The sequence below is a fragment of the Callionymus lyra genome, chromosome 2, assembly GCF_982586985.1.
Source record: "Callionymus lyra chromosome 2, fCalLyr1.hap1.1, whole genome shotgun sequence".
In the NCBI taxonomy this organism is placed as follows: domain Eukaryota; kingdom Metazoa; phylum Chordata; class Actinopteri; order Syngnathiformes; family Callionymidae; genus Callionymus; species Callionymus lyra.
Window position 1 is genome coordinate 9157742 of NC_141819.1, and position 72089 is coordinate 9229830.

Sequence of the window (72089 nt, forward strand, 5' to 3'; positions counted from 1 at the left end):
TGAAAATTAATTTAGGTACAAGTATGTATTAGGAAAAGTGCACCTGTTCAAACTTACTTAACTTAAAACCGGGAAAAACTTTCCAATTTAGGCATAATCAAAAAATCACTGACCTCCAGTTTAAAAAGTTAAAAAGCTTTAATATGTGGTCAACAGATCCTATCCACATACATACTATAAATTAGCTGCTTACAAATAAGTCTTGTATATAAACTGAGACCTGATGAAGTTGCTCTCCTCCCCAAAACCTTCACGAACATTTACAAGCAAATATGTCTTCATCGAAAATGAATCTTTCTAAACAGAAAAAAACAAGGAGAAACAATCATATCTGCGCTCAATCAGCAGCGACGTCACATTGAGAGTCGCGATTATATCAATAACCGCCTAATTGACTCCCAGGAATGAGAACCGTGTGGAGTCAATCATCCCTCCAGAGTTACATATTGCCAATTTAAATAAACTATTATGCAGAAAGGCAGCATAAAGAGCAAACTAGCAAAAAAATAATGGCTGAATATCTGATTGGATGAATGCTTTTATATGAATATTCATGTGCGACCATAGGAAAGCTATGAAAGGAGGTGGATAGACTATTTGGTTTTCATGGAAAATATAAAAATACATTTGCAAATATTATAATTAAAATAAGTCTGTAATTCAGATTTGTCTCAGGCCAGCAGAGAAGGCCCCGACAGACCACAACTTACAATTATCATGGCTCTCTTTGAACTCATTGTGACTCACCAAGGCTTCATTTAACCACCAGTTGAATCTCTTCAAAACATGCACTGAAACCCAACAGACACACAATCAACACACTCGTGCCCACACACTGAAAAGGATCATCAAAACTTGATGGCAGTGGAGTGTTGGAGCTCGGACGTCTGGACGGGGGACATGAACAGCTTGTCTACAAACACCGAAACCTTCCGAGGCCGTGACTCATGCAGACCCGGCGCACACACTTGAGACTCTAATTGGACGTGTTATCGCTGAGCTTGTCTTTTCGGAGGCCTCTGTGGCAGCAGCATGTCTCGGTGAAGGTCTCGGGGCCTCAAGTGTCGGCAAGTTTGGTCATAGAATAACAACAGACACAAATGTCAACCTTCACATGTACAAACTGAATTGGGAAAAAGCACAACAGTTGTCACAGAGATGGCTGTAAGTGTCCCTGAATTGTGACATTAAAAGTGTGCGGAAATAACGCACTATATTGTGTTACCGTTTTGAGGCTGTCGTGCTAAAAGAAAGGAGCGAAGAGTTGAAATACGATGAAAAACCAATAGAAGCTAAAATAAAATAATCGAATGCAAAATATCAAATATCTTTATCTTTGTTAAACAAGACAAACTCGTGTACACAGTCCACTGTCTACACCGGAGTACTTCTCAATTGTTATTCTTTAAACTTTCGCTACAAACAAGCCTATAACATAGACTTGTTAAAGTGTTTTTTTTGCAGATTTTGGGTGTTTTAGTAGTGATGTGTCGATGAAGCTTCATGAAACAGTGTCATATTTTGACAGGGGGCGCCCTGATCTTAAAAATGATGTGAGGTTTCAATAGACTAGCTTTCCAAAGCAATAGATTATAGAGCAAAGAGTGACATCTGGTGGACTCAGGAGATAATGACAATGACTCTTTGCTCTATAATCTATTGCGACCTCACGTCATTTTTAAGATGAGGGCGCCCCCTACTGTCCTCTGAACAATATGACACTGTTTCATGAAGCTTCATCGACACATCACTAGTTTTTAAGTGTCTTTTTGGACGAAGATGAAGACGAAGACAACTGAGCTTCAGTCGCTACATTTAAATGAACAAACCTGTTTGTCTATAACTCTAAAAAGAAAGCGATTACTCTTCCCAACTCTTCGTCTCAGTCAGGGGGTGAGTAGAAAATGAGTGAAGTTTAAATTGTGGGTGAAAATATCGGTCTTAAGAAGAGTTTGAGTTTACTTCTTAACTCTGGCTCCTCCTTTGAATAGCTGCCCACTTACTGACGCCCCGGAGCGGCGGATGTTTTGGGAGATCCCAACAGAATCTGGAGAAACTGTTCAGTAGTTTAATCTCTTGATGAGGGAGCTCTCAATTATCTGGTTATCAACTCAGCACCAGGGGTGGGGAACGCTCTGCCCCCCCCACTGTGCAACGGGATGATTTTCGGGAAAAGCAGAAGCTCAGCAAACCAGATTGTTTGTGTGTGTGTGTGTGTGTGTGTGTGTGTGTGTGTGTGTGTGCCACGTGTTCCCTCCAGAGAATGCGTTTTTCACACGCAGCAGCCGAAACAGATGAAGATGGATTAGCGACTGCTGGTGACTGTCTTATGGAAGCAGAAAGTGGATGAAACACATTAGTCCCCCAGCAAACATCCCCAGATGAAAGGTTCAGCAGATTTGTTGAAAAAACAAAACACAGCACTTTCATCCCAACCCTGTCACCTCCCCTCTTTCTTGTCTGGGCGTGGACGAGTGTGTGTGTGTGTGTGGGGGGGGGGGGGTGCTGACACAGCGCTGATTGTTTGTGTCAACGCTTTTGAGATGGGACGACAACCAACTTGGATTTATATTAAAACGCTGTTGTTGGAAGACGGTGCGATGACGTACATGTTGTGGCCTCCAGAGAATCCACAGAAAGGATTTTCTTGCTTTTGACAAGTTCATTTGGAACCTCTGGTTTCCTCACAACGTTCGAGCCAGCTACCTGTACTGGCTTAAATATTCCGAAGAGTATTGTTTCCATAAACGTCTAGACTTCGCAAACTTAAGCATACTCATGCATTTTGATCCGAAATTGCCTCTTCAACTAGCGTGTGATGCCTCACCTTATGGGGTAGGGGCAGTGGTGTCTCACATTAAGCCATCGGCTGAAGAAAGACCCGCTTGCTTTTGCGCCGAGGACGCTAAGCAAGGCTTAGACTAATTCTGCACAAATCAAGCGCGAAGCACTATCTATTGTTTTCGGAATCAAGAGATTCCATGAGTATGTGTTTGGTAAAAAGTTCGCACGACTGGCAGATCATCGACCACTTACTGTTTTTTCCGCACTATAAGGCGCACTTAAAAGCCTTTAATTTTCTCAAAAAAATGACCTAATAATCTGGAGCTCCTTATATATGAACATTACCTGGTGGGTGACTTGTTTACAAATACTTTTATGACTCTGCGCCAACTGAGCCTACACGCCGTGGGTGGGACTACGTCATTTCGTCATCACTGAGTGGGATTTACGACACACGTCACATCATGGCGGATGGCTATGGAGTGATATTACTGCAACCACTTTGAGCGAGTGTGTATTGGTTGTTGTACACTCAAAATCTGCTGCGCGCTCAACCAGTCATACACGTGCGTTCAACATTGTGGTGTGGTTAGAATAAAAGAAATTGCACGAAGCTACTTCTGGTGGCCTGGGTTAGATACTGCTATTGAGGAGAAAGCAAGGTCCTGTTCTGACTGTCAGCGGTTGAGGAACCCGCCTCAGATGGCTCCATTACATCCGTGGGTCCAGCCCTAAGAACCGTGGCAACGAGTTCATATTGACTTTGCTGGACCACTGGAGAACCGTACGTTCTTGGTGGTAGTTGATGCTCATAGCAAATGGCCCGAAGTTGCAGTGATGAAGAGCACTACCTCAGAGAGAAAATGTTGAGGGCAATCTTCAGCCTGCCACAACAACTGGTGAGCGATAATGGGCCTCAGCTGGTGTCAGAAGAGTTCAACACTTTTATGGCACAAAGCGGTATCCAGCACATTAAGTCTGCTCCTTATCACGCGGCTACAAACGGCCTGGCTGGGAGATGAAGCAGGCACTCAAGGCGTCCAACTGTAAAAAGTCTCTGAATCAACGACTTAGTGCTTTTCTACTGTCGTATAGAAACACTCCCCACGCAACAACAAAGATTTCTCCAGCCACTGCTATGTTCGACTTGACTAACTGAGACGTCAAGAGACCAAAGAAATTGTCCATCTTCAACAGAGATCTCAGATGGAAAGAAGAGCCAGAGAAAAGTTCAGAACATTTAAGTCTGGCGAAAAAGTGCTTGCCCGGAACTACACTGGAGTTGTTAAGTGTAAACCAGCGACCATCTCATCTGGAAAAGACACGTCGATCAACTTCTTCCCTCAACTGGGTTCAGCAAGGACTCATCATCACCCTGTCATAGCTCAGATGGTAGAGTGGTTGACTCGTGGTCTGAGAGGTTGCGGGTTCGATCCGGACGAGATTGTGGCGTTGTGTCCCTAAGCAAGACACTTTACCCTAATTGCTCCTGATGGTTGAGCTGGCTCCCATCAGTGTGTGATTGTGTGTCTGAATGGGTGAATTTGTAACTTAGTGTAAAGCGCTTTGAGTGCTGAATAAGCATAGAAAGCGCTATATAAGTAAGAGCCATTTACCATTTACCTGTTATCGAGCAGGAGATCCGCTGTGAGCCTCATCCATCACAGGTTGTCCAAGAGTGTATCCACTCCTGATGCGACTTCCATCCACGGACTACGGCCATCTTCACCAAAAGACACTCCAACTGGGTCATCTACATGTCGCCATCATCCGAGAAGAACCGGACGCCCTCCTGATCGACTGACATTGGTAGATGGTAGGATCACAGTTTACAGAAGTCTGGAAGGACTTTATATATTATTGTTTTGTTTTCATAAGTGACCTTTAAAAGTGGAGGGATAAAGGGGAGAAATATGTTGTGTATGTTTTGGGGTCCTCAACATTTAAGACACCTATTATAAGCAAAGTATATATAAGAGCGAAGAACATTTGTTCTAAAAAATTAAAGATGCAACAGAAATTAGCAGTAGCGAAATCCCTTTTTTTTTTTTTTAAATCCCGTTATATTACAAAGAACAGGTAGATATTAAGATATAAAATAAAATGAGCTGTAAAGATGAAATGAAATGTAAAGAGTTAAAGACAATTGCAATTTTTATGAAATTATACATTTCTTTTCCATCTTTCAAACCAGACATTCTTAGAGAACAGAAATATGTAGGTAGGTGTAGAATATAAAAACAAAACAGCAACTTAATAGTTAATTACCCCCTTAAAATGAGGGGTCCTATATTTTTGTCACACAAAAAAATAAATCAAAATCCGTCTCTGGTATTCTTTAGGGGGCAGGGAATGTGGAGTCGCATAAGCTTTGTTACATGTCCTGATGTATGTGGGGTTTGTACTCTGACACTGTCCAAACGAGGTCCTCATAATATGAATATTGTAAGTTGTAAAATAAATAAATGAAATATAATAATGTAGTTGACATAAAACCAAGACCTGTGTTCTATAAACCAGCGATAAACCAAACTTTTTTGTACAGTGGACCGGTAAAATGTCAGGATTATTATTCACAGACCGATGTTCAGTTATAAAAATGTAAAAATGCAATAGCATGACCCGAAAAAAAAACTACAAAGTATACATAACGTTGAATCAGCAAGAGCTCTAGACTTGTTATTGTTGTTGTAACATCTATGTATGTTTGATTGTATGCTGATGGTGGTTTTATATATATGTGTGTCTCCTTTTAGAGACTCTTTGCCAATGTGTGAGTTTGTTTTTATGCATTATTGAATGAGGATTCTTAAAACAGAGGATTCTAAATATTTATTGTTTAACTCATTTCCTTTAGTCAAAGGTCAATTGCTAATGTTTTTGAGAGAAAAACATTTTGAAAATGAAAATGGTGATTCAGGCAGTAATAAGGAGAAACTGAAGCTTCACTTTGGCAATTAATATCATGTGTAGTTACTCACTACTCTTGGACGTGATATAAAAACATGCAATACTTAGCGATGTGTCGACGAAGCTTCATGAAACAGTGTCATATTGTTGTTCAGAGGACAGTAGGGGGCGCCCTCATCTTAAAAATGACGTGAGGTTGCAATAGATTATAGAGCAAAGAGTGACATCTAGTGGACTCAAGATATAATGAGACCGCTTCATGAAGCTTTCAAACTGACGACGCCCCCTACTGACCTTTAAACAAGCTGACACTGCTTCATGAAGCTTCATCAACACATCACTAGCAGTAAGTCTTCTGTCACCGAAGTAAATGAGTTTGTATCAGAAACTCAGATGAACCCTGTGACACAAATAAATACTGAACCGCACTTAAAATACTCTTGACTCAGCAGAAAATACCAGAAAAGTTTGAGGGAAATTTCCCAAGGTTCTCTCCTTGGGCAAGTTCTGTTGAGTAACCAGGTCAACATGAACTAACCAGAGCTACTACTTAACACTGATTTTTTTAAGTTAATATAAACGACTTGCTGCTAAATCATGTTCAAATATATTTAATATGCTGAGTTTGGAGTTTTGACAAATACATTTAACATTTTTAAAAACGTCTAAAACCTCAGATGATGTTTCACCGTTCCAAGAGAAAAGCCTGAATTTGTATTTGGAAACTTGGCAGAAGATTGGGATCCATGAGGGATGAGTGGAGTTTCAAGTTTCAGCCGATGGGGAACTGTGGAGTCAGGCTTTTCCAACCAATGGTGCCATGAGGTTTAGAAGAACCCACATGGCCCTGATTCAAAATGATCTCCTGAGCAACATATTTGTTGAACATCCCAGTCTTGTTTAAAAAAGGCACAGACTTAAGAGCTTAAGATTCTTTTTGAAATGGACTCACAGAAGTCTCTAGTCAATAGTTCTCCACGTGACGATGTCCTCGTTATATTCTGGCCTTTTGTCTCTATTGGGCTATTTTACAAAATTATAATTTATCAACGACTTAAAGTGATAGTTCACCCAAAATTTAAACTTCATTTTCTACTCACCCTCATGTCGACTAAGGGTTTTAATTATCTTCAGAGTAATCTGTTCTTTTTAGAGTTATAGACAAAAATGTTTCTTCATTTTATTGTAGTACTGTAGTAAAGGAAGTACTCCGGGTAAATATTGCAAGCCCTTCCAGTCTACTGTCTACACTACTGACTATTGGAAGTGCTCACGATCTATACTTCCTGTTTGTGTAGCACCTTTAAGTTTCTTCTTAAAATAAGCTTAAAGTATAAATGTATTATATCTATGGCTCTAAAAATGACTACTCTGAAAATAAACCCAACTACTACTACTATTATGCACTGTAAGTTTACTTTGGACTACACTTTAAGGTAGTTTCTCGAGGTACATCTGTAAACATTACTCATAATGTTAACCTTTACCTTACCCTCCGTCCGTCCGTCCGTCCGTCCGTCCGTCCGTCCGTCCGTCCGTCCGTCCGTCCGTCCGTCCATCCATCCATCCATCCATCCATCCATCCATCCATCCATCCATCCATCCATCCATCCATCCATCCATCCATCCATCCATCCATCCATCCATCCATCCATCCATCCATCCATCCATCCATCCATCCATCCATCCATCCATCCATCCATCCATCCATCCATCCATCCATCCATCCATCCATCCATCCATCCATCCATCCATCCATCCATCCATCCATCCATCCATCCATCCATCCATCCATCCATCCATCCATCCATCCATCCATCCATCCATCCATCCATCCATCCATCCATCCATCCATCCATCCATCCATCCATCCATCCATCCATCCATCCATCCATCCATCCATCCATCCATCCATCCATCCATCCATCCATCCATCCATCCATCCATCCATCCATCCATCCATCCATCCATCCATCCATCCATCCATCCATCCATCCATCCATCCATCCATCCATCCATCCATCCATCCATCCATCCATCCATCCATCCATCCATCCATCCATCCATCCATCCATCCATCCATCCATCCATCCATCCATCCATCCATCCATCCATCCATCCATCCATCCATCCATCCATCCATCCATCCATCCATCCATCCATCTATCTATCTATCTATCTATCTATCTATCTATCTATCTATCTATCTATCTATCTATCTATCTATCTATCTATCTATCCATCTATCCATCTATCTATCTCACAAATGATCCCACTTTTTACTGGAGTCCAGCCAAAGTTAATGAGTGTTTTTGTTTGCTGTAACACTGGACAGCTGATGAACTGGACTGGAGAGAGAACAATACGAGAAGGTTTCGTGAAAGGTCAGCTTCATTCGCCATCTTGTCTGACTGACAACACTAACTCAAATCCCCTCCAGCATCCTTAAAGACCACGGAGCAGCAGTGGGAGGACTAAATGTCAGTGTACCAACTCAAGGTCACAGAGCAGCCAGACGAAGGATAGACATGGACATAATAAAATATTTCATAAATATGAATAATGAAATGTTTGTCAAGATATGTTTAAACTTTGGAAGATCAGCATTAACACATGCTCTGTCATTTGAATCAAGTCATATTCATGTTGAGTTGTTGTATTTTGGAGGAATTTCCTAATTTCTGTGATAATTGTTTTGGCTGCTGAAGCTTAAAAATTATAAATAACATTATTATTAATTAACATCATTAGCTCCATATAAGTAATACTAGACACGCATTATGCTACCATGAATCACAGAAATTATCACATGACAAAGACAAAGTCATTCAACATTAACCAAGAAAAACGTATGAATAATGGCTAATAACTCTTGAAAAACACATTTATTAAATTGGGGAGAAATTATTTGATTACAGTTGAAACTTTTTTTTGATAACAGTTGAGAATTGTTTGATTATAGTTCAAACTTTTTTGATTACAGTTGAGAATCGTTTGATTGTAGTTGAAACTGTTTTTGATAACAGTTAGAAATTGTTTGATTATAGTTGAAAAATGTTTGATTATAGTTGAAAAATGTTTGATTATAGTTGAAAAATGTTTGATTATAGTTGAAAAATGTTTGATTATAGTTGAAAATTGTTTGATTATAGTTGAAAATTGTTTGATTATAGTTGACAATATTTGATTAAATTTGAAAATCATTTTAATTGTTGATTATTACTTAACAATTGTAGAATTGTAGTTGAAAACTAACACATTATTAAAATTTTGTTTTTGACTAGAAATTAATTTTTGGATTATAGTTGAAAAATGTTTGATTATAGTTCAAAATGTTTTGATTACAGTTGAGAATTGACTAGAATTTTGTTTTTGACTAGAAATGATTTGAATTTTCTTTGGCTAAAAGTGTCGATAAAAAATGGGAGAAAATAGATATATTTTTTTAGGTTTGTTGTTGGAGTAGGAACACAGCACATTGAGTAATTATCCAAACATTATCTATCAGAATTAAATCAACCTCGAGGTTCCGAACCCACATTTACAGACACACAACGAAGGGAAACGACTTTGGAACCCACACAGTGAAAACCAGTGCGACCAATAAGAGCCGCACATCTGTTCAGGTGTGACTTTAATAATGAGTCAAGGGAGCTGCCAAGAAGATTCAAGAGCCGTCCGGTTTCCTCCGGGCGGACAGACGTCAACGCAGTGAAGGTTGACCTCTGCCTGACCCCCTCTAGTCGCGCTTTTAATCTTCACCTGCAAGGCTTTGACATTTATTTGACATTTACCACCATCTCCTCACGTAAGCGAGACGAGCCTGGTTACTGCGATCCATAGTTTGTGCTGCAGGGGGAGAGACGGGGGAGTCGGAATAATGGCTGATTTGGGTTTTCAAATATATTTACCATTTTGGTTTGACTTATTCTTCTCAAATGTAACTCAAAATATATTTGAATAACTAAAAATTCCTGCACAAACTGGTCAAGGAAAGGCCTCGTCCTGACCCCGGTTCATCGTCTGGCACGTCCCAAAACTCTTCTCTATGCCGATGAACCGCCGTCTTCACTGGTGAGGAGCGTTGGCAGCTCGTGTGATGTAACGTTCATCGTGGCCTGCGGCTTATTTCACAAAAGCGAGCCGTCCAATCAGAGGTGTGAATCGCGTCTTGTTTTATTTTCTTGAGAGGAAATTGGAAGTGTGAAGTGGAGGCGGCGGCGACTCGGGAGGAGGGACGTTGGCTGAAAATGCTTACCGCTGCTTTTCACCGAAAGACTGCTGACGGAGGGACGTTATCGTCGGAATCTCACAATAACATCCAGAAAATCTAAGAGATGGACCCTGAGAACACACTCGCAGGCCTCAACCACGTCCTTGTCAGCAGGTGACACAGAGGAGAGCAGCGAGTGGCAAATGAAAGTAGTACCTTTTCTCCAGGTAAGCACTTTCAGACAAACAATAGCCTGAGAACACGGACCGTGGAACATAAGGTGTCACGACTCATCGATGCCTCTCCATGTGAGCGCAAACATAAAAAGGTTTAGAAAATTGTACTCTTGTGCTGGGTCATGGTGACACGGTGGCCCAAAACAAACGTGTTTGTGTTATCCATTGCGTTATCTCAGGGTAAAGGTGACCTGAAGCCCCAAAAGCAAATGTGATTGTGTTATTTATCATGTTATTTCAGGGTCAAGGTGACCCGAAGGCCCTAAAAAACAAATGTGATTGTGTTATTCATCATGTTATCTCAGGGTCAAGGTGACCCGAAGGCCTGAAAATAAACTTGTTTGTTACTATCCATCGCGTTATCTCCGGGTCAAGGTGACCCGAAGGCCTGAAAACAAATGTGTTTGCGGTATCCCTTGTGTTGCCCCTGGGTGAAGGTGACCCGAAGGCCCAAAAAAACAAATATGTTTGTGTTATCCATCGTGTTATCTCAGGGTCAAGGTGACCCGAAGGCCTGAAAACAAATGTGTTTGTTACTATCCATCGTGTTATCTCAGGGTCAAGGTGACCCGAAGGCCCGAAAAAACAAATATGTTTGTGGTATCCATCGTGTTATATATGGGTCAAGGTGACCAAAAGGTCCTAAAAGAAATGTGTTTTATGTTATTCATCGCATTATCTCAGGGTCAGGGTGACCCAATGGCCTGAAAACAAATGTGTTTGTGGTATCCCTTGTGTTATCTCTGGGTCAAGGTGATTGACCTCTGCTGCTGCATTTCTGGAAGCCAGGGGGGTCGTTCACCTTGACCTAGGGGCAACACAAGGGATATCATAAACGTGTTGCATAAACCGCACAAGGGTTAAACATTTCAGTCCCCGTGGGTCATGCAGGATAAACCATGACTAAAGGTTCATTTGGCTTCTCCTCCCCTCCTCACCATTTTGTTTAGAGTCAGAAACCTTCACTACAATACTTGCTACAGTACTTTAAAATCCTATGGAACTCCATGCATCAGCCATTCATCACCTCTAGTGAAGACCCGTACGGCAGCAAGTGTTTGGAAAGCATTGACACATCAGCAAATAAACGCTCCTGCCTCTTACTTATTCAGTCGATCCTCCCCCACCTCCCCCTTTCAAATCTCTGTGCGGCCCGTGATTAATGGCGTGTGGCGGAACGGAGACGGGGAGCTCATGGCAGCAGCTTGTTGATGAGGTACGATCCCCGATATGTGCTGTTATGATTACATTTTCAAAGATAGAGACACTGGAATAACAAGTTTAACCCGACGAGTTCAGGAGCCTGTTCCTGTTCCCACGGATCATCCTGGAGATTTTCCTCTGGTCTAGTTGACGTCTCAGTGTGGTGAGAGTTGACATGATTCGTTAAGACTCACACCTGTGATGTCCCACAGGTGACAGAGCATTACAGAGCAAATCATTTGATATTGTCGACAAAAATCAGAGGAAAGGTAAAGACATTTAAGCTGCTTTAAAGGTCCCAGTGGCTTCCTCCTTCCATGAAGACCCTTACTAAAGCTGGTTAGCTCCTTTAATTTGTTCAGATGGTTAATTGATTAGACGTTAGAGGATTAAAATTGATGTGAGGTTTCAATGGAATAGCTCTTCAAAGCAATATATTGTAGAGCAAAGAGTGACATCTAGTGGACTCAGGCGATAATGGCACTGTTTCGTGAAGCTTCATCAACACATCACTACTAAACTTAAAAAATATAAATTTCATCTAGAAAATACCGGGTTCTCTACACTATCTTCCTTTCTTTTAAACAACTGTTCTAATGAAACATTTTCACATCATTTTCAAACTGATGGCGCCACCTACTGACCTCTGATGAATATGACACTGCTTCATGAAGCTTCATTGACACATCACTACTCCACGCCAGGATATTAGAGAAACTTCCCACCCACTCAACACACAATACAGCCACTAGTGGCTGGTATGTTTAAGTGCAATCAGGAAGATTTGGTTTGGGGTCATCATGTGAGCCCCCCCTATGTTTTGAACCCTTAGTCCTGCTGGTGTATTTAGCTATCCAGATGTTATCTAGACTCTACATCCATATCCCCGGATTTGCTTCCTCTTGCCCCAGAGAGACCTTCAATGGTTTGGTATATGGTATCGCCTGAAGTCCTTCAGGAACCTGATGGAACAATATGTGGTGGTAATGCACCAAAAAGCTGGACATTAAACAAGATTAAACAAGAGTCAGTAGAAGATAGAAATGAGGACTAAGCTTTGCATCAATGAATTGATGGTGTGACGTTGGAGACGGCAGCGTAACCAACTGACTAGATGCAAAAAAAGAAACGTGTAAGCTTTCAGAAGTACATTGATAATGACTATATTTACTTCTGTGTAAAAAGTATTCCTATGGAAAAGGCAGTTTTTAAAAAAAAAACCTGACATATACACTATAGACATATTTATATATTTAATGATGGTACCGATGGTAATTGTGAGTCGGCTCCTGTCTTTCAATCCTTTCATCCTTCCTCAGGTGCCCAGGAAGGTTAGAGGTCTGCGCTATGAACAGAATTAATGCAGGTATTGTTTTCATGGACGGATCTTCAAGTTGAGGAAGGCCAGAGGGTCGGGTTTTCACATTACACGACCTTGGAGAAGGTAATATGTGTCACTAAATAACCGACTAATTAAATGAAGGCCAGAAAGTTTTGGATATTTGAATGTCCAACATCACGTTTTGACAAACTCGTGAAAAACAAACCGGACCATATTATAATAGATGCAAAGAAAAAAGGCTTTTACAGTTTTTTTCCAGATGTCATGAGTTAATCACCTTTATGTGATTAGACTGTGAAGAGCTACTGGTCTGCACGACTGGTGGTATCCAAGCGACCAGAGTACGCTGCACCGTTTGATTATCTCATTGATATTCATGTAAGTGGCCTTGCTGGGTTATAATACTGATCGTATACTTCTCATTATACCGAGTACATTACGTCTTACATGTCTTTCGAGCGACAAGATGGAAGCTGTGAATATAATCAACGGTGCTCCTTCTTCTTCTCTGAAATATTTTCTTTCATTCCTTCATTTTCTACCACCCTCATCACGATATCCCAGCTACTCGGGGTGAGGGGTAGGAGACACTCTTTACAACCAGTGACACACAGCGAGACAATCTAAACTCGGTATAATTCTCGACTTCTGGACGTATAGAAAGGCTGCATGTTTCCTGAAGCTGGAAGCGAACCAGAAACCTTCTGTGAGGACTTGTCTAACCGCTAAACCTTTGAAACATGACTAGTAACATTCTCACGTTCTGCTTCTCAGGCGAGAACGAAGCTGCATAGACATGTCTTGGGCTGATTTGTAGGACACCTGCAGTAATACGTAAACGGAGAACATGTTAGAGGAGACTGGATGATACTCTGCAGCAGAATTAGAAACACAGTAGTCGGCAGAGAAGGCAGGTAGTTCAACCATCATTAAGTTAGAAGTCATTTAGCAGATGCTTTTGTCTGAATAAAGTTAGACAATATGGTGCTATAGGTCTCCATAAATGGGTATTAGGCAAAGCGGGTGTATAAGTTACACATCTGCACCAATATTATACACATGCATACATGTAATTACAATGTAATAATTGTTGAATCTTGAATTTGTTTTGCACTTTATGACCAAAAACACTTTTTTTTCCATGTGTCACACTCTTTACAATAGCTTTGAGGGTCTGTACCATAACTGTATGTGGGCGTACTGTGGGCATACATAAATATAGCAAGGTAAATAGAAATGCAGAAAAGCTTTAACATGCAAAATATGTTTATAATCAATATTTAAATACAGTCCAAATAAATATACCATTGAAAAGGTCTGTGTCTGTTCGGACCAAACTTGACAAACGGCTTGACCACTTGTTGAAGGATGCAAAGGACAAGTCGATTCTCGTTCTTTGTTGGTTTTTTTTATTTTCTTGAGGATGATTTATGTCAGAACAGAACTTACTTTTCAAACAAAGTTTTCTGAATTATTAAAGTAAGTGGTTAACCATTCGGTTCCAATTGTAAACGAATGACGTTCTGCAAGCTTAAATTATTTTGATCAAATGTATCTAAATAAACTACTAGCAATCAGCAGTAAAACATACTCCTTATTAAAAGTAGGTTGTTTTTTTTTCTACCAGTTGCATCTTCTTCAGGTAAGAGAGGCTAACTGGGATGATTCCAAACATTTAGGCCATCCTTGTCTCGTGGGTGTGCAGGTCAATTACGTCCCACTGGCAACACAGGCCAGCGTCTTGGTTCCACCAGCGTCTTTTGCACAAGTTCCCTCTGCAGGTTTGGAGTATATCGAGCCTCTTCTTGACAACCATTAACCCACGTTCCTTATCATAAAATGTTCCAGAAGCCTCTCACGGATATTGCAGTTCTCACAACGATACTTTCAGTTGGTTCGGTGTCAGTGATAAACAACGGTTCATATTTGATTCTTAACATATAGACATATATCTATAATATAAAACCCCCCTAAATAAAAGTTATAATTCACCCTTTTTGTGATAAAATGTGTGCTTTACTACTTCATGTTAGAACATGGACACCTGCACTATACACTATAGACTGTGAGGACCTTAAAAAAAATTACTTACTTTTTAATTAAGGTGCAATTTATAGTACAAAATGAATTTAAAATAAAAAAAAGTTAAGTCACGATTCCTTTCATATTATAGTGCAGACGTTCTCTATTTACTGACTTAATAACAGGAATTGGATAGTAAAACTAATACATTAAACTATAAAATTACTAGGAAACATTATACAGATTAAGATTAATAAGCCAATGATTGATACATATGGAAAAAAAAACGCAACGATATGAACAGAATCATATGAAATAACCACTACGCTAATATTAAAACTCTTTTTACGATTAAACAAAAAAAAGTATGTTAACGGTGGTATTACTGGGTTAAAGAAGACACTACATTATTGAAATACATATTCACTCAAACATGAACACAGAAGGAAAAAAAATGCTCAGGTGTTGTCAGTCCACGACAGTCGTGTCACTCTAAGTAACAGTCGATTATGACCAGGCGTGACCTTCCTCTCACTCCCCCTCACCTTTCATCGTGAGTCATCCAGAGGAGGAAGAAGTCGGCACGAGCCAGACGGGACTATAAGCAGTCGGCGTAAGTGTGATGGATGCCTCGCCATCCCTCACCGGAGTGTAATCATCGCCGACACTGTCGCCGTCAGACGCGCTCGTGACCCGAGAGGCACCGAGGTTGGACAGATAATGGCCATTGATCCACAGATGGAGGCTGCTAATGCCTCTGGAATTGTTGTTTCGCTTTTCTTCTGGAAGGAGTTTGTTTATTTATTTACTTATTTTTGATGCGCATCGATCTGCTCTGGCTGCTGACATTAATAATGCACACGTGATCCCCCCCCCCCTCACCCCTATGACCACATCAATCTCTGTGAACTCATCAAGTTCCAGTAAAGGACGACTGGAAACACACAATCTCTCCAACGAGAAGATGGATTGAGATGATATTGTTGGATGAGTCAGTCTTTGATGAAAAAATCCTGTTGTTTTATTGACTTCTTCATCTTCTTCACATCCTGGTGGCTTTCCAGGTTTCATCCCAGCAACATGTCATAATAAAAAATCATTTTCTGAGTTGTAAGAGGTGTTGTTTGACTTTATCAAACTAGCTACAAAAACTTAACATTTTCTTGACAGTTATTCTAGCTGGCTACCAATTTTTATTTTTCATTAGTGTTTTTTATTTCGAGTTTCTTTCTGTGTATTGTGTGTTGAGTGGATGGAAATTTTCTCTAATATCCTGGTGTGGAGTAGTGATGTGTCGATGAAGCTTCATGAAACAGTGTCATATTATTCAAAGGACATTAGGTGGCGCCATCAGTTTAAAAATGATGTGAAAATGTTTCATTAGAACATTTGTTCAAAAGAAAGGACGATAGTGTATAGAACCCTGTATTTTCTAGATTAAATTTATATTTTTTAAGTTTAGTAGTGATGTGTCGATGAAGCTTCATGAAACAATGTCATATTCTTCAGAGGACAGTAGGTGGCGCCATCAGTTTAAAAATGATGTGAAAATGTTTCATTAGAACATTTGTTCAAAAGAAAGGAAGATAGTGTATAGAACCCTGTATTTTCTAGATTAAATTTATATTTTTTAGGTTTAGTAGTGATGTGTCGATGAAGCTTCATGAAACAATGTCATATTCTTCAGAGGACAGTAGGTGGCGCCATCAGTTTAAAAATGATGTGAAAATGTTTCATTAGAACATTTGTTCAAAAGAAAGGAAGATAGTGTAGAGAACCCGATATTTTCTAGAATAAATTTATATTTTTTAAGTTTAGTAGTGATGTGTTGACAAAGCTTCATGAAACAGTGTCATTATTTCCTGGGTCCACTAGATGTCACTCTTTGCTCTATAATCTATTGCTTTGAAATGCTATTCTATTGAAACCTCACATAATTTTTAAGCTGAGGGCGCCCCCTTCTGTCCTCTGAAACATATGACACTGTTTCATGAAGCTTCATCGACACATCACTAGCTTTAACACTTTAACAATACTTTTTTAATCTTAATTTAAATGTACAATGACCCAAAAATATACATTTTTCTCATTATTCCCGATTACGATAATTCACTAGAGATAAAATAAAATTAAAAAGTTATTTCTTCTTGATTTAATATTTATGTAGAAATACATACTGTCCTCTGAAGAATATGACACAGTCATGAAGCTTCGTCGACACATCACTACCCACCAGTACATACACCAACCAGAACTTTCTCAATCTCCAAAGTCTGGAAAAACCCTCCAGGCTAATATCTGCTATTTTCAGTAAATGTTTTTCTAAAATCGATCCAGTGCTCGTCAGAATCCGCTGTTCAAAGTGGAGTTTTAAATACTTTTCATTTGAAGAAGTGAAGTCTGGCGAAGCCCCTTGAGAGGAATATGTGTGGCACAGGCCTGTGACAGCAAATATATGGAGCTCTTTGACCTACATGCAGAGGCTGACTAATAATGGATAAGCTCCTGCTAAGATGCCCGGAGGGAAGACGCAGATGAATTCACACAGTGAACCAGCCGCTCGAGGAGGGATGCTATTTTGTCTCCGTCGGAGTCGCTCCGCATGCGGACGTGGACCCAACGAGTTGAGCTGTCAGAAGACGTGCACCTGCTGCTGCTGCTGCTGCTGCTGCTGCTGCTGCTGCCGAGGAAACATTAGAGGATTTGTGTTGCTGGGTTCAAGGTCTTGACATGCTGAAGCAGCGTCACATGTCAGAGGTTAACACGACGAGCCCGAGTTCATCTGCGTCCTGTCGTCTTTCACAGCAGGTCAAATGTTTCAGACCGTAGAAGATGAACTTATCATTAGCGATGTGTCGATGAAGCTTCATGAAACAGTGTCATATTTTCCAGAGGACAGTAGGGGGCGCCCTCAGCTTAAAAATGATGTGAGGTTTCGATAGAATAGCTTTTTCAAAGCAATAGATAATAGAGCAAAGAGTGACATCTAGTGGACTCAGGGGATAATGAAACTGTTTCATGAAGCTTCATCGACACATCAGTACTGATGATGCTTTGATGAGTCTGGAACACTTTTAAACTATCACTTTCACGGATGCAGTACTTTGTATTTTGTTTATATAACGAGTCCCTTGGAGGAGACTATGGGGATTAGTGACAAACTTCCATGTTTGACCAATCACAGCAGAGTGGGTGTGGTCATGGTAAACAAGATCTAATCTCCAGAAAACCCTTATTGCTCTTAAATCTGGGCGAATGAGAGGTTACGAAAGTCCATTATGACGTAATAATGGCTTCACTCCTCCTCCAGCCAGCTGTAATCACGCCCCGCTTTGTTTATACAACGAGTCCCTTGGAGGAGGAGACTATGGGGATTAATGACGCGCGGTGACAAAGCTACATGTTTGACCAATCCCAGCAGAGTGGGTGTGGTTATGGTGAACAACATTTAATCTCCAGAAAAACAAAGTCTTTTATTTTAGTGGGCGGGGCTTAAGATCATTTTCTAATGTCAATATTTCAATGAAAAGAGAGTTTTGTACAAACACACACTGATGATACAATAGAGTCACACATCACTTAAACACACACTTAAATCTACACATTAGTTGATCTTTAAAGCCCTTAAATGAGCCAAACATGGTCACCTTTAATACCAGCTTGAGGCGATGTAAAGCTGTTTAATACTCTCTTTAAAAGGTCCCTTTTAAACCAGCCTTATCTTGTATTTGGAATGGGATATTGGCTCTTTGGTACTTCAATATACATGCAAAATATGCATTAAAACTGTCACCTGCATCTTTTACCTATAGAGGTTTTTCTGGCTAGAGTCGGACCTTAAATCTGGAGAATTAAAATGTCTGTAATGTCGACAAACATTGTTTTCCACCTTCACTGCGACATTTTCTAACTTTTCAGTGACAAGGCGAGTACCAGACACTTTATTTGATTCATCATCTCAATATTGGCAGGGAAGTCGACAGAGTTATCACGTGTAAACAAACCTGCAACAACACTTACATTGCTGTATGGCGCTGTTCATCACTGACATTTCAACCAACCTTGAATGACAAAGTGAACACACTACAATCTTTGTAAAGTGATGTATACGCCTTTTTGTCTTTAAAAAACATCTCAGAAAACTGTAACTTATGATTCTGGATCCACAATTCAGCTTCCAGGTTCCAGTCCGCAGTGTCAGATTGTCCCCCACTTTCTATATTAATACAATTATCCTCTTCAGTATTGCTAATTTCTCTCATGTATATTTCTATTTAATTGTGTTTGGGCTTTGGTGTTTTCCAACCTACCCCTTCTTTCTGTTTATTCTTTGACCTTGTGATGTTCCCAGGTTGATTCTACTGCAGTTTTTTGTTCGTAGTGTTTCCCCCCCGGTTTGTTGTCGTCCTTGATTCTTTTGTTTTGTGTGTATGTGTGAAAAAATGTGTTGTCTCTTGTTGTGTCTTCATTTCAGTGATTATTTTTTCATGAAATACTTCACCTGAAAATATTTCAAAGTTTTCCAAAATATACTGAGGGCAAACCAAAAGAAAAATCTCTTTCATCATTTTTGGAATGTGGCAATCTTTGTAAACTTCTATTTTCCATTTTCCATAAAAAAAAAAAAAAAAAAGTTTACCCAAATTAAACCTTTATGTATTTTTCTTTCATTAATTTACTATTTTATGCCATCATTATGTGAATTATGCAAAGTGTTGTCAGACGTGACCCTCCTCTCCACCCCTCGTCGCACCTCCTCCACAACACTCCTATCACTCCAATGTGTTCTCGCTCTTAGCAAATCACCATCATGTTTACACTCATCACTGAACATTACGCACAAGCGTGTCTCTGTATACATGCAGCAAATATTGCCACACATGACGCACCTTCCCAACAGGTATAATAAATGACCTATAATTGAACCCCATAACAATAAAGTAAATCATGTTGGGTTTTTTCAAACAAATGCAAATGCATGTAAGGATTTGCAAACATATACATGTGTCTTTACAGTGATCCACAAATGCGTAACTCGATTAATGAACGTGTAACTGGATTTGTAAACGTGTGATTCAGAATAAATATGCACAAATCTAAAAAAAACTGACAAGTTAAGCATCACAAACTTCGCACAACTTCTAAAAAAACGACAAAGCTGCTCTTTTTGTGCATGTTGCTTTTGTATAAATGAGCCCCAGGCATAGATGGATTTTTCCATTTTTTAACCATGTCAGCTCGTGCTTCGTGTTCGTGTCCATGTCAACTGTATTCAACTGCACGGAGGCGTATTCGCCCCCTACTGGCAGGACGGTGTAATGGCAGGGGATGCATTTGTTCACAAATCCTGTTACACATTCACGGATTGTGAACCGCGGCAGGACTGTCGCAAAAGTCTGTCATATTGTATATATTTACAAATCCTTTAACGCATTTACGAAGCTTTATAAAACAATAATAGCCCCATATACTCAAGCATCACATTCTTAGATGTAGATCCATGTATTAGTGAGACAGAAAACATTTGTTGTCCTTGAGCGATGGCGTCTTTTTTTGTATAAATTTAAAATGTAATCCTGCTGAAGTGACTTTGTAAAAACTTGAAATGTGTACAAAATACTGAAGCTTCTTTCCAGAAACTCAATAAAGGATTTGAGTGGCAAAAAGTACTAAAACTAAATAAAAAGAAATGCTATGTTGTGCCTTGACTGTTTACAAGACAAACATGTATCTGGGATTTGAGTATAATATCTTCAATTTACCGTGATCATTGTTATCTGTTCAAAAACAGTTCAGTTCACACCACTTTTGCGCTATTTCCATGCGTTTGTGTCTTCTTGTTTAGACTATTGTAAAAGTTTATTTTGGTGTCTAAACCAGAAGGATGTGTCTCGCCTGCAGTTAATGCAAAACTCTGCAGCCAGAATTCTGAGCCGATCTAGTAGAAGAACTCACATTTCCCCGATCCTTAAATCTCTTCACTGACTTCTAGTTTCTATCAGTATCCATTTTAAAATTCTGGTTCTTACTTTCAGATCTATTCATGGTCAGACTTTCCATCAGTGATCTGATCCAGACTTACACCCCAGCTCGGGCTCTGAGGTCTGTGGATCAGAATCTACTAATGGTTCCTGAACACACTTCAGGACCAGAAGAGAGAAATCCTTCCAGACTGTTGCTCCTAAGCGTTGGAAAGATCTTCCTCTGTCTCTGTGTTTAATAAGTTAAATACCTTTTTATTTGTGTTTTTCCCAATTTCCTGGGACTCCTGTGTTTGTCTTATGTTATATTGGCCTTTTAGAGTTTTTTGTTAATGTTCAAGCACTTTGTGACCCTGATCTAGAAAGGCGCTTTACAAATAACTACTACTTAGTTACTTATTTGAAAAATAACTTTTTAAACCTGAGTGCAAAAAGGTTAATTTGAGAAAGACAGGAAGGAACGGACAGATATCAGCTGCAATTGATCGACCCATTGCTCATAAATAGTTTAAACAGCTGGATTTTAAACACAACAGGCGAGTCAGGTCCTGATTAATTTACTCCAATTTGCATGGCAAGAACTATCAGGGGAAATTTGTTTCCCAACCCCAGAGCATTCTGCGTGTCTTTAATGTTTAATTGACCAGGAAACACAAACCCTCATTTGCACATGTATTAGACGTCACATCTCCATTTCATTAACCATCCAAAAATGATGTTAAGATGAAGACAAACGACAATTTTCTTTTTAATTTTTTTTTAAAAAGGGCAGGTTTATTTAAAGCACTTACATAGAAAAATATGATTGATTTCAGTGAACAATAATAAATAGAGTGCCCGACTTTCCCCAGGCTCCATCAGTACAACAGTACAATCAATATCCAGTTTCACAATACAGCAAAGGCACTCGCATTAACCACAATCAACAACAAGTCGATGTAGGTGGCGCATGTGGGTGGTGACGGTGGTCGTGAAAATTCCATCTCATTGTCCACCACGCTGACCGTCAAAGATGTTGCGTTGAGACGGATCCAGGAAACCAGGAATTAGTTGTTTTAAACAAATAAATAAATATTTAATTTAAATGGAACACACAACACACATGACTGTTTTCTCAGTTGTGTTGCGATGGATGGCAGGGGTTGGAATACATGAATAAGTAAACATGGGGGGAGGGTTCATTCACTGAAGCATTTAAGTGTATTCATGTCTATATTTTCCAATGCATAGATGGGTTCTTTCAATAAGTGTGTATTTATGCCATAGGCCCGCAGATTAGTCGGTGCCCTTGGTATAGCTATCTAAATGATTCATTCATTCTGAGGTAAACCCTTCAGTATCATAGCTCAATGATAAGAGTTTTCTTTGCTACCATTAGAGCTTCACTTAGCAATACATTTCTTACAAAATAACTTCCCAATGACCGGCAAAATGTTGACACTGTAGTCAATCAGTGTTTGAAGAAAATCTAAACGGATAAAAGTAATGTCATTGCAGTGGAGTTAGACTAGATTTAAGGAACGTTTGTTTGTGTGATTAAAACATTCATTTATGGCTGAACTTCTCACTTTCTGTGCTTTTTCATTCTTTTCCCGGTGATGTTGGGTAAATGACTGTGAGGCATATAATAGTCTCTTGAGTTTTATATTTGTATGTTTGCTTTTTTCTCTCGATAGAATAAGAATTGTTTTGCTTTTTTAACAAAGTGTTGAGTCCGCTGGTCTAAAGAACCAGAATTTTCAATTTGAACTGCTATGAGGTAGTGATGTGTTGATGAAGCTTCATGAAACAGTGTCATACTTTTCAGAGGACAGTAGGGGGCGCCCTCAGCTTAAAAATGATGTGAGGTTTCAATAGAATAGCTTTTCAAATTAATAGATTATACAGCGAAAAGTGACATCTAGTGGACTCAGGAAATAATGACACTGTTTCATGAAGCTTCATGAAGCAGTGTCATATTTTTTAGAGAACAGTAGGGGGCGCCCTCAGCTTACAAATGATGAGGTTTCAATAAAATAACTTTTCAAAGTTATAATATAGTTAAGACTATAGAGCGATAGTGACATCTAGTGGACTCAGGAAATAATGACACTGTTTCATGAAGCTTCATAAACGCACCACTACTACGAGGTTGCAGCAGAAAAAACATTGTTACAAATGTATTTTAAATGATTTCACATTCGAAAAAATAATTTTAAATTCAGTGTATTCTATGTAATATTTCCAAAGCTCCTGGATGCCTACGTAGAAACACATGTTCCACCTCCCTCTGTAACGGCAACATTCAACCTTCTATTTAAACTGTAAAAAAAATATTTTACACTGATTATATTTTCTTTAGAGATAAGTGAAGGTATTCAGTAGTAATGCACATACCCAGCTTCTAAGACGTCGGCCATACACTAGTATTCTCATACAAAAGCTCAGAGGGTGTCAGCATTAGTTGGTCCCGAGAGTCATAATCAATCTGCCATGAATAGACCGTTCTTCTGTCAGGGAAATGAAAGACAAAACAAATGAGGGACGCGGATGAGGATGTGTTGACATGCCAGCGGGGAACGCTGTGATCGAGACAAAAGCAGGAGTGACGACAAGCATGTTGCTTTTATGATGCTGCTGGATCTCTCTTTCGCTCACATTTAGACGCATCCCTGAAGCCAATAGTTTAGTTGGACATGACGTTCTGGTGAAGTCGTTACTAAAGGACGGTAAAATAGTGTCCGTTGGTTCTTACTGACGCTCGAAACAATGTCTTATATCATACGGTTGTAAGTGGTAAGGCTTAAATCTTTCTGCATTCCGGCTTTAAAAAAGAAAAGGGGGTTGAAAATGGCACGCGATGTTTCTCTCCACGAGTGTCCAGGTGTCTGTGGTACCAACCGGGCATGAGTCCGCTGAAGTCAGTCCTGATTGTCAGAACAAACTATAATATTCTCATAAAGCTTCTCCCCAGTGTCCGAGTCCTGGTGAATCCACCAGTTGGTGTCATTCTGGACGCGCCTCCTGTTTTGGTCACTGGGATACACAGTTCAGTGCTGAAGTCATGCGCAGGAGCGAGAGGATCCCAGAGGAGCCGTAAAGCTTTACCGTTCAATCTGCGCTCCGAGCGAATGCAGGCCCGCTGCATCCATGAGTCCATCTGACAGAGCCGTCCCCCTCAGATGTTCCTGTGGGCCGTGAGATACTTGAGAGCGGCAGCGCCGTACTTCCTGGACAGGTCCTGGTGGAACTCGTCCTTCAGGGTGTTCAAGCAGTTGCGATAGCTGGAGCTGGAGCGAAACTTGGAGATGTCGAAGCTGGGAGCGTGAGGCATGTGGATCATGAAGGCGTTCGGCAGGACCATGAGGTCGTACTCCTGGAGGGACAGAAAGTACTTCATCAGTTTGAAAAGTTTTTGAAAGTGCTCTGGTCATTCATTCATTTTCTGCTGCTTATATTCCTATGGGAGGTCACAGGGGGGGCTGGAGCCTATCCCAGTTTCTTCAAGCGAGATAGCGAGATGCGGGGGACACCCTGGACAGAACGGCAATCTTTTGCAGGACACAAAAAGACATACAACCATTCACACACACACACACACATACTGTACCTACGGACAATTTCCCTAAATACCCAATTCACCTTTTTATCTTTTTGGACTGTGGGAGGAAACCGGTTGTGATGTGTCGATGAAGCTTCATGAAACAGTGTCATATTTTTTCAGAGGACAGTAGGGGGCGCCCTCAGCTTAAAAATGATGTGAGGTTTCGTTAAAAAAGCTTTGAAAAACCAATAGATTATAGAGCAAAGAGTGACATCTAGTGGAAATAATGACACTGTTTCATGAAGCTTCATCGACACATCACTGGTATTTAGACGAAAGACTTCGGGGCATGTTCACCTGTGCGTCCAGCTCCATGATATGTGAAACTTTGTTCCATCCGAAACCCACGAAGCGCTGATCATACTCTGGGCAGTCCCGGCGTACCACTACGTAAGGTTCAAAGTCTGCTTCCCAGTCCACCTTGAACGGCGTGGTGGCGGTTCTCCATTTGGCATAGTTGGTTGGGGCGTGACCTTTGGGCCACACATGATACCTGGTGAACACAGCGGCAGAAGTTACATTAAAGATACAACAATTTAAATGTGAGAATCTTAATAAAAAAGCTTCTCTTTACACAGAAATGTCAACAGTTATGTCATACCTGAAGGTGTAAAGAGTCCCCATGTCCAGCATGGAAAGCAGCTCTGCTTTGGATTTTGGGAAGGACAGGCGATAACGTAGTGTCTCGAATGCTGGGACCACCAGAGCTTTCTTCGTGTGAGCCATGTCCAACTGAACCACGGATTTCCTGCAGAAAGGCGACCAGTTAAAAAAGTGAGAAAGTAGTAAAAATTGGACTACTAATGTAGTCATGTTTCAAGGGATAGACTCTCAAAACCTGCTCATGTTGTAACATGTGGAGGTTGACTTGACTCAAAATAAAAAAGGTAAATCGCAATATGCCTTTTAGATTCCAATTACAAACATCAGAAAAACGGAGAAGGGGATAGTAATTTTCTACTCACCCTCATGTTGACTAAGAATGGGATTCTTTACAGTAATCTGTTCCATTTTAGGGTTATAGACAAAAAAATGTCCTTTATTTTAACGTCCCTACTGGAGTTCTACGAGAGGAATTGTTAAGAAAAAAGTGAAAGAAGTCAATATTTTAAGCTTCATTTAAGCTCCTAAAATCCCAGGCCATCAGCGTAAACCTTGAAAATGTGTTTGAACGAGGAGACACTTGAACCTGGAGCTTCAGAACAATTCTTCTCATGTCAAGGCTTCAGGGCTACAAGATGGACGTTACAGTCGAGCAATATTTGGATGTTTTTAAGTGTCTTTTTGAACGCAGATGAAGACGAAGACAACTGAGCTCCAGTCGCTACATTAAAATGAACAAACATTTTTGTCTATAACTCTAAAAAAGAACAATCCCAACCATTAGTCGCCATGAGGGTGAGTAGAAAACAAGTGAATTTTCAATTTAAGACGAACTATCCGTTTAAGGTCACGAAGGGAAGACGATCTCACCTGAGATAATCGTAGAGTCCATACATGGGCAGGAAATCCACGTCAGTCAGGAACATGTAAGGTGTGTTGACGTTCTTCATGGCCACGTTTCGAACCAGATTGACAGGGTAGAACTGGCCCTCCTTGTAGACGATGTGGTATCCCACGTTCTTGCGGTTCTTAAGGACCTCGGAGGCCTGAGCGTAGCGTAGGAACTGCTGCGCCTCCGCGTCAGACATGTACAGGGCCAGGCTGATGGGGCCCTCCCAGTGTTTGCATATCGCCTCCAACATCTGCAGCCTGTTGGTGGACACATGGATGGTTGTAGTTTGTGTTTCTTAGAGTCATCACCTGGATTAACAAAAGAAGGTCACCTGTCCATGGAAAGTTGAGCCACAAGCGTGATGTCGTTGTCATCCTCAGTGGGCAGATATTCATACTGGAGGAAGTAGAGGTGAACTCTGTGTTTGGTCAGTCGCTCGCGACGAAAGTCGTAACATTGGTCGTCTTCGTCCAGATCCTCCAGAGCCACCTGCAGCTAAGAAAGGCAGCGGTATGCAAACGTCATTACCAAAAAAAACAACCTCACAGTGTTTGATTTTGCTTCATCTGGGTCTGACTCATCTAAAGTCGAGTCTTATGGGATTTACCTCCGTGTTCTCTGGACTGGCCTGGCTTGGACAGCCGAAAAGTTCCCGTCGAAGCAGGTTTCCGTCGTACTCCAGGAAGGTCAGGTAGAGGTTCCTGAAAAACTCCACATGCTTGTTCTTCACTCGTAGTTTCTTCGGTGAGTTCCAGTGGATCACCTGAGAACCACATTATTGAAACGTTTAAACCAAAGTCAAGGTCGTTTAAATGGGGGGTTTTTGCACAACTATCGACATGCAATTTGAACGACTGGTACATATTATGGCCGGGTAGCGTATGAACGATTTGTATTCCTTGTTTACCTTGAGGTCGGACACTTCCGTGTAGCACTGCTCTGAGCGCGTGTGATCCGAGAGTTGAACGTTCCAGAAGCAGGGCAACTGGTGGACCAGTACTGGGTTCTGCTTGATGAAGGCATTGAAGATGTCCTGGCAAGAATACACAAGAATTATTACTTCACAACTTTTTATTAAAATATAGATTGCAGGTTTTGTGTAACATATTTAGCTGATATATATATATATAGATGAATCCTTAGTGAGATCGTGTATCACTGAGATAAGGTTTATAAGATATAGTTCATGTCACGTTGAAGGCAGTATTTGCCTGAGTTCTGACACAAAAACACATTATTCACTTTTGGGACCAGGATAGGCTCAAAGAAAAAAAAGGAATTGAGTCCAAGCAAAGTCTCTTTTAAGGTTTTTGAAGGACAAAAGATTAAGGGTCTTCTTAAAGCGATAGTTCACCCAAAGTACTTTGGTTAAATATCGCTAGCCCTGCCAGTAGTCATTAGTGTAGACCGTAAACTGGTAGCGCTCACGATATTTACCCAGAGTACTTTCTGTTTGTATAGCATGTTAGCCTTTAATCTCCTGCTGTAAACAAACTATAAATATAGACTTGTTTACATTCTCCAGGAACCATCTCTCATGTGGAGGCTTCAATCCGAGAGGGACCAGCAGTATGGAGGTATTTGGATGATTTTAAAGTGTCTCCTTACGGTCCATGATCACGACACAGTCTGAATGTTTACCTGATCAGCCAGAGATGTGCTCAACATGCTCATGAGCTCCCTCTCCGCCGTCAGACGCCACATCTGCTCCCAGCCGATCCTTCGTAAACGCTCCAGATAGAGAAGAATGACGCCTGCGATAAAAGTGAAGGAAACAGACTCTTTTATCTCTGCCATCAATATATGTCATCGTAACGGTTTACGATCCCGAAAAACGATTGCGCAAGACCTCACCTGTGTTGAAGCCTCTTCCGAGCGCGGGCCAGGGTTTGTGGTTTTTCCATAAGTTCCCGAGATACCAATCGCTCTGGTTCTCCACGAGACCAATGACTTGTTTATCTGACAGAAAAGAACCCATGATGATCAGAAGCCTTTACATTGCAACAAAACATCATTAAACATTATGGTATCTCCGGGTCACTTTTACCCGGAGGCCTGAAAACAAATGTGTTTGTGGTATCCTTCGTGTTGTCTCTTGGTCAAGGTGACCCTGAGGCCTGAAAACAATTGTATTTGTGGTATCCCTTGTGTTGTCTCTGGGTCAAGGTGACCCGGAGGCTTGAAAACAAATGTGTTTGTGGTATCCCTCATGTTGTCTCTTGGTCAAGGTGACCCGGAGGCTTGAAAACAAATGTGTTTGTGGTATCCCTTGTGTTGTCTCTGGGTTAAGGTGACCCCGAGGCTTGAAAACAAATGTGTTTGTGGTATCCCTCGTGTTGTCTCTGGGTCAAGGTGACCCAGAGGCCTGAAAACAAATGTGTTTGTGATATCCCTCATGTTGTCTCTGGGTTAAGGTGACCCGGAGGCTTGAAATCAAATGTGTTTGTGGTATCCCTTGTGTTGTCTCTGGGTCAAGGTGACCCGGAGGCTTGAAAACAAATGTGTTCGTGGTAACCCTTGTGTTGTCTCTGGGTCAAGGTGAACTACCTCCACCACATATGGTACCACACTGCATATGTACTTATGGAAGCCAAGGAGGTCGTTCACCGTGACCCAGAGACAACACAGAAAAAGTAGTCATCAGAAATTGAATGGCAATTTAATGACACTTTGTAACAAACACTCAACATTTATGTTAACAAATAAACCAACTTTGTTCCTAGTCTGAGAGAACTTTGGGAAATTGTCCATAGGTATGAGAGTATATGTGAATTTGTCTGTCTTTGTGTGCCCTGCGACAGACTGGCGTCCCCTGCCTCCCGCCCTATGATACTGGGATAGGCTCCAGTCTCGCCACAACCCCAGTAAGGGATAAAGCGGTAGACAATGAATGAATGGTATGAATAAGAGAGCCTTAAAAAATTGCCCATTAAGTTGGGAAAATACATAAAAGTGTGCATGTCGTACCATTGAACTTTCTGAAAATGCCCCACAGCTCCGCGATGTCGGTGGCGAAGGTGATGTCCGTATCCAAGACGATGACCTTTGACAGGTCGGAGGGCAGCGCTTTGGTCAGCGTCAGCTTCATCAAGCCGTAAATACCTGAGTAGTGCTTGTTGGGAATCCACGAAACCTCCGTCTGCAAAGACCACGAAAATTGTCTCATGAGTAAAAACGTCAACGAACGTTATTCTGTTTCCGCCTCAAAATCTTCATCTGCAAACAGTGCGTGCTAATTAATTTTTACTGCCTCGTGTAATTGGATCTGCATAAGTGCATCATCTGCAAACATAATCCGCTTACATTCTCAGCTGTTTTTTTTTTTTCTTCCTCCAGATTAAATGGAGAAAGAAGCGAGTCGCTGCAGGTCGAAGCTTCCGACAGCACAAAAGACTCATTGTTCAGCACAAAGACGGGCAAGAGGGAGGAGAAGACACACACACACACACACACACACACACACACACCTCGTTCTTTACATTCCCATCACCCTGAGCACACATTCATCAAGCCAAAGTCAAATAAATTATTAGGTTGTGTCGTGCTGAAGTGCCACTTGACTCGAGAGGGAAGTGTTTCATCAAGTCAATCAACTGAAGTGAAAGCGTTCCGACTCCCGCGGTGGGGTGAGCCGACGCGAGGAGGTCTGGGGAAATGTTTCCGGGACGACTTATTGACACAATTCAGACGTGTATACGGTCACTATCAGAGTCTCTTTTTTTTCTTCTGCAACATATGTATGTGTTTATGTTTTCAGATGAAGTACATCAAGAGGAAAATAAGCGTATTCCGTATTTTTATTCCGATAAGAGATGGAAGAACTTCATCCAACATTCATGATTTAGCTGTAAAGAATGAAAAAAAAAAAACTATGACCTTCAGTTATAGAAAAAGTGTTGTTGCCATGGCGACACATCATCTTTGCACAAATATTCTGTTTTCACATGAATCAGAACTCAGAACGTTTCAACTAGGTTTTTGACCCTCTTGGCAGAGTTGGTTGGTAGAAGTCAAGATGCTGAAGCTGTTAATGTCACCGAACAATTGAATCAGGATAAAAAACAGAGAAGATGTCGTTTAAAAAAACGAGGAAACTCAAATCTTGCCTTCAGTTCCTCCGCATCGTAGAAGCTGATCTGCACTGACGGAACCATCCACGACTGGAACAAGGAGCTGAGGATCTGATGAGCCACAGTGTCTGTGATGAAGTGGAAGTGAAGAGGGTTTCTCCTGTAAGCAAACACAGAAGCCACATTTCTTGCATTTAGAATTTTAAAATATGGGGAAAATGAGTGTGACTATTTTGAGTTTGCCCCCAAAATATTTGTAATTAAACAATAATTACTTATTGGGACTTAAGTTTCAGAAGAAAATTGACTGCAGTTAAAAATATATATTAACATTTGTTCAATATAATAAAGATTTGATAAATCATTAAAATGATGGTTCACCCATCATTCTACCCTCATGTCAACAAAGTTTTGGGATTACTTTCAGAGTAATCGGTTCTTTTTAGAGTGAAAAATGTTTGTTCCTTTTAATGTAGCGACTGGAGCTCAGTTGTCTTCGTCTTCATTTCCGTCCAAAAATTCATCTTTGTTTAATAACAATCATAAAATAAAGACTTTTCAACATTTTTAAGGAAAATAAATCTTAATTTTGGGCTTCAATACAACGACGTTACAGACGAGCAGTATGGAGGTATTTGGATGTTTTTAAGTGTCTTCTTGGACGAAGACAACTGAGCACCAGTCCTTACATTAAAATGAACAAACATTTTTGTCTATAACTCTAAAAAGAAACAGATTTTTCTGAAAATACTCCCTAATCTTAGTCGACATGAGGGTGAGTAGAAAATGTGTCTCTTTTCAGACCTGGTCTGGATCAGTGGTGAAGTCAAAGATAGCTATTTTGGTTTGAAGAAGATAAACTTTTCTAATCAAAGGTTGATTCTATGGCAGGGACAAAAAAACAAAAACAGGCAGCCTTCGTATAATCTGACTGTTATCTCAGCAGAGTGATTAGAGGGGGGGATTTAAATGGCAGTGAGTTGTAGCCTGCTTGGTGGCATTGACTTTTTCAAGGCTGAAAAAGAAAACTATGACTAAAAAAATGTGACCAACTTCAGGATTACAGTTAAAGGAAGCTATTAGAAAATTATCTTTACTTTTCCGAAGTATGTTTCTTGCTGCGGAGAGTTTTACAGATGTTTCTTTCTGGTGGCTGAGGTGAACGCTCAGACGTAGTGCACACGTTACACCACCGAAATATACAAATTCAATACTAAATACCATCAACATCATGACCACTCACCTGTGGAAGAGCACTGACTTGACCAGCGTCACCACATCCCTGCTGGCGTTGTGTCCGGCACAAACGCAGGCCACATGGATCAACTGTTAAAAAGTAAAAATGGATTCGAAGTTACATTAGCTGACTGGAGTTCTCTCAAGTTGTTCACATCCATCGTGTTCCTCTTTCATCCCTAATATTCTGACACCGATGAGCTTATCATGAATACTCCATGTATCAGATCTTTAATCCCGAAATCTCTTTTTTTTTTCATGTAGGAAGATTTAGCTCCTCAAATATTCATGATTTTACTTTTCAGCAACTGAGTCTTTGAAAACTTTTACACTCAGAGACGGGAGAGACTTCAAAGAGCGAGGGTGTCGTCGTGATTTTCGGTTGTCGTCAGATGTGTGGAGGTTGTGTGGCACATTTTTCGGAAAACCAGAAATAAATCCTTTCAAACATGTAATCTTCCACTCAAGGTTAGAGAGGGACGCGGCCGAACAATCGGACTCTTTGTAAACGTTTCATGTTCGTCTTGGTTGATGTTTTTAAGAGATGTTTTTTTTTTAATCGTTTATGTTGAAAGATATTGTGATACCTGCAACATATTTAAATCAATTATTAATCATTTATTATATCTAATACTAATATTATTAATTATTTATTCATGTCGTTTTTGTCACTGTAGTGTACATTTGAATAATGATGCTTTAACTAGTGATGTGTCGCTGAAGCTTCATGATGCTTCACTGCAATTATTTCCTGAGTCCACTAGATTTCACTTTTGCTCTATAATCTATTGATTCGACAAGCTATTCTATTGAAACCTCACATTATTTTTAAGCTGAGTGCGCCCCCTACTGTCCTCTGATAATTTGACACTGTTTCATGAAAGCTTCTTCGACACAACACTAACTTGCTTTTTCCCGATTACGATAATTCATTAGAGACAAAATACAATTAATAGTTCTTTAGATAACCAACACAATAGCTTAACTGCAGCGAGAATTCTGACCCGCTCTAGTAGAAGAACTCACATTTCCCCTGATTCCTTAAAACTCTTCACTGGCTGCCAGTTTCTTTCAGGATCAACTTTAAAATTCTGGTTCTTACTTTCAGATCTATTCATACTCAGACCTTCCATCAGTAGATTCTGATCCAGACTTACACCCCAGCTCGGGCTCTGAGGTCTGTGGATCAGAATCTACTGATGGTTCCTGAACACGCTTCAGGACCAGAGGAGAGAAATCCTTCCAGACTGTTGCTCCTAAGCTTTGGAACGATCTCTGTGTTTGATGATCTACTGACTCCTTCAAGAAACATCTCAAGACATTTTTATTTGTGTTTTTCCTTCATTCTCTGAGACTCCTGTGTTTGTTTTATGTATCTTGATCTATTAAAGTATATATTTTAACTCTGTATTGTTTTTGATTGTTTAAGCGCTTTGTGACACTGATCTAGAAATGCGCTTTACAAATAACCTTTACTTAAGCTAATAATGTAAATTTCACTGTCTTTATCTCACTACTTCGATCGAAGGAAGAAAAAACTTTTGTGTTGAAATGTTATGCAAAACTTTCAATGCGACTTTGCTGACCTCGCACTTTTGGACGGTGGGTGATCTTGGACAATCTGTGTGGTTGTTCTTCTCCTCTGCTGTCGTGTCGCCGTCCTCCGCCGCCGTGTCTGCAGATGCCCCCCACGGCTGGTTGCCATAGCTACCATCTGGAGTCTGGGCAGCAGTGCCCTGAGAGCGACTGAGCTGCAGCCGGATCTGCCGGTTCTCCTCCTCCACCTCGCGGACCCGGGACTCCAGGACGGCCCGGTCCTGGACCTGAGACGCCGGCGTCTCCGCCAAGCACGGAGGAAGGAGTAAGGAGCGTCCATCTGCGGGGACGGACCATGAATTAGCGATCCACTTTTCAAGACATGAACCTTGACCTCTCATCTTTGCCTTTTCTACAGTTCACCTTCTGTTTAAGTTCATTATCTCTCTAGTTTGAATTTTTACTCGATGACTTTTGATATTTACTCTAACTTTTTTTCATTGATACATTAAATATATTTTATTATATTTAATTGAATTTAGTATGAGTCGTCATAAGGGTACCCTCAGATTTTTCTCTGTGTATTTCAAACATGGATCAGAATCTACTGATGGTTCCTGAACACGGTTCAGGACCAGAGGAGAGAAATCCTTCCAGACTGTTGCTCCTAAGCTTTGGAACCATCTCTGTGTTTGATGATCTACTGACTCCTTCAAGAAACATCTGAAGACGTTTCTATTTGTTCAGTCTTTTCCTTGATTTTCTGGAACTCCTGTTGTGTTATCAGTATTATATTGATCTTTAAAGTATATACTTTTTTGAGTATTGTTTTGATTGTTTAAGCGCTTTGTGAACCTGGTCTGGAAAAGCGCCATTCAAATAAAAATTACTTACTTACTTACATAATAATGTGTATAAATAACAATAACTAACATTTTTTTAGTTATTCAGAGATATCCTTTAAGGACTTTACTCCACACGTGTATAAATATCTCACCGTCCTCTAGTTATTCCTATTTCTTTCTCGGGTTACATTTGATTCCACCTCATAAAGCAGCTTAACATGGCATTCAAACAGGCTTACAATAGTGTGTATATATAGCTAAAAAGGCTTTGCACAAGGGCACTGGGGTTACTGGACTTAGGCCTAATGATTCCAGATATCAGACCTTCGGGGCCAATGTTTTCTTTCATGCATGAAGGTTAATAAAGGGAGATGGTCAGAAGGAGCCCAAAGGTTGGTTGAAAAAAAAAGTTTAGAAAATAAAACAACATGTGGAACTATTTATATTTAAAGTTGTGTAACTTTGCCTTTCATATCAGAAAGTTCTTCAGTCGGACGGACAAAGACACCTCAATAAATAGACAGACAGATAAAAAGACATACAGACAGATTAATAGATAGACAGAAAATTAGACATGGACGGAATGATGGGTAGACAGACAGACAGACAGCCAAAAAGACAGACAAACAGACAGATCAATAAAGATAGACAGACAGACATGCAGACAGACAGACAGACACACACACAGACAGACAGATTAGAAGATAGACAGAAAATTAGACATGGATGGAATGACAGGTAGACAGACAGACAGACAGACAGACAGACAGACAGACAGACAGAGAGACAGACAAACAGACGAATCAATAAAGACAGACAGATCAATAAAGACAGACGGACAGACAGACACACAGACAGATTAATAAAGACAGACAGACTGACAGACAGACACACAGACACACACATATTGACAGACAAACATAAACAGACAGACAGACAGATCAATAAAGACAGACACACAGATCAATAAAGACAGACACACAGACACACAGACCAATAAAGACAGACAGACACATAGACAGACAGACAGATCAATAAAGACAGACACACAGACACACAGACAGACAGACAGCTCAATAAAGACAAACACACAGACAGACAGACAGATCAATAAAGACAGACAGACAGATCAATAAAGACAGACACACAGACAGACAGACAGCTCAATAAAGACAGACACACAGACAGACAGACAGCTCAATAAAGACAGACAGACAGATCAATAAAGACAGACACACAGACAGACAGACAGCTCAATAAAGACAGACACACAGACAGACAGACAGCTCAATAAAGACAGACACACAGACAGACAGACAGATCAATAAAGACAGACACACAGACAGACAGACAGCTCAATAAAGACAGACACACAGACACACAGACAGACAGACAAATATAGAGGACAAACATAGACAGACAGACAGACAGAGAGACAGACAGACAACAAAAAAAAAAAACAGACAGACAAACAGACAGACAGACCCTCCTATACTCACTCTCCAGGTTCCCCGTGAACAGGTAGAGCCAGGTGAGCAGCACGACGGCAGACAGAGACGCCACCAGCAGCTTCAACCTTCCTCGACAGAGAAGGTTCATGTTGGGACGAGGGTGCCGAGTGTCAGGGGGGGTGAGGGGAGGTCTGGGGAGTGAAGGGGTCTCAGGACGTCTGCCACATTTCTCATCTGAAAAGAGGAAACAAGATGCAAGTTTAGTTTTTTAGCAAGTTTTTTTTTCCCATTTTCCTGCAATAAAAACTATTTCCATCCGTCAGTCACGCTGACAGATGCACAGTAAACTAAAAGTTCAATAGGCAGGGGAGGGGTAGGGTAGGTGGGATTTGCACCGCAGGGCCGGCCCAAAGTTGTAAAGGTTTCAAGGGGGAAAGAGTCGAGATAGAGCCTCGGTTCACGGTCATGTTCCTCGACCCTATATTAGTTGAGTCGGCAGGAAAAAGTGACCTCCGTGTTCGCTATCCAAGCAGTGATTTTCGGAACATTACTTCGGCCAGACGAACCGACTGAGGGAGCCCACATTTTGGAAGGCCATAGACCGTGGTCTGAACTTTGTCGGTGCAAAGTCTAATGGCTCTTGGAAAACAAATCTTTTGAAACCACTTTGTACCCAGAAAGCTGCCAAAAACAGGCGTAGTATTGTAAATTGAATAGTTAAGCAATTGAATAAAGAGTTGCGAAGCCCTCAGGGAGTAGTAACAGTTTAGTCAATTACTTGCTATAAATCAAACAATGGCTGAGTGAAAACACGTTGCAGCTAAAAGTGGAAAAAAGGGAAATTTTGATAAAGTTCCAGGGTTGAGTCAGTACTTGGGTGACTTAGGCCAGTCTGTCAAACTGAGCCTGAGAAACCTGGGTGTTGTATATTGACAAAGACATGTCTCTTGTTCAACACTGAAGAAAACTTAACACAAACTGTTTCCTTCAACTGAGAAAAATGTCTAAATTTACGAAGATAATGTCACAACACGATCTGGAGCTTACAATCCATGCGTTTGTGTCGTTTAGACTATTGTAACAGTTTATTTTAGTGTCTAAACAAGAAGGATCTGTCTCGACTGCAACCAGAATTCTGAGCTGCTGTAGTAGGAGAACTTACATTTCCCCGATCTTTTGTGAGGCTGCTGTGTTGTCTTGACCTTTTAAAGCATGTATTTTAACCGTTGTTTTAATTGTTTAGGCACTTAGTCTGAGAAATGCGCTTTACAAATAATAATTACTTACTTACTATTTACAGCCACAAATATTTTATTTAATTTTTATACAATCCTACAATTTCTTGAAGCCTTTTCTATTCAAGCTGCTAAAAAGACAATTCTCTAACCTTTGATCTGAAACGTGAAATGAAACAGTGAGTTGTTTTATTATCTTCTAAATGACCATTTGACGATGGCGTGAGACTGAACGCTGAAGTAATCCTCAAGTGTTTGTTGATGCAAAAGTGTCTCACACACGCATGTGTGAAGGAACTGATGCGTTCAGCTCCGAGTGAAATGCGATTCGGTGCCTCTGTTGCAAGGCAGGACGGTGAGTGATAGGTGTTTATTTTCGGTCTCTAACAGCTACTCACCGGAGTCAAGTGTTAAGATTGCTAAAAGCTCGTGGCTCAAATCCAGCCTCCTCGTGAGAGAATACGTCTTTAAAAAGACGGCAACAGCGCCTTTGCGGATCTGTTTTGAGCCACGGCGTTAAAGGTCCTGTCCGGATGATAACTAGTCTCCGGCCTCACCTTGGAGAGAAGAAGAACAATTGGAAATGATCTGACGCGGTTTCAAGAAAGCTTTAAATGGCTAATGACTTATATTTGATTTACAATCTGTAGGACTCACTGGAGTGTCTCTGTCAGCAGCTTCCTTGAGATTATAAATCCACATTAATTAGACTCAAGGTTGAGCAGATGAGACAGATTACAGACTGGAAGATCACAGATAAGTCAAGATTCCCTCTGTTTCTGCTGAGTGGATGCAGAATCGTTAGAAAAATAAAGAGAGAGGGAGAGAGAGAGGGATCAAGCGTGGACAGTTTGTCTCCAACAGAAGTGTGACATTATCAGTGGCTCGTCCCAGTTGTGTTACAATACTGACAGACACTTTGGCAGACGCTTCCAGGGTGACTCATTAGCCGCTATTTCGGGGTCCTTGGCTGCAGAAGAGAATATTCCGGGGCTTAAACAGCATATAATTGAACCAGTCTGTCTCGGATGAGGTAGATTGATTATTCCAACCTGGATATTATTGGACTTAATAGGACGATTACATGCCCGGACACACCTGGCGAGTCACGGGCGAATCTGCGAATCGCAGATTGAGTTAGTGCGAGTTGAGGTGGTTGTTTGGGGCCTAAACAAGGTAATGACGTCTTCCTTGTGTCCTTGAAGGTCAACTAAAGTGTTGGTTTAAATGTGCGTGGTTGTGATGTGTCATCGGAGTCTCCACCTCAGAAGAACTCGTTGTATAAACAAAGCGGGGGCGTGTTCACAGCTGGCTGGTGGAGGAATGAAGCCATTATTACATCATGACACATCACTAATAATAAGAGTTTCTTCAGCTGGAGCGTCTTCAGTCATGTCTCATTTCTAAGGACCTTTCCTACAGATTGAGAGAATATTTAAGATATTTTGAAAAGAAAAAGAAGGAAATAATTATCAACTTACAACCAATAACTACTTTATTAACAATTGTTATAGTTTTTTGTTTGTTAGTTACAGAAAATAAATTAGAAATGCATTTATTTTAACCTCAGTTTTACTAAAGATATTTTTAACAAACTTCAAGTTCCACTAATGTGTTGATTTAAGTGTGTGTTGTTGTGATGTGTGACTCTATTGTATCATCAGTGTGTGTTTGTACAAAACTCTCTTTTCATTGAAATATTGACATTAGAAAAGTATCCGTGTGTCATCAATTCCTGAAGTCTCAGCCACTAAGGGACTCGCTGTATAAACAAAGCGGGGCGTGATCACAGCTGGCTGGAGGAGGAGTGAAGCCATTATTACGTCATAATGGACTCTCGTAACCTCTCGTTCGCCCAGATTTCAGAGCAACTTTATAAAGTATTAAGTTGAAAACATGGTCAAGATGAGGGACTTCTTGGAGAGAGGTTTAAAGGACGAGTGAGTGTCTTAAATGGTCTCCAAAGATGAAAGCACTGTGAATGTGAACCCATTATTTTACCTGGTTGCGGGTTCGATCCCTGCTCCAAAATGTCTTTGAAAATCACTTGATGGTTCTAGTAAAAGTGAATGTCAAAAACTAAACCAGCCAAAAACACAAACAAGAGCGATGACGATGAGACAATAAGGACTAAAAAAGGACCCTCTAGAACCAAAAAATTGTTTTTGAAAAGCCTGTTTTAATAATTAGCCCAACTACTTAACCAACAATTCCAAATATTACAATACTCAAGGAAGAAGATGAAGGTTAGTTTTTAAATAGTTTCTCACTGGGGTCTGTTTTTAATTTGAGTTTCATTCTATGAATGTTATTCGTCCCACGAAATTAAATCTATCAAAGCTGTTCCTAGGTTATTGACATGCAGGGAAAGTTTATTTTCGTGGTGTTTTATAACAAATTTGATCATTTATTTTGTTGTTTTTGGTAAATGTCAATACAAGTTCACATCTCAAAAACTTTTTATCATCAGTTTTGATTTCTATAGTCACCTCGCAGACATGGAATGTTGACGTAATGAGTGAAAAAACAATCTCAGTCGAAGCTCAAATGACAACCAGTGTTGAGATTAACATGTTATTCAGTAATGTAATGTAGGAACTAAGGTTAATTCTGTGGTACATATTAGTATCGATGAAGCTTCATGAAGCAGTGTAATATTCTTCAGAGGACAGTAGGGGGCACTCTCATCTTAAAAATGATGTGAGGTTTCCATAGAATAACTTTTCAAAGCAATAGATTATAGAGCAGAGAGTGACATCTAGTGGACTCAGGAAACAATGACACTGTTTCATGAAGCTTCATCATCACTAGTAAAAAGTGCTGTAACTAGTTACTTTTTGAGAAACCGTTCATCATGACTTCGATCTGAACAGGCTTGTTACTTCACTTGCAGGACTAACGTTTCTGTGGTGGACATGATGCCGACATCATTATTCTTCTCTTCCATCTCTCCTCTGTTCTATCCATCCTCTGTCATTCAAATAAATGAGTTCACTTGGTAAAGCACTGGACTCTCATTCTTATGGTTGAGGCTTTTAAACCCTGCATCCACTACGTTTAACAACTCTCAGTAAACAATGGATTTAGCTGTAATCTATTGTCATCATTTTATATTATAGTTTATCATTTCTATATACACACTCTTCGTCATAGATAATCTATAATTATACTTTACATAGTTCACCTAAACTTTAGATTTCACTCATTTTCTGCTCACCCTCATGTGGACTAATGGTTATTTCCAGAGTAATCTGTTTAAGAGTTATACACAAAAATGTTTGTTCATTTTAATGTAGCGACTGGAGCTGAGTTGTTTTCGTCTTTATCTTCGTCCAAAAAGACACTTAAAAACATCCAAATACCTCCATAGCTATCCAAGCTTTGACATTAGAAATTGTCGACACGTGGGTGAGTAGAACATGAGTGAACCATCACCACGATTGGTCTGAAGAACTACATCACAACGACTGGTAAACAAAAACACTACCTTGAGAAATGTCAGAGAGAAGTTTTCTTAAGATTGTGAAGGTGCGAAAAGTTGAGCATTTCATGTAGAACAGTGCGATCAGAACCACAATAAGGATGTTCGCTGTCAAAGCTCAGATGACCTTCATGAAAGACTTGACAAAAGAAAGTGTCTGTCAGCAGCTGCTTCTGATCGTGTGATGTGTGTCAACGCTCAGAAGAATTGTTGATGAAGAGAAATCCAAACGTCTTTGTCGGGACAACAATCCGTCTCGGCACTTTTGTCTCAGCGGCAGCTTAATCCTGGTGTGGCATCTATTAAACTATCTCGTTACTACTCGTACTTTCCGAGAAAAACTTCCTATCTCACCGTTGTCCTTAGACCTGGAGGCTTCCGGGACTTGAAAGGATCCGGTGCTCAGGTAAGGTAGGACGCGGAACACCCTGAAGCAAATGTCAACTGTAGCCTCCTACTGCTCAACGTCTGCTGAGATTTGGGGTTTGACGGTGAAATGTATACATTTGAGTAACTCATAGCTTTGAGCCCTGAAGCAGCAAAACTAGAGTCAGATAAAAGAAGCGAAGAGACGAGCGGGTACAAGGTTATTTCTGCATCTTCTGTCACATGTGCTTATGCAGAGAAGAAAGCTGGATCAATTGAACCAGTTTCCCCTGAATTTCTATCAGTATCAGTCGAGGACAAACTCTATGAACTAGTGATGGTCTGACGAAGCTTCATGTCTTTATATTCAAAGTCCACTAGATGGCGTTTTCTGCACTATCTTCGTTTGTGTTGAACAACTATTCTAATAAAACATCAAATGATTTTTAAAGTGATGGCTCCCCCTACTGACCTCTAAACAACATGACACTGTTTCATGAAGCTTCATCAGACAATCACTGCTTTGAAAAATACTTTTAGGAAACTTTATAAAAATAATCTTTTTAAATCCCAAACAGACTTTACAGTTACTAATTAAAATACAAATGATGAATCTTCATGAAACAGTGTCATTATTTCCTGAGTCCACTAGATGTCACTCTTTGCTCTATAATCTATTGCTTTGAAAAGCTATTCTATAGAAACCTCACATAATTTTTAAGCTGAGGGCGCCCCCTACTGTCCTCTTCATCGACACATCACTAGTTTATGGATCCATTTAATGCCGTTTTTCTTCACAAACTAGAAATTATACACATTTTAAATATGTTATATTAGTCATACTAGTTTTAATTTAAAAATAATTATTGCTCAATTACAGACATTCATATCAGTCTCGAACGAACCTTCTGAACTCCAGTCTTAGTAAAAATTGTTCTTTTAATTTTATTTTCCTTTCACGTGCAATATCATCTTACTTTGATACCTTTGAACTTTAATTATAGAACATTTAGGTTAATCTTAAAGAGACTTTAACAGTTTATCAGTAAAATACGGTAATCGTTATAGTGGCTTTATTTATCAAGTTATTTAGAGTTACATAAAGCAAAATAAATACAATATAAAATACATGATTAAAGCATGTTTCTGGATCCACTGTTTACTGTTTTTTCTTCACCATGTAGAAATATACACATTTAAGAGACCTAATAAAATGAGATTTTCTATGAGAATCAGTCTTGGATGAACCCTCTGAACTCTTAGTAAAGAAGTGTACATTGAATTATTGTTATTTGTTTTCATGTGCGACTTCATTTGACTTTGATGTCTTTGAACTATACTTTTAGAAAACTAGAAAAATCTGATAAATCTCAAAGAGATTTTACAGTTAAATAACAAAACACAGTAGACGTTTATTTGTTTTTTTAGACTTACATAGGGCAAAATAGATACAATCTAATATAGTGCATAAAATAGGTATTTAAAGCCGGTTAATGGATCCATTTACTAGAGCTTCTATCTTCAACAACTGGACAATTCACACATCTGAAAAGACAAACAATTGATTCTTTTGTTTTAACTTAATTCTTGCTCAATTATAGTCATTAAAGGTTGGATCATGGACTCTTAGAGATGGGCTGAGTCATCCAGGAGAGGCTCAGAGTAGAGCAGCTGCTCCTCTGTGTTGGATCAGTGGAAGAAGAAGAAGAATCATATTAATGTGGACCTTCATTTTCAAAGGATTAGAAATGAAAGAGGAAGGATTACGAGAAGACAAACATGTGACCGGAGAGTCCAGATAAAACCGTGGAGCTTTATTGACCTCTCAGCCGCTCGAACCAGTAAAGCCAGCCGGGGTATAAAAGTGAGGCACGACGCCACTAAAGAGGAATTTAATAGGGACCTTTTTGTTGATTCTGCAGGAGCTTTGGAGATCGAAACGCACTTGTAAATATAAAGTGGCGCTGACAACACACCGACAGAGGCAGGGGTTCCGTGATAGAAGGACACGACTCGAGGTTGTTCTTTCAGAACATCCTTCGGGTCTTAGCATGAGAGTTTAGGACATTCCACTCGCTAAAGAAACTTTTAGAGAGAAGACGAACAAGATTTATTTTTATTTAATAACTTCCCAATAACCTGGTGCTTGGTTCTGCTTTTATTTATTTTAATACTGATGTTGTGATACAACACTGGCAATAAAGGTTTATTGATTGATTTTAGACACAACAACTCAAAAGGTCAAAATATTTGATATCCTGTAAAGTCAACTTATTTTTGTACTGATCAGATATTGTCTTCTAATTCCATTTTTTTTTTTGAATGTCACTTTATTTGTGCATAAATAAAGTTTTTAGATTTTTCATTAAAAAGTCAAAATAATTAGTGATGTGTCGATGAAGCTTCATGAAACAGTGTCGTTATTTCCTGAGTCCACTAGATGTCACTCTTTGCTCTATAATCTTTCGCTTTTAATAGCTATTCTATTGAAACTTCACATCATTTTTAAGATGAGGGCGCCCCCTACTGTCCTCTGAAGAATAAGACACTGTTTCATGAAGCTTCATCGACACATCACTACAAATAATGGCCTATTAAAGACAAGGTTAAAAACATTGAAAATAAAATATAATTGTGTCGTCAAACTAAAGATATTAGGTTTGATAAAAAATTTTTTTAAAAACTATGAAATTGTTAACATAGAAATGTTTCTGATCACAATTTTATTTGTATTCCCTTGTATAAGTCATTTCCAATAATACCTTGTTAAAGTTCTTTATTTTAGGACCATTTTTAATCTCGACCTGTAAATTAGTTTGAACAAAGTATTAGAGAAAAGTATAAGTGTTTTTAGTTCCTTTTTGTTTGGTAATTGAATACTGTATGTATTTCCATATGTATATCAAATTAAATGCTAATACATTCAGATTTAATTTGATCTTTTTTCCACCTCAACGATGCTGTTTTGTTCGTTAACCACGTCCTTCCTTGAGTCAATGTATCATCTATAATCGCTCTCCATGTTTGTTTTGATGGACATTACAAAAAGAGCAGCTCTTATAAGAGTCAGATATTAATACCTTTAGTGTAATCTGAGTCGGAATTTCAAACCCCAAAGACGATTCCAGCTCCAGCCTGTCATGCACCTCAGAACTGCCGCTGTGTTCATTAAGGATTTCCGTGTGATCTCCGGATCAAAAGTCACACGCGGTAGATAACAAACTTTCATCCACCTACAGCTTAAAGTCGACTTAAATCAAAATATGCAGCAGGAATCACGTGATAATCTCTGTCTCATATCCCATCGTTGCTCCACGTTTGATTTGATTTGTGTAGGTCACCGTTTAATCTGGGATGTCCCGCCTGCTCGCTGTGTTTCTTTGTGGTTTACCAGACTAAGCCTAGGTGGGATTACTAGGTTTGTGACCTTTTATTTGGTCGTCGTGCTCCCTAGTAAACCGCCGGCGCCAACTGCACTCTCCAATAACACAGTTACGAAATGTGTTCCAAGGACTTCCTACGTGGCCCGATTGAAGGTGAAACTTTTCTAGAATTAAAGATTCATTGCATCTAAAATCTTTCTTTATGCAGAAAACAAATATAGTAGCAAACAACAGACACAGCTGCTGAATCAGAAACATGGATCGACTGTAATCTAATGCCAAATATTATTTTATTAATTCGTTTTCTACTGCTTTATTACCTTGTCAGAGCCGCTTGGGTGTAGGGTCTAATCCCAGCTGTTTAGGGTAAGAGGCAGAGGAGACCCTAAACACTAGTGATGTGTCTATGAAGCTTCATGAAGCAGTGTCGTATTTTTCTATAAATAGTCCTAAAATAAGGAACTTTAACAAGGTATTATCAGGGATTAATGAATAATACAAGTAATTACCAAATTATGGTCAAAAACATTTCTACATAATCTTTTTTTTTTTTTTTCAATATTTTTAACCTTGTCTTTAATCTTGTCTTGGCCATTATTTTTAATTTTTAATTAAAAAAAAAAGGAACCAAAAACTCTATTGATGCACAAATAAATTGACATTAATTAAAAATAAGCCAATATCTGATCAGTACAAACAAATGAGTTGACTTTACAGGATATCAAATATTTTGAACTCTTGAGTAGTGATGTGTCGATGAAGCTTCATGAAGCAGTGTCATATTTTTAAGAGGACAGTAGGGGGCGCCCTCAGCTTAAAAATGATGTGAGGATTTAATAGAATAGTTTTTCAAATCAATAGATTATAGAGCAAAGAGTGACATCTAGTGGACCTTTGTTTCATGAAGCTTCATCGACACATCACTGCTTAACTCTTTTCAGACAATAGGGAAACCAGAGTAAACCCGCGGAAGTATGGGAGAATATACAAAAAGTATGTTTACTAAAGCTGGAAGCGAACCAGCAATGTGCTTGCTTTAAGGCTGATGCACGTATACCACGAAAAGTTTAATTTTAGTAACTTGTTTACTATGTTATATCTGAGTTTTTAATGTAATTAATGGGTATTTGAGTGATTCTTAAACTGCAATGAATCTTTCTTTGTTATTTTGCTTCATGAAACAGTGTCATTATCGCCTGATTTCACTAGATGTCACTCTTTGCTCTATAATCTATTACTTTAAAAAGTTTTCCTATTGAAACCTCACATCATTTGTAAGCTGAGGGCGCCCCCTACTGTCATGTAAGAATATGACACTGTTTCATGAAGCTTCATCGACACATGAAGTGTCACATTAAATCAAATAAACTTTAGTAATTGCCAAAAATTCCGCGAAAAAATAGTTTAAAATGTAGGATTAATACTTTCCTAAATGCAACAGAGTGAAAGTGAATAATCTCACTTCATATTTGAAGTGAGATAAACAAGAAATGTTTAAGACCTTTATAACCATTGAGCAACACTTCAATTAGGAACATTCAACAATATTCGAAACTATCACTTTAAAACATTTGATTTCAATCCCCTGAAGGTCAAGCACAAGAAACAACCCACTCAATCACTTAAGCCTCCTTAAACAATCACCGTAAACAGTTATAAAATCATTCATTTTCCCTCCTCGCTCTGGTTCAAACCCACAGCATCAGAAAGAAGCTTCTGAAAAATACATGCGTTAAAGTTGTAGAAAGTTGTCGAGTCGGCAAAGAGTTTAATTTCACTTAAAGTTAAATAACAAACAGTGTTGTTGACAAATATTAAGTGCGTGGGATCAGACAAGATAATGTTGAGTTCAAAAGAGAAAAGTCAAGTCAACAACAGCCAGAAAACAAGGGATTAAACCACAGAAGCCTTCGTGGATCCAGTTTAAAGTGGCAGCGAGCTGAGAAAGAAGGATCAAAGATCAGGACGCTGGTGTGATCTTTGCTCCACAACTCTACCTGGATATTCCACGCCTGCAGCAACACGTGCTCAACAAGTCCAAGTCCAGCCACATGCTTCTCCACCCCCTTGATCCAGATCCACTCTTTACAATCCAACAATAACCCGACGCTCTCCTCATTCACGGTCGCCTTTAAAAAACCTCTTCTTCTTCTTTCCTTCCCTTTTCCTTCGAGCTCGCCTCCCACCGCCGCTCCTCCTCCTCCTCCTGCTGCTCGTGAGCAAACACGCCATGAATCCACCTCCGAGGGCTGGACTCTGATTTCAAGCCCCCTCTCTCCTCCCTCCTGACCCGATCCGACGGAAAGGCGGAAAAAAACAAACAAGAGAAACGACAGGGAGAGAAAAGGGACGGGTGTCACCTTACATATTGTCAGGGGCACCAGAAAAAAGCTTTGTTGGTTCTTTTTCTTTCCACAGCGGTGGAATGTAAAAAATACTTCTTTTTTTTTGGACCTGGACATGGAGGGTTTAAACCCCCCCATGAGACTGTTGAACCACTTTTGATCAATCATCACTTCTTCAGGTCAATCTTAAGCAACTTCTATCTTATCTTTTTTTTTAAAAAGTCAAGATACCGAGTCCGGTTCAAACAAGTTCAAGTTTATTGTTTCTTTCTGGATCTCGAAAAGTCACTGTTTAACTTTGTGCGTCAACAAGTGGAGACTCAAAAGACATTTGTTCTGGTTCACCTCCTTGGATTAGTCTCTCCTTCAAAAACCCATTCGCCTCATTGGTTCGAATCCCGGTGCAGGAGTGCGGCTGAAATCCCACTAAAGCTTCTCTTTATTATCCTGTGCAAACATCTCTATTAGGAGATGTTTGAGATCTTACAGGATCCATGGATTAAGTTGGAGGTTTATTTGTGATCGGTTAACAAAAAAAGAAGTTAAAGATCGTCCATCAGACTTCAGGTTAGATCATAGATTTGTGAACGACAGACTATTATCAATCCTGGAATGAAAAAACAACCGACTAAGCAGAGAACAAGTCGGCACAAGTCAATAACTGTTCCGAGTCATTTTTTTCCTCCTGAAATTCCTCTGAACTTATTTCACTAAAGAGTTTGAGTTCAACGCGGATTACTAAACAGACGTAGTCTAGACCCCATGAACTGAAACTACTCGCTTTATCTCCTTAATCTGTTTGTTTTCCGACGAGGTTGCACGGAGTTTCTTGTTTTCTCCGCCGTCCATCATTTCATTCAGAAGTAATGAGCAGTAATGAGAAGTAATGACGAGGCCGAGGCAGAAATCTTAATTACGCGGCGAACAATACATGTCGTGATACGCTGTAATTACGCTGTCGCTTCAGGGCGTGAACGTTAACTACGTATGAGCTCGGCCTCCATTACACAGACTTTCAACCTTTTTAACACCTTTTCTCATGGAGCAAACTAATCGAGCTATTTATGGAGACCGAAGATGTCGCGCTCGACAAATACACTCGAGTAAATCATGGCAAAGAGGAAGTGAGCCTGTAGCTATAATTGCACCTCAGTTATAATTATAAAGACGATTGTGGGACAGATGGATTATTATCACCATTTACTTTGTTCTCTCCTGTCTCTCATGTTTCAAACCTTGAAGTCTTTCTCTCCAAGATGCAGTAAGTTTCTCATCATGACCATGTTTTCAACTTATTACTTTATAAAATTGCTCTGAAATCTGGGCGAACGAGAGGTTACGAGAGTCCATTATGATGTAATAATGGCTTCACTCCTCCTCCAGCCAGCTGTAATCACGCCCCACTTTGTTTATACAACAAGTCCCTTGGAGGTGGAGACTTCCGGGATTGATGACGTACGATGACACACCTCCATGCTTGACCAATTACAGCAGAGTGGGTGTGGCTATGGTAAACAAGATTTCATCTCCAGAAAAAAAAAGTGTTTCAAAAGGAAAACGGGAATCATAGGAGATCCAAGTAATACGGTTTAATAAAGTTTTGGATTATAGGATCAACACCTTTGTTTTCAACAGTATAATAAACTTTAACGCTACACTGTGTTTACTGTGTGTTGAGGACTGGAGTGCAATTGTTGTAGTACTTTTTGACTTAGTTGAATCATGTGTAAGTAGTTGTTTAATTAAATAAAAAATAACTCACTGAACTATTGTAGCATTGCCTTTGTTTTATTTGGCAAATAAACAGATCTTTGGTGTTTAAAGGGTTGTAGTAGTGATGTGCTGGTGAAGCTTCATGATACAGTGTCATGTAGTTTTGGGGTCAGTAGGTGGCGCCATTAATTTAAAAACGATGTAATTTTTTATTGAACGGTTGTTCAAAACAAAGGAAAATAGAGTTGAGGACCCATCTAGTGGTCTCTGAAAATAATGGAACGTCTTCATGAAGCTTCATCAAACCGTCACTAGATCATTGTATTAATGTGAACCCAAGTCTGTTCCATTATCAGCGAGTCATTTGTGAAATGGAAGCTGCTGGTTTTAACCTCTTGCCCTCATTAATGCTTTAGGGTCAACACCTCCCAGCAGCGCCGCGACAGCTCTGAAGGGAAAGGTTTGCCATTAAAAACGTCAAGAAAGCGAAGCTCCTGGTGGTCATTGTGAGTCTCTCGCACGTACATGTGTTGTTGCCTGCTGTCGTCTGGCGGCGGAAGCATCGGGTGACAGCCTTCCAGACGATGTTACAACTTAACACCGACGTTTCCACGATGTTACGAGGTCAGAGGTTAAGTTTACAGGCACACCGGGGAGGGGGGTAGGGGGGTGTCGGCATGGACTGACCCCTCTCTTGGATAACAGTGTGTTGTCAGGGGTGAGGAGTTGTGTTTCCCCCCCCCCCGTCCACCTGCTGACCTGCACCTCTTTGACAAGAATCTTAAAATGAATGATCTACTTTCACTTTCAGAGGGGCTTCCATGTTTACGTTTAACACTCTAATGTGAATTGAAAGTAAACTAGTAACTAGTGTTTTCAACTGTGTTGCCATTTGTGGATCATCTTTTGATGACAAGAAGATCCTTCTTTGGATCGTGTTGTTCACGTGACAACTAGTGATGTGTCGATGAAGCTTCATGAAACAGTGCCATATTCTTCAGAGGACAGTAGGGGGCGCCCTCAGCTTAGAAATGATGTGAGGTTTCAATATAATATATTTTGAAAGCAATTGATTATAGAGCAAAGAGTGACCTCTAGTGGACTAAGGAGATAATGACACTGTTTCATGAAGCTTCATCAACACATCACTAGTGATACGATCATTAAATCAAACCCAAACTTGAACAGTACCTATTTTTATAGACATGTATTACCTACAATATATAATGCACTTATTTAGGTTCAACTAATGTATAGATTAAAGTGTGTGTTAAATAGATGTGTGACTATATTGTACCATCAGTGTGTGTTTTTACAAAACTCTCTTTTCATTGTAATATTGACATTAGAAAATGATCTTAAGCCCCGCCCACTGAAAACACTTTCTGGAGATTAAATCTTGTTGACAATTACCACGTCCACTCTGCTGTTATTGGTCAAACATCAAGGCGTGTCACCCTTGTTTTATAAACAAAGCAGGGCATGATTACAGCTGTGGGAGGAGTGAAGCCATTATTACATCATTATTGACTCTCGTAACCTCTCGTTCGCCCAGATTTCAGAGCAACTTTATAAAGTAATAAGTTGAAAACATGGTCATGATGAGGAACTTACTGCATCTTGGAGAGGAAGAACATCTTCTACATGAGAGTGAGTCAGGAAAGTTTCACCTTAGTTTCCCTTCAGATAGTTTGGAAAAGTGTATTTCCGTGGGAATTGAGACGTAACAACGACCCAGACAGACGTGTAATTTTATGGTGAACAGCAGTGTGACTTTGAAAATGTGAAGTGGAGGATAAGAATTTAGTGCATCTCAAACTGTGTAATGCGCTGCCCTCTGGCTCTGTGCTGCCCACACACGCCGCTCTATAAATGTACCACAATCAATTCTCTCTCCCCGACACACTGAGACGCACACAAAAAAACAACTGTGTGTTTCTGCCTACACGTTCCACATCGACGCTTGTGCTCACACACCCGCGCGCACGGCTGGTTCTGGACTGTGAAGAGGGTTCCGAGTTCCCACTGAGAGTCTATTATAAGGAACTGTTACCTGGAGACACACATGCTCTAAAGGAAGGGGTGAGGATTTTGATGCAACCTTTATTACTGAGTAACACTATGTTCATCCGGAAATCACAGAGGTTTAAAGAACTAATGTCACCTCAGATACTGTGTGTTTTTCTGACAAACAAGTTGGAATGTGGTCGAGTCCATCTCTAGTGGACGAGGTTTCAATAAAAAACTAGTGATCTGTCGATGAAGCTTCATGAAACAGTGTCATATTTTTCAGAAGACAGTAGGTGGCGCTTAAGAATGATGTGATGTTTCAAAAGAATAGCTCTTCAAAGCGATAGATTATAGAGAAAAGAGTGACAACTAGTGGACTCAGGAGATAATGACACTGTTTCATGAAGCTTCATCGACACATCACTATGAAAAACATGGATTTTTACAACATTTATTTGAATTTGCAAACCAACATGGCATATGTAGTGCCATCACTCTCAATAACCCTCTCTGTAACTGTAATCCAATCGTGCTTTGCCGCCCAGCCACTCCATCACAAATGACGATCCTTTTTGACCTAGCAACGGATGTATTATTGAACTATTGTATAATAAGTAATCCATTAATTATTTCCTGCCACTAAGTTCTAAAGTTATTTTTAGGTTCAACTGCTTTTCAAATGAATGACCTGTTTTCTAACTGAGTGAAGGAAGACAAGTTGTTGTTCCTGAATGCAACTTGTTTCAATCAAATAAATACACAACGACTGAGACCAGATGAAGATAAACCACACTATGGCGAAGGATCACTCGCTCCAGTGTCAATAAATAATTATTAAGGTAAAGTTTATTTTTTGTAAACTACATTAATCAAGTTTTTATACTCACCATTGATGTATTCTAAGGTCAATCACAGTTGATAACGACTGGTCTGAATGGATGAAGTACATTAAAAGCTATCCTAAAAATAAGGATTAAAATTTGTGTTTTTGGCTCCCCCTGTGACAGAACAGTGCAACTGCAATGCTGTGACTCAGCGCTGAATTGCCACTAACACCAGGTGCATCTGTTTACAAGATAAACGCTCTTGTTGTGTCGGTTACTGTTCTATCTTCTGGTAAGTTGAGAAAAATATCTCAGTACTTTCTATGAAAACACTGTCTATACCCACTGAGGACAGGTCGTCCAAAAAATGTAGTTATTGAAGAACACTATTAGAATAAACGATACAGAATAATGAAAAATCTTACATATTGTCGCTTTAACAGTTTAAGTAACAGAAATAGACTTGTGATAATAATTGTTATTATTGTAATACTTAATAATAGACGTCATTAAAAGCACATTAAAAAACATTCATGGTCTCTTTAGTAAAAACACAAAAATAAAAGCACATGAAGAGTGAAGAGGGTACGTAAGTTTTGAGCAGAACAACTGAAAGTTCTTCTTTCCGTTGTGCTGACGTCAGATTATCGCGGACCAGCCATAGAAACTAGTGATGTGTCGATGAAGCTTCATGAAGCAGTGTCATATTCTTCAGAGGACAGTAGGGGGCGCCCTCATCTTAAAAATGATTTGACGTTTCAATAGAATAGCGTTTACAAGCAATAGATTATAGAACAAAGAGTGACATCTAGTGGACTCAGAAAATAATGATACTGTTTCATGAAGCTTCATCGACACATCACTAATAGAAACACTGAAATAAAGCTACCTATCGTGAATTAATCCACACACGTCCGCTACACGGTACGCACCGTGTACTGTCGGTACTTTGACAATTGAATCAACTGAAATATATATATTTATGAGGTGAGGGACTACTTAAAAGAACACATGAAGTAGGTACTGAGCTACAATCTAGGACTGTTTGTTTTTTATTCTAATAGAAAATAACAGCATTACATTTTATTTAATAATATTCATGTAATTGTGTAGTAGGATGTGCTTGAATAAATCGGATTGAAACACTTTGGTGCAAAATGATTATTACTCTTTTCATGGAGTGAACGGGATAAACAGAAAGAAAAGTTTTAATGGATATTTCATGCATTTGGTTTCATTCGGATTTAATTTCCATCGTCAAATGTGATGGAAGAAGATGAGAAAGCACGGTGGATAATGTGGGAATGTAGGTGTTGATGTAAAACCGGTCATCAAACACACCGGAGGCGTCACACCCTCCTCTGGGAACCAGAACCAATTAAACATTCCAGCAACCCCATCTGAAGGTCACATGACCTCTAACGATTCCAATGTATCCAACCATGAGACGGGGTCAGGGGTCGGCGGATCAGTTTAGGAGAAGGTATTGTGGTCAAGGGCCCGTAGGTCACGTTAGGTCACGTCCATAGTGGGGGGAGGTTTTGTGTTTTCTGTATATCTAACAGGTCATCTCGGACCAGGAGGTTCATCCGTCAGCTCACCCGTGCACACATCCGCCCACGCTGTCATGTTCCTCTTCCTCGGGTCGCCCTGAGTTCCAAGTATCACGGTCGACTGGGATGAACTCAGTGATCATATCATCAGAATGTTGTGGAATCAGCCATCAATACAATTATTATTTTATTTTTTTTATTTTTTTTAATTCATCCATAAACAGAAGGTTGACATTTCTGGCTGGTGGGGACCAATGAAGTTGGAGATCCAGGTGAGGCATTTGTTTTTAAAAAAAAAAGGGTTTTCGATTGAGGAGAAAAGACAAGATGAAACCAAAAAATTTGATTTAAAATTCAAAAATGTCAACTGTAAAGGGGCTTTTAACTAGTGATGTGTCTATGAAGCTTCATGAAGCAGTGTCATATTTTTCAGAGGACAGTAGGGGGCGCACTCAGCTTAAAAATGATGTGAGGTTTCAATAGAATAACTTTTCAAAGCAATAGATTATAGAGCAAAGAGTGACATCTAGTGGAAATAATGACACTGTTTCATGAACCTTCATCGACACAATACTGCTTTTAACTATTGCAGTGCATTATGGTACCTGCATATAGAGTTATTGTGTCCAACGGAACATGACATTTACAATACGTTAAGTTTGAAAAGATTGTTATTGGCTCCTCCTAGTGTCAGAAAAGTTCAACTGAAAGGCTTAAAAGTGTTATTACCAGATAAAAGCTGCCTTTTTTCATCTCATCGTTAAATCTTCGGGTAAGTTGAAACAGTTAAATTGTAATTAGTGTGTTGATGTGCTTTTGTCTCAAATAAATGTGTGACTCTATTGTATCATCAGTGTGTGTTTGTACAAAACTCTCTTTTCATTGAAATATTGACTTTAGAAAATGATCTTAAGCCCACTGAAAACACTTTGTTTTTCTGGAGATTTAATCTTGTTGACGATAACCACACCCATTCTGCTGTGGTTGGTCAAACATCAAGGTTTGCCGTCAGAAATCCCCGGCAGTCTCCACCTCCAAGGGACTCATTGTATAAACAAAGCAGGGCTTGATTACAGATGGCTGGAGGAGGAATAAAGCCATTATAACGTCATAATGGACTCTCGTAACCTCTCGTTCGCCCAGATTTCAGAGCAACTTTATAAAGTAATGAGTTGAAAACATGGTCATGATAAGGAACTTACTGTATCTTGGAGAGAAATACTTCAACATTTGAAAAAAGTGAGTGAGTCAGGAGTTTGTTTCACATTAGTTGCCCTTTAATGTGAAAACAATTCTCTGACCCGCCACTGCATTATAACAGTTTGGTGGTCACATGACACTTTCTGGGCGGACTGTCAGTCAAAGTGACGTGGTGAAGAACGTTGTTAGAAAAATAGTTCGAGAAACCTCGAAAAAGTTAGTCCTACAACATGAGTCATATTTAACAGATTATTATGGAAAATCAATACAAATGTTATATACTGTTGTTTTAAAGCGACGCTGCAGATGATTGAGAAACTTTGTTTCTGTCTCCCTCTATTGTAAGAAGAGTGTAACTGCATAGTTGTAAATGGTGTCATTTACCAGGACCTGACATGTGCATTTGTTTTTTCAAAATCAGACAAAGCCAGTTGTCGACCTGATGTTCATCCAAACACAGTCTCAGTACTTCAGCCGTGATAGAAATAGTGCAACCAGATGCAACTCGAACTCGTCAAGAAGTTCCCTGTTCTAACGGCCGAGCCGTGCAATCGAGGAAAGCATCTCTAATGGTGGACGAGCACGACACGATAATGCTTATGATCTATATGAAGCATCTAATTCTTGGAGCCTTTTAGGAAGCAGCCACTTAGATGCACTATTGATCGGCTCTTATTACTTGAGAGCTTCCATGAGCTAAAAATGGACCCAAAAAAATGCTTAAAGCCAACGTTAACAATTTCCACTGCGGCGAACTCACGAAAAAACACACAGAAGGACGGGAAAAGTTGTTTGCTGGTCTGAGGTATCTCCAGTTAATCCTCTACGGTCCGAGGGAGAAGGATCATGGAGTTTTATCAGATCTGCTAATGTTTCTGAAGCATTATTCCTCCGTGGTGTACACTGGTGCACGGATACTTTTCTATGGTACAATCAAAGGAGAAACGCATTCTGTGCAACTTCTGAATAATAAATAGAAAGAAAGAATGTCTTGTTCCTCACCAGGTTCTTGGTTTAAAATCCCACGGAAGGAAAAGTGACGGTTGGAGAAAGAGTCTCAGTTTTAGTTGGCATGAAAGGAAGTGAGAATCATCCAACCTGTGAAAAAATCAAACAAGACCATGAGACAAAATACATCAAAGATAATGTATTTTTAAAATATTATTAGTATGCTGTCAATCAAGCGTTGAATTTTATCTGTAAAATAGCAGCCGTCAATCAACCTCCTGTTATATCACAAAATATGTTTTGATTGAAAATTGATTCACCATGTTTTTTCGGGATGTTTACATATAAATGAGGCGATGAATTCTGATGAATACCTTCAACTTGCATTTCAAAAGATAGTCGTGACAGTTTCGTAGATTTGAAGATGATTGGCGGATGGAAACACATCCCATAGTTGAGGCTACTGTGGTTTATAAGTGGTCTCCTGTCCGTCAAGTCAACCACAGCCCTTGTTATGCAAGTTTGTTATGAACAAATATAATCAAAAGGAAAGTTTTAGAAAACATATCACCCCCCATAGAGTATGTGTTGATAGTGAAATTTGTGTTCAAGAGTCAAGCTGTTTTTTTAAAAGTCTTTTTTTTTTGGCTGGGTGTGCACTTTGTCTTCCTTTTTTATGAAGCTCAAGTGGACACTTGATGAACTGCAGCATTTTTGCATTATTTTTACGTTTGAAAACCTGATAATTCATGCACATCTTCAATTGAAAACACAATTTTAAGTAATAATTCAGCCGAAATGAAAATTTCACTCATGTTCTACTCACCCTCATGTCGACTAAGGGTTCAGATTATTTTCAGAGTAAAATTGTACTTTTTAGAGTTATAGATAAAGGCGCTTCCAGTAGACAGTAGAATGGATGCGCTCGCAAAAAGCTACCAGGAGTGCTTTCTCTTAGCGTAGCATGTAGCTTCTGCTAACAACAAACTCAAATATGGACTTGTTTAAGTTTTTATGGAATCATTTCTTATTATTGTGGAGGCTTTAATCCAAGTGGGACGTTACAGTCGAGCAGTATGGAGGTATTTGGATGTTTTTAAGTGTCTTTTTGGATGAAGACGAAGACAACTGAGCTCCAGTCGCTACATTAAAATGAACAAACATTTTTGTCTATAACTCTAAAAAGAACAGCTCTATAATCTATTGCTTTGAACAGCTATTCTATTGAAACCTCACATAATTTTAAAGGTGAGGGCGCCCCCTACTGTCTTCTAAAAAATATGACACTGTTTCATGATGCTTCATCGACACATCCCTAGCATTAGGTTACTTTTCTATATCTTAATAAACAGACCGATATTGATTCACCAACAACAAGTTCAAGTTGGGGTTGTGTTAACTTAGTTTCAATAGAACTTAACATTAGTCCAGGACATGCTAAGAATAAATAAAGTTATTGTTGTTATGAGTAAAGGGAGTTTGTTTCAGGTCAAATATTGAAGAAGTTGTTTATTTCTCGTCGTGGAGTGGTGGGCGTTGTTGTTCAGGAGGTCACGAGGAACATTTGTAGAAATATAATTTCACCACTTATTGTTTATTTTTCAGGCAATGTTTCTATGAGAGAAGAATGAAAACATTTACTCGCAGAAAAAAAAGGGGGAATTAATGAAATGATGTCATCTTGGAAGAAAACTGTCATTACATTCTCACAAATTAAAAACCATCACAAAAAAATGCCATCGTTTGTCACATTAACCAGGAAGAGGGGAATCAAAGCCTGAGCAATAGTGAGTCTCATGAGGGCCATGAGAGTGAAAGTTAGGTTAGACAAGTGTGTGTGTGTGTGTGTGTGTAGGGGGAGGGGTCTTAAACCACAGGAGGTCTCCAGCTCTTTCTTTACTCATGGTGTTTGCTTGCTAACAAGAACTAGTTGTGGAGACAACAGCTGACGTGATCTCTTTTTAAAGACTTTTAAGTGACGGGTGTGGTGTGAGCGAACTGGGGGTTCAATCCCTGTGTTGATGGTAAATACAAACTGGAGACGATCAGATCTACTGAGCCTTCTGTTGTCTACGTACATTTACTTAAAGTCATAGTTCAACCAAAATTCAACTTTCACTCATTTTCTACTCGCCCTCATGTCGACTAAGGGTTGGGATTATTTTCAGAGTAATCTGTTCTTTTTAGAGTTATAGACAAAAATGTTTGTTCATTTTAATGTAGCAACTGGAGCTCAGTTGTCTTCGTCTTCATCTTCGTCCAAAAAGACACTTAAAAACATCCAAATACCTTCATACTGCTCGACTGTAACGTCCCTCTTGGATTGAAGCCTCGACATGAAAAATTGTTCGAGAAAAACTTTAAAAAATATATGTTTTACATTGGTTTTTATCAGAATATCCCAGTCCATTGGTGGAAGTCTTGTGAACTAACAATTGCATTGGGTTCAAATGAAAGATATTCTTCTTTAAACAATCTTATAATAAATACTTTTTTCTGAACAATTGCTCATGTCGAGGCTTCAATCCAAGATGGTCGTTACAGACGAGCAGTATGAAGGTATTTGGATGTTTTTAAGTGTCTTTTTGGATGAAGACGAAGACAACTGAGCTCCAGTCGTTACATTAAAATGAACAAACATTTTTGTCTATAACTCTAAAAATAACAGATTACCCTGAAAATAATCCCAGTCGACATAAGGATGAGAAGAAAATGATTGAAATTCGACCATCGCTCTAACAATTATGTCTTTCTTTTATTGATGGATCTAACAGTAATAATAAAGACAGTCGCTGGAGATACAAAATAGATTCCAATGTTTCTTGCTGAAGTGGCAAATGCATGTTTTAAAGCTGTTTTCATGACGACATGTCAATATACTTGTACATCAATAAGTCCATATTTAATTACGGCACCCACGTTTAAAGTGTTTTTGAATAGCAATCATGAATATTGACTCTTTTCTATCTGTGAGAAAGAATCAAGAGAACAGAACATTTAATCAAGGACCACGTCTCAAAACTGGAAATGAGCTACTTCTGCCTGTGTTTGGCAAAACACTTCTTGATTTCTGTTTAAGGTTTTCTTACTCTGCTCGTCAACCACCAACTTAAGTCTTTAGTGTGTTTTTAGGCCGACTGTCCAAGTTGCAACTGTCCTAACTTTATAAAGATGACGCTGCCATTGAAGGCTCAACGAAGAACAAACACACAACGTTGCAGTACAAACCAACGGCAGGGAAATGCCAGGTGTGTGAAGGTGTGAGATCTGTGTCACACACACATTCAAACTGTCTTCGTCAGATGCAGCGAGACACACTTCCCTGTTTGAGTAGATGTTTGAACAACGACCTTGTTTTAAACCCTATTTTATTGCATCCTGGCGGGATCATTGACAGAGCACAGCTAACAGACTTGTTGATTTAATAGACAACATCCCTCCGTGGTGCAGTCGGGCCTTCGTGAAGCACATATTGGAAGCTAATGAAATACAGCTTTGTTAACTTAGAAGCATTAGATTAACTTAATATATGTGCCTTTGTCTGGCTTTTTTTTCTATCAGTTACAGCTCAGAGTTGTGACCGAGAATGTTTTCATTTCCAGACTTTGGTCCAGTGATGAGTAGAGTTGATCCAAAAAAATTAAAAACATCTCCAAATATTTAAGTCATGGAACAAATTGTACTGACATATATAAATAAGTATTTTAGTATCTAATGCTTTCTCTGATTTTTTCAGAGATGAAATCTTGTTGACTGTAACCACACCCACTCTGATATGATTGGTCAAGCATTGATGTTTGTCACCGCACATACTTAATCCCAGAAGTCTCCAACTCCAAGGGATTCCCGTTGTATAAACAAAGCAGGGCGTGATTACAGCTGGCTGGAGTAGGATTATTACGTCATAATGGACTCTCGTAACCTCTCGTTCGCCCAGATTTCAGAGCAACTTTATAAAGTAATAAGTTGAAAACATGGTCATGATGAGGAACTTTTTAAACATGTGAGTGAGTCAGACAGTTCTTTCATTTCATTGAACTCAATTATATTTCAGCAATAATAGTCTTTTCAAACATTGTTTGGGATTCACAACCGTTTTTATTTCTACTAGAAATAAAATACAAGTTTAATGTAATATGCTTTTGGGGCCCCTTAAAAAACAAATTGCACTTGCCAAACAAATAAAACAACAATTGAAAAAAAACAACCTTGAAACCTAATGTTTTGAGTTCAGAGAGTACATATAAAAACAACTCTTGTTTGTTAAAAATAAATTATTAAGCAATAAGGTAGAAACTAGTGATTGTATCAGATGACAAACATGGAATGCTTAATTGCAGTCATTTTTTAAGTACAATATCCTACCTATTGATGTAAGAACTTAAATCATTATAATATTATAATAAAACATAGAAATCAGCCCTAATTCAAATCTTATGAACAATTATATTTGTTGAAATGCGTATAGTTGTACCAGACATTCAAATAAATTCGATGCTATTAAAAGTGTGTCGGGTTTGCATAAATCATATTTTTTTTGAGCTGATGTATTATATCACATTTTTCTATGTAATAAAATGTACAACCATTATACTATATTTCAACAGAACAGTCAGATAATTGAAGTTTAATTTCCTTCTTTTCTGTTGTAGTCTCTTGACATCCCAGCACGATCATGAACATAAGGTTTTTAACAGCATTAAGTAGCTGCTGCAGCGTAAAGCACTTGTTCCTCTGTTTTGGAAGCTTTGTCCAGAAAATAGTGAGTCTGAAAATGTACAATTCAAAGTGTTTTACAATGGAACATGTTACGTCATATATAAATGCATATATATTCATATACTTACAGGTGTATTTTCAGCAGCAGTAGGAGGATAAACACGTCTTCGGTGCTGATACCAGCTTAAATATCTGGCGAATATTTCGATTCTCATATTTTTTCTTTATTTATTTTTCCAAACTTGCAATACGTGCTGCCAGCAGGTGTCGATAGCGTTCCAACAGCTGGTTGAAACATCGTTAAATAGAAGTAGAAGAAGAAGCTGTCACGTCAGTTCCGGTTAATGCGTAGCGGCAGTGTTTGATTTGAGACATACTATCTGTGGAGAATTTGCGTACTAGTTAGTATGTACACTATCCTGATGCATACTAACTTCTAGTATACTAAGAGAAGTATGCGATTTAAGACGCAGCCAAAGTCTTGTCGGAGCAACCACGCCCACTCTGCTCTGATTGGTCAGGAAAACACAAGTTGCATTCAAGGACTCTCGTACATTTCAAACTCACCCCTAAAACTCCCGTTTTGTACATTAAAAACGAATAATAAAAAAAAGGTTTGCTGCTTAATGTACACATTACAAAAACACCTAAAGGCAGAAGTAACTCTCACCATGTTTACATAAATATTTATTTTGTTTCAGGATTAACATGTTGGTACTTAAATGATTTAGGGCTTCTAGGGGAGGACTTTTCACCAGTGTGATGTCAGAATGTATAATTTAAACCGTAATCTCGTTTGGCGAGATTTCAGACGAGAACTTTATTAAGTAATAACTTTAAAAAGGAGCAGCGTCAAGAATGAACTACTGTATTTTGAAGAGGACGACTTCAACATTTAAGGATGTGCCCTTTAAGGATGTCCAACGAGTCTGGTCGAACCATTTTGAACGTTAATATGAACTCAGACTTTAGTGCAAAGATCTTAAGACTTAAGCGATGGGAGTCGAGTCAGCGTGACCTCGCCATCTATGTTCAGCCCTTTCGAGATTAACTCTTGTTATTTCCTGGTTATACAACACATCCATCTCTCACACACAACACGTGTGGGAGTGCAGGAAGAGAGGTGAAACCTGAGTCACTTCCTGCACGACCATAAAAACACTTATGTGAAATGGAGGAGTAGTACCAGTATCTTAATGGACATCGTTCTGGAACATTCCAGGAGAGCGATGGAGCACCACTCATCTCACTGCGAGACACTAATGTGAACCCTGCCCTGAAGGAATAACACACCCTCGGCCTGGTGAGTAAACCGTGTCCCAATCATATCATGCTGGGAATGTCAAGCCATTGAGAGATTATTTACCTTTTTTTTTAACTTTTAATCTAAATGATTGTTGTTGCCGATAGCAACGGAAAAACACTTAATTCGAGATGAAATCTTCCTGCCCATAACCACACCCACTCTGCTGTGATTGGTCAAGCATAGAGGTTTGTCACAGCGTGTCATCAATCCCAGAAGTGTCCATCTCTAAGGGACTCATTGTATAAACAAAGGGGGGCGTGATCACAGCTGGCTGGAGGAGGAGTGAAGCCATTATCACGTCATAATGGACTCTCGTAACCTCTCGTTCGCCCAGATTTCAGAGCAACTTTATAAAGTAATGAGTTGAAAACATGGTCATGATGAGGAACTTACTGCATCTTGGAGAGAATCAGGGGGACTCTGGGTTTGACATTAGCTACCCTTTAAGTTCGTAAGTAGGTGTCGCCCTCGCAAGTTATGACTGATGAATGTTACTTATTGTTGCTTTAAAATGAACAATGAATTTTCACTCTGTGTTCGTTCATATAATATTAGTTATGATAAACCTTGAAAATATTGGCTCCGCAAAACTTTAAGTTCAACTCTCCTGACAAGTCATGTTGAAGTTGCTCTGAAATCTGGGCGAACGAGAGGTTACAAGAGTCCATTATGACGTAATAATGGCTTCACTCCTCCTCCAGCCATCTGTAATCATGCCCCGCTTTGTTTTTACAACCAGTTCCTTGGAGGTGGAGACTTCCGGGGTTGACGACGCGCGGTGACAAACCTCCATGTTTGACCAATTACAGCAGAGTGGGTTTAGTTATTGTAAAAAAAGGTTTCATCCCCAAGAAAAAATATTTTCAGTGCAGGGCTTAAGATCATTTTCTAATGTCAATATTTCAATGAAAAGAGAGTTTTGTACAAACAAACACACACTGATGATAAAATAGAGTCACACATCTATGTCACACACACTGGAATAAACACTTTAGTTATATATATTCTTAATATTGGCATGAAATCCTTCCTGTCTCTCTTTCTGGGACAAGTATCACACACTGGGTCAGAATCCGTCAAACCTTGACAGCTCATACCACACTGACCTCAAAGATTTCTCCAACTTTCCAGGCAGACAGTAAAAGCAAAAGCTCTTCCGAGCCAGACAGCAGATGGAAAAAGGAAGCGAAAACCTTCGATGAAACACGACCAGACACACTGTTCATCTGTTCACTTTGTGTTGAGCACAAACTTCTACGTGTAGAGCGTTTTCACTTTGAGCCAAAAGTCGTAACACTTTGGTTCTTCGGCGGCGAAGACACCCACGGAGACGAGAGTGTTGCGATCCACTCCACACAATCCCTTAAAATATTCATCAGCCTATCTTCATCCATCTTTCAGCCCCTCTCTGGCTCCCTCGCTGACTCAGCATCAGGAACTGTATGTTGCAGATTCCACTGACAGTATTTGTCAAAACTGACAAGCCTTACAAGAGTTGGACGACCAGACTTTTGTCCTCTGGTGTCTTACCCTTTCTACTCGGTCAGGCAACTTTCATGCATCCGTAAAAGATGGGACTAAACTGTTGCTACGTTTGAGATTTATATGAGTTTTTTTCCTTCCACACTCAAAATAATTGCTAAACACGTCATTTTGTTGACCGTCTTTAACGGTCTGAAGCTTTATATTGATTTTATAATCATCCTTAAATATTAATTAGATGGACGTCCCAAGAGTATACTTGAAATTGGGTTTACAAACAACAAACCTTAAACTTAATTCAATACAATATGGATTGAAGTGTTTAAGGAGAAAATCCATTGTCCTGCTAATTTGTGCTAATTAACTGATGAATTACTCAGCATGTTGAAGATTTTCAAGACGAGCTGACGTTTATCACGTAATACGAATCTAAGTTTGGTACATTTTAATAACAAAAGGAGGCTCAAGTATCTAAAGAACAACAAGAATAGGTAATAACGGTGCAATGTCTGGGGGCTCCATGGGGTCCCTCAACTCATCCAGGATACGGTTTTAAAAATCAAAATCACACAAGCTTGTCTAACGGAAAAAAATCTTAAATCACAGGCAAAACGGTTAAACATTCTTGGATTATCATGGTTTGATTAAGACTTATCGTATAAGTGATGAAGCAGCACTAATAATAAGAGCCAGAATTAAATCGTCTAATATTATTTTGAGGTTCGGTAGCTTTGAGTCGGACATATGTCCATTTTAACAAGAAGGAAACGTTTTTTTCAGTGTTACACAACTTTTTTATCACCACAAACTGGTTTAATGTTGGATTTTTTAAATTATATTTCATCTTAAACATCCTAATAGAGTTATTTCAAGACCCTTTAGAGTTTAAATAGCACTATAATTATGTTTTTAACAGTTAAGACCTTTAAATCAAACAATAAATACATTAGCAAGACTAGTTTCTCGTCAAGATTTGAGTACACTTGACTGAAACAAGGACCATAATAATCAGGAGTAACAGGCTAATTTTACTTCAGGTAAAACAAAATCTTTATTAATTTATTTATTAGGAAAGTGATAAACTGCTTAATGACAACAATTATTAAAATCCTGATTTGTATCTTTAAATAACCATAATTATTTTCCCTGTCATTATTAGTGGAGGTTTCCACCAATGAGGATATTTTTTTTGGTACCTATGTACAACATTAAACATGAAAACGTAAGTAAAAAATACAATTTTCCAATTCCACGCATCATGGTTTCATGAAGGTGTTTATGTTTAACTCAGTTTAGGTCGGAGCAGTTCTATATTTGAGGCAGGCTTGAGTTTGAAGAATGAAGGAGTTATTTTTCCCAAGGGATGAACTGATAATTGGGTGTTTAAGAAGGTAGGCCACTAGGCTCAAGTCAATCAATAACAGATTTTACAATTAAAGCAGTAAATCCTAAACCAACGAATGATTTGTTGAATTTAATTGCCTGCTACTTATATTCAAAAGCACAACATCTAATGATGTCTTTTTTTTGCAGTAAATGTGTGTCATAAGTTGCATTTGTTACTTCCACAGATTCAAAGCCTTTTAACTATACGGCTTACACTTGTGAACGAGCTGCTAATGTACTCAGTCATGGTTGTGTTTGATGAGACAACACCAATCTGAAGGTTCCTAGTACATCTCAACCGCTACAAATATATTCGTACAAAAGTCTGGGATAAAGTTACTGGCCAAACCCTTACCTGAGGACTGAACTATATTCCCACTGAGCTCCTCATGTTCCTCCCTGGCTGCCTCCAGATGAAATAAGGAACATGCTGTTGGCAACAGTTACAAAAGCGGCCGACACCTCCCACAGCCACGACACCTCACCCCCGCCCCATCACTCTCCCATTCCCAATCCTGTATTGACACCACACTGCAGGAGTCAACCCCCCTCCAGCCCCGAGGGCCTGTAAAACCAGGTCTGGTGGTAGACATTGGCCTATTAACACCCCCACCTCATAAAGAAGGCGACCCCCCACTCCCCCAACATTTTACACGAGTGGCGTCTTTTAAGATCCATTTGAACAATATGTCGTCCCACACATCTTACATCTGTGTCTTTACTTTATTTGAATTATTTTCTTTCCTGTCACAAGGGCAAAACCAGTCGACCAAATACCAGTGAAAAAATGGTTCTTTTTATCATTTAAACGTTGCATTGTCTCTGAGTCAAAGTGACCCGAAGGCCCGAAAACAAATGTGTTTGTTGTAACCCTTGTATTGTCTCTGGGTCAAGGTGAATGACCTCCACCACTGCATATGTATTTATAGAAGCCAGGGTGGTCGTTCACCTTGACCTAGAGACGACACAAGGGATACCTCCAAATCACCTTGACCATGAGATAACACAAAGGTTTTAGAGTCATTCAGATGACCTCTAAGTTAAGCTTCTGTATACCTTACACCTTGGTGACTTAGACCAGTCTGTCAAACTGAGCCTGAGAAACCTGCGTGTTGTATTTGACGTGTCTCTAGTTCAACACTGCAAAAAAAACCAACTGTTTCCATCAACTAAGAAAAATCTCTAAACTCTGGAAAATAGTGTCACAACACGATTTGGAGCTTATATAATCCATGCGTTTCTTCCAGTTAATACAAAACTTGAGAAACGTAAGAATTCTGAGCCGCTCTAGTAGAAGCAGATCCTTAAAACTGCATTGGCTGCCAGTTTCTTTCAGGATCAACTTTAAAATTCTGGTTCTTACTTTCAGATCTATTCATGGTCAGACCTTCCATCTGTGATCTGATCCAGACTCACACCCCAGCTCGGGCTCTGAGGTCTGTGGATCAGAATCTACTGATGGTTCCTGAACACGGTTCAGGACCAGAGGAGAGAAATCCTTCCAGACTGTTGCTCCTAAGCTTTTGAACGATCTCTGTGTTTGATGATCTACTGACTCCTTCAAGAAACATTTTAAGACATTTTTATTTGTGTTTTTCCTTCATTCTCTGAGACTCCTGTGTTTGTCTTATGTGTCTTGGCTATTAAGAGTTTTTAAATGTGTTTGTATTATTAACTGTGTATTGTTTTTGATCGTTAAAGCGCTTTGTGACCCTGGTCCAGAAAGGCGCTTTAAAAATGACTATGACTTACCAACTACAGTGAGAGTTTTCTGTTGAGGTCATTTATATTTGTGTTGTGGTGTAAGTTCAACGCCAGGTTACCCTGGTCTGCCTGTTTGGATCCTGTGAGTCCATGATTTCCTTGGTACACATGAGCAAAAGAAACATGTCGTACGTGGGAAAGTTGGTACTCGCCAAAGCTACATCAGGTCGTCTTGACCTTGAACAAGACCAAACAAAATTGATAATCCAATCTCGCAGCTGCACAAGAAGTTGCCCCGACTCATATTCCCGGACCCTCGAATGTTTGTGTGGATTTTTGGTTAGCATCTCAGATATCGAATCACAGTTTGATTAATGTTTGTCGGGACACAGAGCGCTTGACTGTGGAGTTTAATTGAGTTCTGTGCTGGTGTCTTGTTTTGGATTTTCTTCCATTATCTCAATTGACAAACTGCCTGATTTTTGTTAGAATTTTCAAACAAGCGTTTCAATCAGTTCCCATTTGGTGATTATTTGAAAACACAATCAGCTCCTATTTACAGACAACGCTGAACAGGACGGCAGCTTCAGGGAATTGTACGAACTGATTTAGAGCTGTTTGGTTTTTTGTGAATGTCTATTGATATGTTGATGGTTTGAATGAAAGCAGGGCTTACACTATAGTGACGCTTTTCTCTTGTTGCTTCAAGGAAAACGATCTTGAAGTTTGAAAATGGAGTTCCACAGAGCAGAGCCAAGGCTAGTGACACAGTTATTGGTTTTGGTTTGTGGAACAATTTCTATCATTTTCCTTGATTTTCTGGAACTCCTGTGTTGTTCTCAGTATTATCTTGATCTTTAAAGTATGTACTTTTTTGAGTATTGTTTTGATTGTTTAAGCGCTTTGTGACCCTGGTCTCGAAAAGCGCTATATAAATAAATATTACTTACTTACTTACTTACTATCATGGAAGATAAAGTTTAATGTCCGTCTCAGATCAAGTGTTTGTGGGACGATCTTCTTCCAGGATTATGTTTCTTGATTTCTATACGATCCACAGCCAGGTGGACCCAACATATTCATACTGGTTTAAATAGATAAAGGGTTTGGGATTTATTGAGATTTGCAGAATTTTTGAGACCAAACACGTGACATGACATTATAAAGGAACTGATTAAAAGCCTTGGCTTCTGTAATGGTTCAAGTCAAGTCAATGTACATTAGGTTGAAGGGCAACAAAAAGAAAGACAAGACATGAGGAAAATTAAATTTAAAATCCTTGTTTTCTTAAAGGTAAAATAAATCATCAATTTGAAAACAAAATCCATTTTTATGATATCAGCTGGCTAAGATAATTTTCACATTTTAGCAATGTAGCTATTTATTTATCTATTTTTTTAATCTTTAATTTGAATGAAGTAAAAACAAATGAAAGAACAGGACGTTAAATTATTTCTGACCACTTACATCAAATTTTCTCTCTTTATTATGCATTATTTTTGTTGTTGTTTTGGAGTTTCTACCTCAATTTCTGAACCAAGCCCATCGTTGAAAAGGTATGAATATGACAAAAATAGCTGTTTGTATGAAAAAAAAACACAAAAATCAGATCATATATCGAAAGAATATATAGATAAGAAGTTGGAAAAATATTGTCTCTGCGATTTATCTCCTCCTACATGATTTCAGTATTGTATCTGTTAAAAATGTATAAAAAAAATATAATAAATAGAGGACATTCTTCTTACACTCTCTAAAAAGGTATTGCTAGTAGGGCTGTGTTGATGAAGCTTCATGAAACAGTGTCATTATTCCCTTAGTCCACTAGATGTCACTCTTTGCTCTATAATCTATTGCTTTGAAAAGTTATTCTATTGAAACATCACATCATTTTTAAGCTGAGGGCGCCCCCTACTGTCATTTGAAACATATGACACTGCTTCATGAAGCTTCATCGACACATAACTAATTGCTATTAGGGATGTGAATTTGCAATGGGAATAGTATCACGATACAGGGGCAATGGTACAATATATTGCGATATATTTGTAGTATTGTCGAGTACTTGACTCTGGTGTTTCAGGATTTACAGACCACATGACTCTTGATGAAGTCGTAACTGCTTTCATTTGTTTTTCAAACCAAAATATTTCCAAACATCAGCTTTAAAAGCTGCTGGAATCACTGTATCCTCTCGTTCTCAGTCATCTCCGGGACCTTGTGGGATTTCAATGTTAATTTAGCAGTGTAGGACAGAATGACTGCTGCCATCTAGTGGCCAGAAGTTGAATTGCAACTAAAAAATGAACAAACGGCGTAAATATTTGCGAGTAATTTGTACAGTTCTTTCTATTCCAATTGTTTATCATCTGTATATGATAAACAATTGGAATAGAAAGAACTTTTGTTCATGGGAGTCATTTCAATAAAGGAAGCAAGATTGTAATTGTCGGATCATCTGAAATGAATCCACAGCCTGCTGTGTAGCTGTGATTCCGGTGGAGCTCGAGCGATGAGTGTAGCATCTAAGGGCCGTCGGTCGTGGTCCGTGGAGGGTCCATTAGCAGGGAGGCAGAGAAAGGACGGTGTCATCAGCACATATTAGTACCTCATGTTGTTAATTATAAATGTGTGTTCTGTTTAGAGACGGGTCGGCAGCTCGGTACAAAAGAAGGAAGTCGGTGAAAGAAAGAGGCTTTTTTTTATGGTTTTCAGCCTTTATTAAAGCCCCCCCCCCCCCACGGGTGAGGTGGGTTCCCTTTCCCGGATGTTAATGACAAGGTATGAAAAACAACATCTTTCACTCATTTTCTTCCCTCCCAGGATCCCAGCCAATCGTGGAAGGAGACACGAACACATCAACGTGAGGTAAACATCAACAGTACTCCTGAATACACGCAGCACATTGTGGTAATCTATATCTTTTTTTCTGTTTACCTCAACATTTTCCATGTTATTCTCCTACCTCGATGCCGTCGATAGCTGCCGCCCACTCGCCCACGCCTCCACAAATGCCTCCACAACAACATCATTTCATCGTTTAGCTGCAGACGTACTTCGCGGGCCTCCTTGTGAGAAAACCTTTCTGTCGACCACAGCTTTATTCATAACTTAATTTGATACGAGTAAAATACAAATTGAACGAGTCGCTCGTAAATATAGAAGGTTTTTGGTCTCACAGTAGTGAAACAAAAATAATTTCCGAACAGTTTTCTTGATCATCCTCTGAACACTGTCGTCAGTGAGCAGAGAAGCAGATGGAGCACGAATGCTCCTCCCATGATGCAACACTAATAGACTCAGGGACTCATTCATTCCTCGTGATTGTTAGATTGTTTAATATGAGTTTGGAGGCAGGAGTGAAGTTAAAAGATTATTATTGTTTTCCTTGATCTATGTTCTTTATCTTTAGATTTAGATTGTGTCATCTTTCTTTTTATAGAAACTTTGTTTCTTGTTCTTTTTTCATGAATCTATCGTGTTGCTGTGTGCTGGAAAAACAATTTCAATCAATAAAGTTTTTCCATCCATCCATCCATTTATCCATCCATCCATCCATCCATCCATCCATCCATCCATCCATCCATCCATCCATCCATCCATCCATCCATCCATCCATCCATCCATCCATCCATCCATCCATCCATCCATCCATCCATCCATCCATCCATCCATCCACCCATTTATCCACCCATCCATCCATCCATCCATCCATCCATCCATCCATCCATCCATCCATCCATCAATCCATCCACCCATTTATCCATCCATCTACCCATTTATCCACCCATCTACCCATTTATCCATCCATCCATCCATCCATCCATCCATCCATCCATCCATCCATCCATCCATCCATTTATCCAACCATCTATCCATCCATTCATCCATCAATCCATCCATCCATCCATCCATCCATCCATCCATCCATCCATCCATCCATCCATCCATCCATCCATCCATCCATCCATCCATCCATCCATCCATCCATCCATCCATCCATCCATCCATCCATCCATCCATCCATCCATCCATCCATTTATCCATCCATCCACTCATCCATCCATCCATCTAAAACTTCAGATATTATTTATTATTCAATCTGAATTATTCATCAAACACAAAAAAAACTCTGTTTTCACTCATTACTCTGAAGTAAAAGTCATAGGTTTTAATCCCGCGCTGTAGCTTTCTTCGCACGTTCGTCTAATATCGACATCCAACGCGCTTCGAAGACATTGACAGCTGAAAGGCTCTGTTTCCTTTCGCATTTCATTTGTATAATACGACCAAATTTACGACGTAATCTCACCGGGGAGACGTGCGTGGAATGCGAGATGAGGTCGTCGCGTTGATTGATCGCGATCACGGACGAGTTCTGCTTATTTTTTACCACATAAAAAATCAAGAGCGTTCCATTTTCAGAAGGTAACGAACGACGGCAGGACTCCCCGACACGTTGATGATGTCGAAGTGACGGTCGATGAATCATCTCTGTATGTCCCTGATGGACAATGAAGCTGCAAAATGTTCACAGATGTGCCGTAATTGGTTTCGCCCGCATCATTGAAAAGGCAACTTTTCGAGGCAATCCCAACTATAGTTGGAGCTAAAGACACGCAGGTGTAAACGCTACAATTACAAGATAATATTAAGTAAGTAAGTAAGTAAGTAAATCATTTTTATTTGTATAGCACTTTTCTAGACCAGGGTCACAAAGCGCTTAAACAATCAAAACAATACTCAATAAAGTATATATTTTGAAGATCAAGATAAAACTGATAACACAACAGGAGTTCCAGAAAATCAAGGAAAAGCCTGAACAAATAAAAACGTCTTAAGATGTTTCTTGAAGCTTTATTACTTATTATTATTATTTATTACTGTCTAAAAACGAAGGCGATACCAGTTTTTGAACCTTCCAACGGGTCACTTGGTTTCCCTTTATGCATCAAAGATATCCACACCAGACACTTCCGCCGCCACATTAGCATGTCGTCGGTAAACTCCGCGATATCTCATGAAATCTCTTCCAAATTTGACAGCAAATAAATGGAAAAAAGCCTCAAATTCTCAAACCAGATTTCACACTTCCAGGGGGGGTTAAGTGTGGAGTGAGGTGAAGGAGCGAGGGAGCGGTTGCTGGAATGCCTTCTAACGAAAAACAAAAATGAATATTTCAACACAGAAGCTTTTTCGGAGCCCGGCAGGAGGAGGAAGACGTGATGAGAAGACACCAGCGATCAAAATGTCTCATTTTCTGCAATTGTTCTGACAAAGAAATGAGCGGCAGGCGCAGAGATGGGCTCCTGGTAACGAGCGCTGACGGGACGGCAATTGTAAAAAAGGAAAGAAAATAGAGAGAAACACTAGAAGCTGCTTCTGGATTTAAGGTGGTGGTTCACTCCTGGTTTTTACTTTCGGGTTCACTCTCCTCACAGTGGTTCAATGATATTAATATGGATGAATAAGATCAAGATGTTTGTTGAGAAAGAGGAAAACTTTGCAAACTTTGATCTCAACCAAATTATAAATGAAAAAATACAAGTTCAGTATCAAGGTTAGTGAGTGATATGAGCAGATGTTTCTAGATTTCCAGATCGCGTTTGCCAAGACTGACCGATTAAGATTAAAATCTTCTAGAGACAAAACAATCCCTAATTCAAAGTTCAACTAATGTGTCTTAAATAGATGTTGGACTCTATTGTGTCATCAGTGTGTGTTTGTACAAAACTCTCTTTTCACTGAAATATTGACATTAGAAAATGATCTTAAGCTCCGCCCACTTAAATGGATCTTGTTTACCATAACCACACCTACTCTGCTGTGATTGGTCAAACATGGAGGTTTGTCGCCACGCGTCATCGATACCGAAAGTCTCCAAGTGACTCGTTTTATAAACAAAGCGGGGCCTGATCACAGCTGGCTGGAGGAGGAGTGAAGCCATTATTACGTCATAATGGACTCTCGTAACCTCTCGTTCGCCCAGATTTCAGAGCAACTTTATAAAGTAATAAGTTGAAAACATGGTCATGATGAAGAACTTACTGCGTCTTGAAGAGGAAGAACATTTGAAACATATATAGTCAGGAGAGTTTTGATGTTACTTTCTAACAAGGATGTTTGGCAAGAACTTCACCGGAGCGTCCACAGACAGATCTGCTGTGATGCTCATGTCCTAACTTTGCAGCTTCACTTCATGCGTCTCGGCCTCACGTCATCGGGTCTGTGTACCTCCGTGCGACCAACCTTGTCACTCGTGGAGCGCGAAGCTCAGAGCTCGACCTCTACTTCTCACCAGATGGCTCTGGTACAGTCAGAAACGAGGAGCCACCTGGCAAAGTGTGTTTTTAGCACCTTTTCCATCAATCATTTCTTCTTCTTTTTTTTAATGCTTGCTGTAGAAGCAGAGAAAATATGAAAAGGTCAGTCATATCCTGAAGCCACTGTTATAAATAAAATAACGATCAGAAACCTGGATCAAATTCTTTTGGTTTTAAGACTAAATGCTCTCATTCTTTAATTAAGTATTTTTATGTTTCACCATTTAAGAAATGATGTGCCTTCATGTCCTAATGACTTTTTCTGTCAACAGTTAATTAGTGATGGTGCTTCATGAAGCAGTGTTATAGGACAGTAGGGGGCGCCCTCAGCTTAAAAATGATGTGAGGTTTCAATAGAATAGCTTTTCAAAGCAATCGATTATAGAGCAAAGAGTGACATCTAGTGGACTCAGGAGATAATGACACTGTTTCATGAAGCTTCATCGACACATCACTAGATGGAATTGTTGAAACAATAAACAATCACAAAAATAAAACAATTTCTGATTATTTATTTTGTCATGGTGGTTGATATCGTTACTTTAAACATTTTAAACTTTTATATTTTTTAGTTGCTATATTGTATCCTATTTAAATTTATCAAAAAACTAAACAAAATACCTGTGTTTGTCTTTTGTGCCCACGCATTAGTCACATAAAGAATGTTTTCCTTGAGTATTTTACTGCCCAGAACTGGTACAAAAATCCCAATAGTTGTATCCAAAATAACATCTAAATCGCACATAAATGATCAGCTGCATACACTTAAATCTAGAGAATTCTCTGCTGATTTTCTTACTGGGTGTCAAGAGAGGAACCAGGTGAAAGACAGACGTCTTGTGTTCAGATCTCAATTATATGATTCGTTTAGAAGTAATTCAATTCAGGGTCGGGTTTATTTGAGTATTTATTATAGAGGATGAAATTTAGAATTTGTTTCTGTAGATTAAAAAAAATAGCTTTAGGGTTAGGGTTTAAAAAATAAATCAATAAAATGATGTTTTTTTTATTAAATCCAGAGAGAGAAGACTCAATAAAGGACTAAAAATGAAATATATATTGGTTGTTCTCTTGGTTTTTTTTGTTGTACACACTGTCACACACAAAAGATCTGTGTTTTCACGAATGAGTGTTATTAGTCTTCCGAGAACATTGTACTGCTTCTTTCAATAGTAGGAAAATCCTCAGTACAGTAGCAAAAGTA

The 72089-nt window shown here is 39.4% G+C and overlaps 1 protein-coding gene across 2 annotated transcripts; it reads right to left on the reverse strand.

Annotated features, from left to right (window-relative positions):
* Positions 1 to 21431: 21431 nt before the first annotated feature.
* On the reverse strand, positions 21432 to 54115 carry large2 (LARGE xylosyl- and glucuronyltransferase 2). Of its 2 annotated transcripts, none has more exons than XM_087783417.1 (15): positions 54020 to 54115; positions 34956 to 35141; positions 32662 to 32951; positions 31083 to 31165; positions 29876 to 29999; positions 28737 to 28908; positions 27624 to 27728; positions 27411 to 27523; positions 26677 to 26802; positions 26377 to 26532; positions 26101 to 26264; positions 25748 to 26026; positions 24876 to 25022; positions 24572 to 24767; positions 21432 to 24046 (listed from the first exon to the last, which is right to left on the reverse strand). In XM_087783417.1, the coding sequence occupies exons 2-15, from the start codon at positions 35053 to 35055 to the stop codon at positions 23849 to 23851; spliced, it is 2253 nt and encodes a 750-aa protein (XP_087639543.1). In that variant the 5' UTR covers positions 35056 to 35141; positions 54020 to 54115; the 3' UTR covers positions 21432 to 23848. The 2 variants fall into 2 exon arrangements, with proteins under 2 accessions (XP_087639543.1, XP_087639544.1); XM_087783418.1 differs by lacking the exon at positions 54020 to 54115 and adding an exon at positions 45370 to 45544.
* Between the last annotated feature and the right edge of the window lie 17974 nt (positions 54116 to 72089).

Coding starts and splice junctions, on each gene's coding strand:
- large2 (XM_087783417.1), bottom strand. CDS start 35,055: ATGAACCTTCTCTGTCGAGGAAGGTTGAAGCTGCTGGTGGCGTCTCTG. Junction 27,729..28,736: donor CATTTTCAGAAAGTTCAATG/GTACGACATGCA, acceptor CTTTTCTGTCAG/ATAAACAAGTCATTGGTCTC. Junction 25,023..25,747: donor GGACTCTACGATTATCTCAG/GTGAGATCGTCT, acceptor GCCTTTCTGCAG/GAAATCCGTGGTTCAGTTGG.